General features: G+C 40.3%; 6 protein-coding genes across 8 annotated transcripts in view; 5 read left to right on the top strand and 1 right to left on the bottom strand.

Annotated features, from left to right (window-relative positions):
• Positions 1–11,287: 11,287 nt before the first annotated feature.
• Positions 11,288–18,567, top strand: emc10 (ER membrane protein complex subunit 10). Of its 2 annotated transcripts, XM_050069928.1 has the most exons (8): positions 11,288–11,440; positions 11,576–11,642; positions 11,985–12,097; positions 13,283–13,396; positions 15,094–15,278; positions 15,595–15,688; positions 17,647–17,744; positions 18,236–18,567. In XM_050069928.1, the coding sequence occupies exons 1-7, from the start codon at positions 11,348–11,350 to the stop codon at positions 17,731–17,733; spliced, it is 753 nt and encodes a 250-aa protein (XP_049925885.1). In that variant the 5' UTR covers positions 11,288–11,347; the 3' UTR covers positions 17,734–17,744; positions 18,236–18,567. The 2 variants fall into 2 exon arrangements, with proteins under 2 accessions (XP_049925885.1, XP_049925884.1); XM_050069927.1 differs by lacking the exon at positions 17,647–17,744.
• A 10,803-nt stretch (positions 18,568–29,370) lies between these two features.
• zgc:195001 (uncharacterized protein LOC567531 homolog) lies at positions 29,371–38,877 on the top strand. Its single transcript, XM_050068780.1, has 5 exons — positions 29,371–29,484; positions 36,049–36,072; positions 36,259–36,321; positions 37,292–37,431; positions 38,467–38,877. Exons 1-5 carry the CDS (start codon positions 29,430–29,432, stop codon positions 38,875–38,877), a joined length of 693 nt encoding a protein of 230 aa, XP_049924737.1. The 5' UTR covers positions 29,371–29,429.
• On the bottom strand, positions 38,748–44,599 carry akt1s1 (AKT1 substrate 1 (proline-rich)). 2 transcript variants are annotated; one of them, XR_007571560.1, is made up of 7 exons: positions 44,452–44,599; positions 43,163–43,941; positions 42,810–43,080; positions 42,646–42,729; positions 42,382–42,554; positions 41,451–41,698; positions 38,748–38,889 (listed from the first exon to the last, which is right to left on the bottom strand). XR_007571560.1 is itself a non-coding variant. In XM_050068778.1 (6 exons), the coding sequence occupies exons 2-6, from the start codon at positions 43,553–43,555 to the stop codon at positions 41,561–41,563; spliced, it is 1,059 nt and encodes a 352-aa protein (XP_049924735.1). In that variant the 5' UTR covers positions 43,556–43,941; positions 44,452–44,599; the 3' UTR covers positions 39,332–41,560. The 2 variants fall into 2 exon arrangements, 1 of the variants encoding a protein (XP_049924735.1); XM_050068778.1 differs by lacking the exon at positions 38,748–38,889 and having other exon boundaries at positions 39,332–41,698.
• Positions 44,600–47,535: 2,936 nt separating this feature from the next.
• Positions 47,536–56,396, top strand: tbc1d17 (TBC1 domain family, member 17). The gene is made up of 17 exons (XM_050069642.1): positions 47,536–47,635; positions 48,364–48,459; positions 48,542–48,619; positions 49,317–49,428; positions 49,514–49,697; positions 49,883–49,994; positions 50,330–50,500; positions 50,622–50,747; positions 50,870–50,973; positions 51,571–51,665; positions 51,780–51,896; positions 52,825–52,925; positions 53,343–53,442; positions 53,838–53,935; positions 54,182–54,298; positions 54,419–54,505; positions 55,607–56,396. The coding sequence occupies exons 1-17, from the start codon at positions 47,609–47,611 to the stop codon at positions 55,766–55,768; spliced, it is 1,887 nt and encodes a 628-aa protein (XP_049925599.1). The 5' UTR covers positions 47,536–47,608; the 3' UTR covers positions 55,769–56,396.
• A 7,038-nt stretch (positions 56,397–63,434) lies between these two features.
• On the top strand, positions 63,435–66,738 carry ccndx (cyclin Dx). The gene is made up of 4 exons (XM_050069604.1): positions 63,435–63,877; positions 63,970–64,185; positions 65,639–65,965; positions 66,082–66,738. The coding sequence occupies exons 1-4, from the start codon at positions 63,611–63,613 to the stop codon at positions 66,229–66,231; spliced, it is 960 nt and encodes a 319-aa protein (XP_049925561.1). The 5' UTR covers positions 63,435–63,610; the 3' UTR covers positions 66,232–66,738.
• Positions 66,739–66,849: 111 nt separating this feature from the next.
• Positions 66,850–70,528, top strand: part of nucb1 (nucleobindin 1) — an 8,028-nt gene continuing 4,349 nt past the window's right edge. Inside the window, exons 1-4 of the mRNA XM_050069603.1 lie at positions 66,850–66,967; positions 68,244–68,367; positions 68,445–68,552; positions 68,677–68,809. Of these exons, the coding sequence (XP_049925560.1) occupies positions 68,248–68,367; positions 68,445–68,552; positions 68,677–68,809 (361 nt within the window). The 5' untranslated portion in view covers positions 66,850–66,967; positions 68,244–68,247. The remainder of the gene's footprint in view (positions 66,968–68,243; positions 68,368–68,444; positions 68,553–68,676; positions 68,810–70,528) is intronic.

The following is a 70,528-nucleotide window of genomic DNA, read 5'->3' as shown; positions in this document are numbered from 1 at the left end:
GCACGCACTGCAGCCTGTACAGTTTAATGTCACATATTACAGTGTGGTATCAAAGGCACATCACATGTAGGCTATATTGTTACGCTATGCTGCTGGAATCTCACACGTGTCGTTTATGGTGCAATGACAGGGCTTGTCAGTGATGAAACAAGGCGTTTACTTTCTTTTGAACACCTGCTTTTGATTTTATGAAATTTTAGAACTCCAATTTCATTCATTTGAACTCTTTTATCAATTACGGTTGACAAAAAATGAAAAACTAAATGTAAAAATCAGCAAAAAGGGTTTCCAGCAAAACTCTAGCAACAGTTGGGTTCATTGGGTTTGTTTCACAGCATTGGGTTTATACTTTCTTAGTCGCAAAGAATAATGAGAACTACTGTTTTGTCTATTATATTCTATTATATTGTAGGACAAAAAAACAGTAGTACCATGTGCCCTAAGTATAATAAGTAGAACAAAGAATATATAAATGCAGTATAATGAAAAAATGGCTACATCTCAGAAACTACAAGGTGCACAATCAAGTATTTGGTATCTATGAACTCATTAAAAGCTGGATATCAAACATATGTTAGCATTTTTTCTTAGTGTTCAAAAATCCTGACTTAAACTATTGATAAAAGTGTGACTTTTTAAAGAAATTCAAAGTTGTACTGTTAGATAATTGCCCAAAGTATGTCCATACTACCAGATTTAAGACTTTAGACCAATTAGAACAAATGTTGCAGCATATTTCCTCATTATACTAAATATAATCTTTGGCCACAAAACCTCAAGGGCCTGAGGTTTCCGCTCACACAACACATTCGTCCCTATGAGAGTCATTATTGTTTCCATTAGTGGCTCCTTTTCCATTGTTGTTTTTTCTTTGAATTACTTTTTGATGACCAACATTTAATCAAATAAAACAAAAAATACTAAGCTAAAACCAAACATTATAAATATTTGATATTGAAACATTGAAGTCAAGTAAGTCATGCTGGTGTCCCTTTCATCCTTTGCACTTTTGTCCACACTTGTTAAAACACAGCTTTGGAGACAGACATACAGTCCAACTGTAGTTTAGAAACACAGTCAGTAAAAGAGAAAGCAACATGAAAACTTAATGAAGACATGAGCTTGTCACCAACTAATGAAAGCTAAGACTCATACCACAGTTTACAGAGTACTGCTCATGTTTAATAGGGCTGATTTACGTGCAAACTAATAAATTCCATAATGAGAGATATCTTAAAAAGTTTCCCTGTGGCATCTTGGCATTATGTCAGTGTTGCTTCATCACCAGTGGACTATAAATGAAAGAAATACTAATGATCTTATAAAAACCTAAATTTGTTTAATGGTGCCGTTTCAGTCTCATTTGTCTAAAATTCAATCATTTGATCAAGAATGGCTCAGAATTTCTTTGTTATTTTCTTTTTTACTTATCTGAACATTTCACAGCATCGTCAGCTTCCATTGTTTTTTTTCTTTTTGCTCAGTGAGTTTTCTGTGATAATCCTACAGGTTGGACCAGCTTACCTGGCTTCTGGGGCTCAGGCATGTCTCTGTCTGTTTATAGTGATTCCTCAGAAAGCGTCTTTCTCCCTCCTTGTCTGTGGATCTGCCTGCATTTCCTCCTTCATCCCTTTTTATCACCTCAGCACCCCCCCTCCAACACACTCTCTCTCACACACACACACACACACACACACACACACACACACACACACACACACACACACACACACTCAGCACCACTGTCTGTGACTTCATCCTCCCTCCCCAACAAGTGGAACAAGGAAGGAAGAGAGTGACAGAATGGCTGTCACTTGAAACCTTGGCAGGAGCTGCAGAGCTTTGAGGAGCTAAAGGAAGACACCATGAGGGGTAAAAGCGGTTCGGAGCCATAAAGAAAAGTCCAGCCCTCGAGGAAACCTGCCAGCTGATTAACTCGTTAGGCCCTGGAGCCAGAACATTAACAAACTGACTGATGCTAATCAGCTCTGACTGACAATGTGATGGAGTGTTGCGGCAGCGGTGAGAACTGCTCTGATATGTTTCATGTTTAACTCAGGCAGAAAAAAGTGACACGTTAAATGGATTGCATGAAAATAATTAGGGGGAAGGCGGGGTCAGAGTTTGGTGTTTATTCTGTTTTTTTGGAGAGCAAGAGAAGGATTTTTATTTGTCCTTTTCTTGCTTGACTGAAAGATTGAAAAGATGCATCAAAATAAATTTGTACATCATGTACCATGTCTCTGTATCGGAGCTTTATTTCCTGGCTGGTCGTATGTAGCAACTGTAGATGTGGATCTTAGTAGAGACTGAACATCTCTCATTTTTCATGAGCCAACAGTTGCCACCTTGATCCTGCATTGCAAGCGACCTTAAATTAAATGTATCATATGGAGTTAACCTATAAAATCCTTTAACACAAGTTCATCACAGCCTAGTCTGAACAGGATGTAGCCTGTACATATAAGCCTGCCTTTGGCTGCCTATTTCAGACAGACTTCTCCTCCCCTTCCACTATGTGCATGTTACCGATTTCAAAATCCCTGTCGCCACGTGAAACTAATCTGCCAGACCTCTCTCCACAACACGTTTTCACTCCCAACTCTTCAAATATTGATGCTTCGTTATGCAGCTTGGTTACCCCTCTTGGGTCAGTTTTGGATGCTCAGGGATGGTGTGTCACTTTACGCTCGTTACATGCATTCTGTCTTTTCAAAATAAATTCAGAACACAGGTATAAAGCTTAGTTTGTCAGTTTACCTCTACAGGTTAAGGCAACAAAAGTACGTGATGAGGTTCAGAATAAAACATCAAGGTTTGGCGTTAAAAAAGGACGCTAAATGTCATGTGACATATGTTAGTAGCGTGGTATGTTACACATACTAGCACAATTATTATCATTATTATTATCATAAAAACTGGACGGCATGGTGGTGTGGTGGTCAGCACTGTCGCCTCACAGCAAGAGGGTTCCTGGTTCGATCCCAGGAGGGAGCCCTTCTGTGCGTCGTTTGCATGTTCTCCCCAAGTCAGTGTGGGTTTTCTCTGGGTACTCCGGCTTCCTCCCACAGTCCAAAGACATGCAGGTTAATTGGTGACTCTAAATTGTCCGTAGGTGTGAATGTGAGTGCGAATGGTTATCTGTCTCTATGTGTCAGCCCTGTGACCTGTCCAGGGTGTACCCTGCCTCTCGCCCAATGTCAGCAGGGATAGGTTCCAGCCTCCCTGCGACCCTCAAGAGGATAAGCAGTTATGAAAATGGATGGATGGATTATAAAAACTCAATGTGCCATCCTACCTGCTCTAAACAGACTTTCTTACTCTTTTATAATACAGCAGTTGCTTAAAGTGTCAAAAAATGTTGACGCTTGGTGCGTCTCTTACCACAACTAAAGCTTGCCTCAATGCGTCTGTATCTGACACCAATGGCTACGGACCAAGTGCTGGTATTTGACAAGTTGGGATTCACACCGATTCAACTTGATACTTTGTTTTAGTGCTGTGTGTGAAACAACAACCTCTGAGCTTGCAACCCACACAATAAAACTTCTTTTAATGCTATATGTGGTGTTTTCTTTTGCAGGGATTTAACAATTTTAATGTCAAGGCTCACCTCCCCACTTGCAAATGTTCCATTAAAACAAGTTCCCTCCTGACACTATTTTACAAGAGCACAGTCGCTGCATTCTGGGCTTGGCCCCACCCCAGACGACTGTGATTGGTTTTAAAGAAATACAGACAATCCAGAGCATTTTATCCCGTTAATGCAAAATTATGATGGTTTCAGCCAGACCTTTCCCCAGAGCGAGATAGGTCTGGCTATGCAAGACTAAGCACAACCCAACCTGTTGCACTAATGAATGCAGAGAAAACATCACAGTGACAGTGGTAATATCTTTTCATTTAGTAGCTCTCTGTACAAAAGTACCTTATATTCATTTTGGACTAAAACTATTATTCCATTACCATATAAAGCATGAAATCTAGGTTGAGTAAAGAAATTAGGGTGTTGCAACTTTTTCTATGCCCAAAACAATTATCATTAATCCTGAGGAGGGTCTTGTTTTTCAAGAAGTAAAATAAGGTCCCAACCCCAATAACTTTTGTGCATTACCTATCTGAGGAAGATGAGACGGGTAAAAAAACTCTGAAATGAAAATGAGAACAAAGCAGCAGCAGCAGCCTTGCGTTCCTATAGGCTCTGACAATCCCATTTGTTCTCCAGTAGCTGTAGCTGTCAACAGGGTGTATTTTATGGGACCGAAAGCCCTCTGTGGGGATGTGAAGAACAAGGTCAAAGAGAGTAGAAGGAGGTCACTGACCTTGTGAATTCCTGGAGAGGTATAAACTTCCCAACCTCACAGATATGACAACAGATACACACATGCATAGAATTTGCCACATACTTCATATATTGTGGAATAAACAAACAGTTTATTTAATATTGTACACATATGAGTGATAGAGGCATGACTGTGGCTTTTATCTGATTTCCTTTGATTCCAAAGGGCAATGCAGACCAAATTGGGCATTATAAGCATCAGCGTTAAATTGTGCATTTGAGCTGTTTTTACTTCCCATTCATTCACAGCCATGCCTTTTTTGAATTCTGCGTTGGTTTTCCTGCTGCCCAGAATCGCCCAGGCTGCCATAACCTTGGCTATAACAATAAACATTCTCTGAGATTCTTTAATTTAGGAGAGAGAAGTCAGAAAGAGAGGCAGAGATTGAAGAACGGCTATTTAAGGCAAGTGCAACTTGAGATTCAGATGTTCAAGGAGAACAAAATACCCTCGAGGAAGATTATGGAGGGCTGTTTGAATAGGACATAAAAGGTCCTTGAGTCTGTTAGACCTACTGTATATTCCATCCTAATATTACATTACTTTAAAGCTGATTCATCTTAAAGAAGTCTTTCCGATGCATTGGCAGCTCATCTGTGGTGATGCATTCTGTAAATAAACTCTGAATATAGGCTGAAATCGTTCATATATGGTGGATTTAAAGTGGATATAGGAGACTAACTATAGGTGTCCTACATGATCCAGTGATCCGTTGTACAGGATGACACCAGAGTTATTTAACGCTTGCATTAGTTAAGCCTCACTGAAGTACACGTTAAGCCAACTGATGCAGGTCCTTTCCACCTTCACAGCAGCTTTTCCCATGACTGACATACACCACATCTAGAGATGAAAACAGTCAGCAGGCAGGATTCTGTGTCAAAATTCAATATTTTAGGATATTATATTTAGACTACACTAAATACAGCATTTTAACATTTTTTATAGCATTATGTTTGTTAAAGGTCCAGTGTGTAGAATTTAGAGGGATATATTGGCGTAAATGGAATATCTATTACTATCTTTTCATTAGTTTGTAATCACCTGAAACTAAGAATTGTGTTTTTATCACCTTAGAATGAGTCGTTTATATCTACATACTGAGAGGGTCCTCTTCTACTAAGTCCACCATGTTGTTTCTACAGTAGCCCAGAATGGACAAATCAAACACTGGCTCTAGATAGGGCCATTCAGTTTTTTGCATCAGACACAGTAGTTCCCACACGCTTGGCACACGGGAGAAGTTTCATTTGATTGCAGTTTGCAATCTCACCACTAGATGCCACTAAATCCTACACACTAGACCTTTAAAAGAAAGAACAAATTCTAAATGGTGCACCAATTTTGCGCAAAACCGAAGGCAAGTTTTTTCAATATTTAGTCAAGAGCAGGCCTGACTTGGGCCTCCATGCAAGTAAAGAAATATTTCTCAGCTGGAAAAAAACAGGAAGACATGAAACACTTTACATACTCATCAAGAGACACTGTTTGATCAGTGGCGACACTTAAATTTCTGAGATTGTTTTAACAGATGAATCAAAGGAACCAAGACTTTCCAGCACCTTAGGGACATCTGTTTTATCCACATTAAGCTGTAGAGAATGTTCAACCTGACAATTTTTAGTATTTAGTATTTAAGCAGCCATGTAAAATGTCAATTTTACTATATTTTGAGGGTTAAAAGAGATGTATAATTCAATATCATCTGCATAGCATTGATAAGATATACTGTTAAAACTCCTTATCTGTATTAACGTATTTTTGCTATACCCTTACCTCATGAAATTATGTTTTATTTAAGGTTAACATGAAGACAACCCAATCCCCAGAAAAAGATTTTTTTAACATTTAACGTTTCTGTAAACCACAGATACATTTGTAAACTATTTTGTTGCAGATACATTGAAACTTTGCATTTCTCAACAATGCCGTGCTGAAGGTGTGGTTAGGTTTGGGCACAAAAACTACTTTGTTACGGTTAGGAAAAGATTATGCTTTGGCTTTAAAAACACCAAACTGTTGAAAAGCACAGATGGGTCAGTAAAATGCACCCAGGTTCAGTGACTCAAACGCTGCTAGGAAACACTGCAATGCATCGCTTAAAATCACGAAGTTTCGAAGCACAAACTCTCGTGGAGACCAAAAGACAACCAGTGTTGTTGTTTGTTGGTTCCGAGCAGTAGTCTGCAGCTTGGCAGGCGTCTCACCCAGGTGGCATGCCATCCTCCATCCCATCCGCCTCCTGATGACAAAGCCAGCTCATATATTATGTCACTTTAGGAATGTCGATATGATACGTATGAAACTTAATGTAATATATTTGTGGTTTGCAGGATCATACAATGCCAACATTTTCTTCTGACGAGCGGGCTGATGAAAATGTGATTTATATTGAGCCATCGACTACAACCTCATTACTGTAGGTGCTTAAAAGTGTTAAAGTAAAAAAGTCTGTAAGTGTTATATAGGACCTAATATGGTGTGTCACATCCCTAAGTGTGTTATCTTTGTCCCTCATGTTGTAATTGGGGTTATTATGGTAAATAAAATGTGATATATAAGACAGAACTGGCTCTGTTGTAATAAAACTTGGAGGGATGAGCCATTTTAGCAGTGTCGTAAAACATTTTCCTATTAATTCCTGTAATTAGTTGATTCGTCTGATCAGTTGTGGACACTACAGCGTGTAAAATTTATTAACATAAAGACCTCCGTCTATACATGCCGAGGACAAAAGGATTTTTCAGTGATTAACTATGGCAGCATCATGTGCCTTCTTCTTCTTCAAACTTCAGGACGTGTTTCAAAACATTTTGTTGACTTTCTTTCTCATTTTTCATGATGCTCCATTTTTAACAGCACACGGGCAGACGGGACATGACAGCGTCTTCCTTCAAAGTGGAAGTCCTGTTGCCGTTTCATAAAAATATACATGCTTTCATATTTGACTAAGAATAGTAAGGTGACACCGTTGTTTAGGGCAGCGACAGAGAGTAATGGGCTGTCCCAGTAAGGGGGGAATAGATACTGTATAGGCCTGCATAGTTTCAAAGGCAGCGCCCGGGGGAATCACATGCCTCAGTCACCATATGCTCCATGCAGAGCAGCCCCACCTTCAAACTGAACAGGAGCCCAGAGAGAGGCAGACTAGTTCCAGAGACAGACAGTAATGATAACAATGCTGCACATCAAAACCCACCAGATTGACAAAAGATATCCATCCAACTGTAATTAAATGTGTACAATCAGAGAAATCCTGCTGCTTTTGGTTGAAATCATCAGCTGCTGTCTTCTTTCATTGTTTATTATTGTTGACAGAGTCTCACGAGAACAAGAAAACAAATATATTTGTTGTGTAAGCCAGATCCATTATTAGTAGCGCCAAGACCTTTGGGTGATGTGGGAATTTTTGTGCCCATGTTTTTGACCTCATCGAGGACATTCCTGTCACTGTCAAATATATTTGATGTTTTCTGTCAGTGAGCTTCTAATGTCTAAGTTGTCATTAAATGTCGCGACAGAAGTTACAGTCAAAAAGGTGCGATGCCCTCTAACAAAGTGATTTTGCACATTAAGTTTTGACTTCTTGATACTCTAAACTTTAAAAGGATTAAAACTGGATTCAAAACTTCTTTTCAGCACTTTGATGCATAAACGTTGAAGTTTAAAATGATGGATGCCTTTCACTTGTATCCACAGAGGTTTTCTTGCATGTCAGCAGAACTCCTCAGCCAGGAATAAGCATTGAGAAATAAATCACATCAATCACATTTGGCAGAAACCTGCCGCTGCTTCTCTTTTCTCTCTGGTTTGATTCCTTTCAGTATCGGGGCTCTTCTGGCCACAACCCCGGATAAGTGGAGTCACAGACACTCTGCCCCTTAGTTGACTCTTGGACTGTTAAACAGGGCTTTGGCAACTGCAAACTTTGTTGAATTAGTAACTGGAGCCAGAATCCATTGCTTGCGGGCCAAGAGAAGTAGAACAACGATCCGTAAATTCAGGTCTGGAGGTGCCACACATTGCAACCCATGTTAAGTGAACCTCTAGAGCTCAAGGAACGCTGCAAACAACGCAAGCCTTGAATTGCTGCCGTGTAACAAGGAGAAAACTTGCTTGTACAACCCAGAGCTGTGCACGCTATATACCATTTCAGCATGGGCAGACTATGATACAATGGGCCCCTGGGCACAGACATGTAAAAGGCCCCACATCTCTCCTACATAGGACTGGAAAGACACTTAGACTTTGTGGTGATTTTGTTTCTGTTTTTTTTTGTTGTAGTCATTTTGTGTCTGTTCAAGTCATTTTGTGTCTCCTTTTGGTTGTTTTATGATAATTTTGCTTCTCTTAGTTATCTTGTGTCTCTTTGTTTTTTGTGCCTTTTTTGGTTGTATTTTGTCTCTTTGTAAACTCAAACTCAAATGTATTTATATAGCACATTTAAAAACAACCCCAGTTGACCAAAGTGCTGAACAGGCTATGCAATATAAATATAATCAGTAATTAATAAAAAAAAAAAACTAAAAAAATAAACAATACAACATCATACAGTAAACAATAAAAAGATCATAAGAACAAGATGTCATGTTTAACGAGTGCCAAAAGCCAGAGAGAAGAAATGTGTTCTCAAAAGGGATTTAAAATGCTCCAGAGTTTGGGCAGCTCTTATATGTAAAGGTAGGCTGTTCCACAGGTTAGGACCTGCCACTGCCACTGCTGACTGTTTGTTAAATGATAGATAGATCTGTAGATCATCCGCAAAACAATGAAAGGAGATGTTGTAATTTTTAAAAATTGACCCCAAGGGGATTATATACAATGAGAATAAAATAAGGCCCAAGATGGAGCCTTGCGGTACCCCACAACCAAGTATGGACGCAGCTGAAGAATACTGACCGAGATGGACAGAGAAGCTTCTATTCGATTTGTTGTCATTCTATGTCTCTTTGTGTTTGTTTTGCCGCTTTGTGGTTATTTTGTGTCTTTTTCCAGTTCCTTTGCATCTCTTTGTTGTCTTTTTGTGTCTCTTCCAGTACATGTTCATTTTAGTGATATTTTCCAGTTGAAGGCCACATCACATGTAGACAGCTCTAAATACAGGTGTGATTAAACCCAAAAACCACACATTAATGCTTTATTTAGAGATGCCAGAGAAGCTCCATGAAGTCAGTGTGCATTCAAATGCATTCCCCACCAATGACAAAACAGCAAACCAATCACTTTATTATTTTATGTATTTTTTCTTTTTCTATCATTTTGGCCTTTATTCAACTGGGACAGCAGAGAAATGACAGGAAACGAGGGGAGCCCTGGCTGGATTCAAACCGGGGACATTGCAATTTCATGGTCAGCATCTTAAACCCTTAGGCCACCAAGAGGTCCCTGCCTACATTACAAGCTTTCCAGACACACTTGGGTAGGGGAGATGGGCCTGTGTTAAACAACTCAGACAAGTTTTTGGCGTCAGAGGCAAGAGATCAAACAGCCACTGCAATCCTACACTCCAGTTTTACAGCCATTACTAACCAAGTACTTTCTCTGCTCAGCAGTGGTCACAATTTCTCACAGATAACAAAATATGAGCAGGAATCTGATCACAACAGATCATTCATGTAGTGGCAGTCCATCCCAGCTGGATGAGGACACAATAAGACACTGATTTTGGTCTTGAGATAAGTGCAACTGCAGTTTTCTACTTTGTGTGACTCAGTACAGATTTACTTAAAAGGACATTTAGGTAAATAAAACTCAGGCTGAGGCAGAACATAGAATGCTGACTAAAGAATTTAAAAAACACGAACAACCCTCTTCATCACAGGACATAAATATTTATTATTCAGCTGATAAAATGGCACTTTTAAAAGCCTTTGGAGAGGGGTGGGGGTGAGAAGAAGGTTGAGGGTCTTTTCTGATGTGCTAGCAGCCTCTGCTGGCCCTGTACATGTCAGTGCAACCACAATCAAAGTGATGGATATTCACAACAGGTCTACATTATATTCAGTTCACCTTTTTGTAATGCCAAGAAGAGTGCAATGGTGTTTTTGACGTATTGTGTATGGCCTGACAGATATTAAACCAGTATTGTTCTAAATATAAAGGGATAGCTATCCAAAAACAAAGTGATCATATCAGACCAAGATTAGAACAAATTAGTTGTCTGAGCAATCAACATCCCAGCTTGTCTTTTAGATAAATTATCCATGATACAACATCCTTTGCTACAGCCAAAATATAGGGCAACACTAAGATGAAATTTAGACTGCCCCAAATAGAAACCAGAACCTCTTTAATTCGACAAGAAGAAGAAATTGCACAAGAAATTGCTGCTGACATGTTACAAAATAGCAGCACACATACAGACCTGGATCATTAGTTGCATTCTGTCAACAGACAAGGAAACTACTGTAGATACCAAAATGCTAAAAATACTAATTCAAAGACTTAACACTGTTCCTGTGCAGCAGCACTGGCAATAGCAGATGACAACGCTGACATGTTCAGTTCAGAAACTGACAGAAGTGAAAAACAAAGTTTGTATGTGTTGAGAGGTATGCACAAACAACATGCACGCAAGTAGGTCAGCACATACCTTAAATAGCTCAGGGTGCACAAATTAACTGTGTGTATGCAAGAGTTGGGTTGGAGTGGTGGTGAAACTTTTGATTTGAAAAAAATGTTTTTTGAAACTCAATAAGATGATTATGCAGATCTTAAGACTTCATGTAAAATTTTAAAGGAAGTTAAGAAACTGTAATGGTTTGTTAAAATGAGCTTGACTGGACTAACAGAAATTCCAAACTTAGCTTTTTTAACTTTTCTGACAAAGAAAAAAAGAAAAGAAAAGAAAAGAGAAGAAAATAACAGACAAAGGCACAGAAAAGATAAAAGAAAAACGATTTACGTCATGTATTTCAGAGATTTTTGTTTTGAAAAACACTCCGGAAGTGCCGATGTTATTGTGACACCCTTGACACTGTCTTCCGGTGCCCATTCCTGTCAAAATGGCTCGTCCACTATCATTTAAAATAGCAGTCGTTGCCACTGTTTTGTTTGTCGTATGCACCAATTTTGTATTTTGTAATAACGGCAGAAGGGTAAGCGTGAAACTGTATTAATTTAACCCAAGTGTGTTGCTGTGTGTAAGCGGAAGCTGCACCTGTTAGCTAAGCTATTAGCATTAGCTCTGACCCGGTGAATGCTAACGGTATATTTTCTATTTTTTTTATCAGGTTGGCGACGTCATGGACACTGAATTCGGTGGATTCTCCGTACCTCTTGAACACTCATTTGAAGTTGGTAAGAAAGTGATATTATGTTTTACCAGACGGTAATGCTAAGATGGTAAGCCTAGCTAACGAAGCAACCTTGTGCTGCCAGCGATAACTCCATATCCGAATGGAGAAACATGCTCACCAAACTTCATTCAAAAATCTGCCAGTTTAATATTTTTAGGTATATCGATAAGTTCATTAACCTGGTTCAACATAAGTGGAGCTCTATACAGAATTATCAACGTGTTCTATGAAACTCGGCCTAAAGAATAAACCGTACCAACATTGTATTTACATTTTATATACCCTCAGTCATTCAGTCATGCTGTCTGCTTTGTTCTTTCTGTCTGTCCTCGTCTTGTTTCAGATGATGTAGCAAAGTTTCGAGTGCGCGGAGCACTGATGTTGAAAGCTGGACGGGAGCCCAGCGTCTCACTAAGTCAAAACCAGCTATCAGAGGAGGACAGAACCAAACTTAAGGTGAGATGTGGCACCTCTAAAGGATGTGGACGTACAAGTACTGCAGTTGTGTCCAAAATGGAGATTGACAAATTAACACACTGATACTCATAATTACTTGATTTATATAGCACCTTTCAAAATAGTTACTAAGTGCTTTGCAATAAAAACAATAACAAATCTGAAAAACATGGCGACATGGGGGAGCCCATCTGAGCGGAGTTTGCATGTTCTCCCTGAGTCAGCGTGGGTTTTCTCGGGGTCCTCCCAACATTAGGTTAATTGGTGACTAGATGAGTGTGAATAATTGTCTGTCTCTATGTGTAAGCCCTGCGATAGTCTGGCGACCTGTCCAGGGTGTACCCTGCCTCTCGCCCAATGTCAGCTGGGATGGGCTCCAGCTCCTCAAGAGGATAAGCAGTAACGGGAAATTAATGAATGAAATCCAAAAAAAACATGTAAGAGACAGAAAACAGTATAAAATATTATAAAAAATTACAATATAAAACATAATTTAAGATAAGGTCAAAAGAAGTGAGTTTTTGAGGGGACATTTAAAAGAGGTCACTGAGTTTGTCTGCCTGAGGTCCTCAGGCAGGGTGTTCCACAGCTGAGGGGCTCAGACAGCAAAAGCTTGGTCACCTTTAGTGACAAGTCAAGATTTTTGGACCATTAGTAGCGCCTTGTGGGACAATCTTGGGTTTCCAAACAGGCTCATAGGGAATTAACAGATCACAGATACAGGCAGGAGCCTGATCATTCAAGCCTTTAAAAACAAGCAGCAAATCTTATAACCAATTCTAAAAGGTAGCCAGTGAAGGGCAGCAAGGACTGGTGTGATGTTGTCGCCTCTCTCAGTGTGAGTTAAAAACCCGGCAGCAGCATTTTGTATGAGTTGGAGTCTTCGGGTGTTTCGCCTGCTGATGCCAGAATAAAGTGCACCATAATAATCAAGTCAGGAGGGGATAAAAGTATGAATCATCTTTTCTAAATCTGCAGAGGAAAGAAATGACCTGATTTTTCTCCTTTTCGGTCTTATTCATGGACAACCACAGAGCAAAAGGCTGTGATAAAAAGTTTATTACAAAAATGTAATGAGCATTGATAAGCAAATTGGTCACTCCATGTTGGTCACTCGGTCAGTGTGACCAACATGGTGTGATATGAACCTGCATCTCTAACGTCTACGTTTGTTTTGAACATCAGGAAGTGGCAGCAGTGGACGGTCTATACAGAATCAGGGTGCCCCGTGTTTTCCTGCAGACAGACAGACAGACAGAGCGACAGATGGAGGGTTACCTCACAGCATTTGTCAGAGCGGTATGTATTTCACTTCATCTTCAGCAGGAAATCATCTTTACAACAAGACCAAAGTAATATTGGTCATTAAGACTGTATTAGAGAAGTAAGATAATTACTATAGAAAGAGTTTAGTGAGTGTTTGTGAAGTCTGTCTGCCCTGTGTATGATATGTTCCATTCATGGGACTAATTAAACAGTTTAATTCAGACTGATGAAGGGTCCTGGGCTGCCTTGGCCTGTTAAATCAAGAAAAAGAAAGTTCAGCCTGTAAACCTGCAGGCTGGTTTAACAGTTGTTTTTCATCTTTGTGGGTATGTTTTGATTTCATTTGTGGTTTCCTGAATGTTGTATATTTGTATTTTGACTTGAAAATATTGTTTGATTAATATTGAATCAGCTGTGTTTGTGTGATAGTGTTGTTTGTTATTTTTAAATTTCTCATTGCGTTGATTTAAAATTGGATTCAATCAGGAGTGCCATTATAAGTTACTTGTTTGTAAAGATCACTGTATTTTAGCTGACTGGATCCGCTACATTTTTCACATTCTGAAGAGGTATTTTAGGTCAACCTTTTGCCTCTAGATATACACCGATCTGCCACAACATTAATACCAATGACATGTCTTGTGTCATGGCATTCATGTGACACGCATTACCCACCCAAACACCATTGCAGACCAAGTACACCCCCTTGTGGCAACAGCACTCCCTGAAGGCATTGACCCCCCCAGCAGACCCCCACATGTGCCATGCCATGGAACAACTGTTCAGGAATGGCAAAAAGCTTGAGGCATCGACCTGGCCTCCAAATTTCAGATTTTAATCTGATGAAGCATCTGTGGGACGTGCCAGAACTCAAAACGTCCAGTGGTCCTGCCCCGACAGGTCAAAGCCAAGTCTGATCAACTGTGGGGCCTCTGACTTGTCGAGGCATGGACACAGGACTTCTCAGGGTTTCCTGTGGTGTCTGGCATCTAGGTATTGGCAGCAAATCCTTTGAGTCCTATGGGTTGTGAGGTGAGGTACTGTCACGTCCCACTGATGCTCATTTAAATTGGGTTTTGAGAAATATGGAGGCCAGTTTGACACCTTGAACTTTTTATCAAGATAGTCAGGCCATTTCTGAGCAGTTTCTGAGGTGTGGCATGGCGCGCTGTTCTGCTGGGGGCCAGCTGTCATGGGTGGGTGATGCACATCGAGTGGTATCCACATAAATGCCAGGAACCAAGGTTTCCCAGCATAACGTAACTGTAATGAGATGATCAATGTGGTGGACACGGGTCATAGCAGGGACATGGTATGGTTGATGTGAAAGCCTCTGACGAATAGTTTTTGACTGAACCGACAGCTTTATGGTTTGGTGAGATTATGTTCCTCTGTAATCTACAGCCAGCCTGTGGGGGTTTTTTTGTTTGTTTTTTTTTGTATGTTTGTGTCTTTGTTTTTGTCGCCTTTTCTCATTTTCTTAGCATTTTGACTAGAATTTATATCAGGCATGTGTAGCTAGCTAGATAACTAGATCCTTTCAGAGTTGTGTAAAATCTGAAATATCTAACCAGTTAGTTCAGATTAAAGGCTCTCCAAAATTATAATAAGTATTCATCTAACAGATTAAACAGCATCATATCCATCATGTTATGTAAATGTGGGGTGATACTAACCAGCTAATACTAGTGTAACTCTGACATGAACATTTATTCTGCTTTGATCCTCAGTGTGCCATGGTTGAGTCCCATCTCAGCGACGTCATCTCCCTCCACACTGACGTCTCTGGGTACCTCATCGGTGTCTCCATAGTGACAATACCTGGAGCCTGCAGGGGCACAGAGGTAGAGGATGAAGTTGATCTGGAGGTTTTCAACACCACACTCAGCATCATGGCTCCTGTCAATGCACCAGGGTCAGTCCTAAAATATTCATTTTTCCTGCTGCTTTTCAGTCTTTTCATTTAGGTCTTTTTCCTTCCGATCTCTTGATAGAGCTCGACTGCTTATGGTATCAGATTGCTAGCATCCATATCTGTAGCTGTCTGTACATTAGTGAAATCCTCTTGGGTAGCTTTTTCAGATCCCTTTGATTCAGTTCTATTTGCCTTGGCATAGCAGCTTTACATCTTTTCCCCATAGGTAGAACAAGTCTCTCTGCACTCTTCTGTCTTTCAGATACACTTTCTGTTTTGGGGTTTGTTTGAATACTAATTGTCAACTTTCTTCCAGACCTGAGACAGCTCTGTTCCTCGAACGAATGGAACAGGAATCTGAGAAGAAAGGGAAGAATCCACAAGAGCAGAAATCTTTCTTTGCTAAATATGTAAGTACTCATACTGAAAACTGCTGATAAGGCCAGCAGGCTGTGCCTAAAGATATATTCTCTGCCTCCAGTAATTGGGCTCTGATGGCTGTAATGGCCCATTTAGTTAATGGATACATGAAAATGCTTATTAAGCTCATCATTTATTTTGCCCCATCAGACCCACCTTAACTTTTTTCTAAGCATGCAGCATGTGTTAAAATCAGTGAATATATATAAAGATGGATGACACGTCTCCACTTCTTCACACTGTACAAAAAATGAAGCCAAACTATCTGCTGCCATCTTGGAGCCAGAGTTTGCCCAGTTGCCGTCTCTGCGGTATCAACTTCTCGCCATCCAACCAGTCATGAGCAGAGCCACTGATCATGAGCACACCAATTGGTACAAACAGCTGTCAATCAGGACGTCAGACTCTGTTTTATATTAACAAATATCTAATTAAAAGCAAATTTATCAGGAAAATTAACATATGAACATAAAGCAGCGTGATAAGAAGAAACTTTATCCGACATGTACTTAAATATTTTAGTTTGGATCATGTCCCATCCGCTATGGTGTAGGGGGCGGGGCTTATGACTTTCAGTGCAGCCAGCCACCAGGGGGCGATTGAGATTTTTTGGCTTCATTTTACGGAGCTGTTGTTGTTGTCCATTATTATTATACAGTCTATGGTTAAACAATACTATACAGGGTGCATCAGTACTACACTGCAAGAGATCTTGTTTCTTCTATTTCATCTGTGGCTGTAAAGTAAGAATGTCTCCTAAAAAGTCAAAATGGCTTCATGTGTTTGGTTTGTTCTCCCCTTTGCTACTTCCTGGTGCATCAGGGGAAAATCGCTGCACTTATGTGTATATTAGGCTTGTAACTATCCATAAAATTCATGGTTTAGTTCGATAAGACACTGTGGTGTCATGGTTCGGTACGTTTTCGATTGCCAGAGAAATTTACTTGATTTTTAACATTTCTGATAAATTAAAACCAATCTGGGAATGACCACATTGTAATGAGCTAGCTTAGCGTAGCATTCCTCCCAGGTGTCTCACTGGAGTAATGTTTTGGTTTAGGGGTGGGAGGGGCAGACGGCACGTTTCCTGTTCTGTCGTATGAGCTGCCTTTTTGAGTGCAGTGGCACTGAGAACGTTATATTTAATACAATTTAAACTGTATATTTTATTTTCCAAATGTAATAAGACAGTCCAACGTATCATTCGGTTTGTTATGCGTACCAAACCAAGAGCCTCGTAGCGAACAGTTCAATACAAATGCGTATATTGCTACACCCCTTGTGCATATGTGTTAACATAGTTACAAAATTATCTTGCAGGAACAATGCAAAATGTTACTAATACAGATCAGAAAATTAATTCCACTTTATGTAAAATGGTATATCTATTCTCACACAGTCCTGTGATTGAACTGTTTTTTGCCTTAACACCATAAATGAACCACACCAGAGTCAGTTTGGAAATGACCCAGCTTTATAGGTGGTCCTCCTGGGCCCTAAAAAGTGGGGTCGGCACCAGAGTTTGTTTGACAGCTTTCACACCATCTCGAGCCCAGAGTTTGTTTTGACTGAACCAGACAGATAGTGTGAAAGCACCCCATGTCATAGTCTGACACCCACTTCTGAACTGCCATGACGTTACAGTCATCCAACATTAATGTGCCCACAAAGTTCAACTGTTAATGTTTGTGACATGAAAATATGTCCTCTTCTAAAAGCAGCAGAGAGATTTTGTTTGTCTTCTGACATTTTGAGCTGTCAGTTGGAGTAAGCTCCATGTTTTGAAACATCCCCACAGAGAGCCTCGGCTTGTTGTCCTATCGCTTGGCTCTTTTATGATCTCTGTGCTGTGTATATATCTTGCTGTGTTCAGTGACCTGTGTTGACTCTGTACTGTGCTGTATCCAGTGACAGTGGTGTGTTGACTTGGTGCTGTGCTGTGTTGCAGTGGTATTTGATTCTTGGAGGTGCAATCTTCCTCATGGTCACCAATTCAGCACAGCCCCCAGCAGGGGGCGGCAGAGAGCAGAGCTGATTCCCGCTGAAGTACTGTTCTCTTAATTGTGGCTTGTTCTGTCCTCCTTCCTCTTCTGTCAACTTTAACTTTAATCTATAAGCAACATGACTAACTGAAACCCACCTCCTTTTTCCAACTTATTCCCTCTTTTTTTTTCTTTGATGTTTTTTCCAGGTTCAATGCCAAACACATTTAAGACTGGTCAATGCAAAGCTCCAATTTTCATAACTCAAAGTACTTTGTATGAGGAGGCCTCGATGCTAAACCATGAAGAAATCCTAAATCTTAATTGTCAGTGTGAATATGTTGAGGATGTGTTTGGTGTTGACCCTGAGATTCCTTCACTATTCTTCACCCTCTCACCCAGTTTTAACTTTTCTTCTCCTCTGTTCAGAAAATAAATAGAACCTAATCTGGGATGACCAATCTGGGACTGTTGATAGGATCTCTGTGATCACAGTTTAAATTTGCCGTCTTTAAAACGAATACTGTATTTACTTCTATTTCTTGTCGTCTCCAGTGGATGTACATCGTGCCTCTCGTCCTCTTCCTGATGATGTCTGGTGCTCAGGACCAATCAGGTGGAGGAGCCGGGGGCGGAGCAGCCAATGGAGGTGGCCGATGATCAACATGCAACAGCTTCTCCGTTTTCCTTTGGTTGTTATTTTGGGGGGGTGAACATTTTCTGATTCTCTTGAACAGTTTTTAATTGCTGTACATAATGCTATTTAAATGGGATAAATGTTCGTCACACACACACAACTTAAACTTGTACAGCATAGAGGAGATATTGTGCCCTGCAGATGACTGCATTTTTATTACTAATGTGAAAATAAAGTATTTATTACTTGACCTGCCTTTTTTGTGTCATTCAGACTGAAGAGTGTTAGACTCTTAGTTCTCAGATACAGGTCCTGTTTTACTGAAAGGCTCAGATTTAGTTGTAACACCAGTACAGTAATATAAAAATCTAAACACAATATACATACAGTAGACAGTAGGTCTGTCTATAGATATATTTATTGGACAAGGTTTAAAATCTACATGACAGGCTGGTCATAATGACAAGAGTCCATAAAAGAGAATTCAAATGCACTAAAAGGCCTTAGAGCTTAATTCTATTGTGGTCCTCTATGATAGTCAAAAAGATCTGATAAGGGAAAATATTTGTGAGATTCCTACAAATTGTAAAATAGTGATTAATCATGGTATTACAAAACAACAATAGAAGATTGTAGTGTTACATAGGATACAGCATTTTCTGTCTTAATACCCATGCTTTTTCAATGAATCTGGCTAAGACATGACTCCCCTCCTTGAGGAATCAACTCAACATATCACACTCAGACATCCAAAATAAGTTGGGGTTCTTCACTTGACCTTTTTCAAACAAATACTTTCTCAGGGCATTGAAACAGAGAATGAAATTCATCTTCAACAGCTTCAAGATCACACAAAACACATATATACTGCTCTTCAGGGATACCTTTATACCTGCCAGACCCAGAAAGAGAAAACACTGCAGAGACATCTCTTGACCAGGGGTATTTGTGTGCTCGATACAATAAATACTACTGACGGCAAACAAACAAGATGAACTTTTATTTTAAGATGCTCTAAATTAATTCTAGTTAAAAAATGGCTTCCTGTCTGGTTTCCCTCACTGATGGGGAAACCAGAACCACTTCATTGTCAGTTTGCCACGTTTGACCTGGAAAGCCTCCATTCAGCTGTTTAATCCTTTTTAATACAGCTGGGGATTTACCCCGTTGGGATAAAAGCAGCTGCTGCTGTCCCCCAACAAGTGTCGAGCGTTGTGGCAGTCAGTTTTCGGTAAATACTGTTTATATAAACAGGAAAGACAGCACAGAAATATTCTTCTAATGTTCCTCAAAATACTTATCATTTATATAGACTGTTTCTAGTTTCCTGTTCTTAGGCACCGTTGTCTCTTCATCCTTCTTTTGCTCAGCATCTTCTGATGGTTTTGGAATTCCGAAGGTTGTATGGATTTTTCAAGTAGGGTTTGCTCACAGAATCAGACCAGAATTTTTGCTTGATTTATACATTCATTTTTTAAATACCTTTATTTGATTTTGTGTTTCAAAATGACATCTAAACATAGACATTTTTTACTGGAAAAAACCTCACCATCTGTTTGTAACTGGCTCGCTGTCTGCAATTTCCTCAGCAAAGAAAAAAGCCCCCTGCATGTTTTTAACACAGACATTAATATAGACTATCATTCAAAAGTTTCAACTCAGCTGTTATATTGATGACTTTCTATGTTTTTCTGATGTCTACTTTAACAGAGATTAAAAAACAGTATAATTCAGACACCAAATGTATTATTTACATTTAAGATAGTTAACCTTTGATTTTTGATTTCTTTTCCAGTCCAGAAAAGCATAAGTGACCCTCTATCATTATCAAACCACAATGGTACAGTTAGGCTCTAAATATTTTAATATTTCTTGGACCTTCTGCAGTTTACTCAGTAGTTAGATTAAACAGGTCTAAACTGTGATTGTCAGTCTATAGTATGTTTAGCTGATACTCTCTGATCCAGATCCAACAGTGCTAAACCTAGACTAACCTTCTGTCTCCATTTTGAAGTTTGAAGAACAGCTTTTCAGCTTGTTACAGCCATTATCATGCACACTCGTCCAGTTTGTTTTACCAATGTAAAACAAAAACAATCTGAAAAAGTTGTGATACAGCATTGTGCCTTAACCTGAAGAATAAAAATAGCATTAAGCCTCATACCTTTAAGATGGGAGCTGATGTGTACGTTGGTGATTTAAATACAAGGTCAAAGGCAAACACGAAATATTGAAAGCTACTTGGATACATGGAAGACAGAACGCAGCTCAACATCTAACAGACAGTCGAGTCCAAACTAAAGGGCGACCACCCGTCTGCCTCAGATCCTGACTACAGCCATTTTTGGGGAGCCAATGTGAACATGTCTTCGCTCTTGCCACCTATCTGTGTATTTATAATCATGAGTCAGGATGAGAGATCACAGATTCAAAACAGTACGGCTCTAGAAACAGAATGTCCCAAAATCCCTGTGTCAACATTGCCTATCCTCTTCCTTATGTCAGTCTGTCTGGCTGTTTTTAGTACCCCCTGTCAAACTGTGAGGAATATCCTCTTATTTTAGGAGGCTCAGCACTGAGCTTCAACACTTCAGTGGCCTCTGGCCCCGTCCAATCACCAGCCAGGCCTTTCTCAGAATGACCCACCGAGTCAAACGGGTGCACCGCCCTGCTCTGTGCCTGCTTTTCGCCTCCTCTTGCTGTCTCGCTGTACTGCCCGAGGAATAAGGTGATAACAACAGCTGTGGGAAACAGGAGAGTTGGGATGAAGCGAGCCGGATGGCAAAAGTCATCAGTTTGTAAAAAGATCTGCTTCTGTCAGGTTGGGGCAGAGGTTAGACGGAGAGAGAAGCTGTTGATCGCTCTGTGTGTTAACATGTGATATCATTAGAGTAACACGAGGTTTCGAAACGTTTCCACCAAACAAACCAGCTTCTTATTCCATTTTAAAGACTCAACAATCTCAGCTATTTTACCCTCAGCAGAAACCCTGATGAATTATGGGATGCCTATCAGCATGGACCGTGATGTATGCTCATCTACCAGGAAGCTGGTGGACGCTGACACTGAGACACATGATTGTGGAGATGTTTATGAATTTTATCACGTGTGTTTGCATTTACACTGAGGCCACACATGTTGCTTTCAACAACACACTACAGGCTAAAACGATCATACACCAGTTATACACAAGTTAAGGCCGAGTAAATGGACCTAATAATAAATCATAGTAAGACATGCAATTGGATTCAAAAATCTATTTTTACCAGTTACATTTTTGGGAAATATTAGAAGGTGCTGGAGGCAAAGATGTAACGTAAAGACTCGGCTAGGGTTTTCATACATTCTAATGGATAAGATATCTGTTTTAAAAAAATGTGGATGGTAGCAGTGATTGATCAGCTGTGCAAAGGCAAGAAATTTAATTTGAACTTCTCTCTCTAACTCTCTTTTTTATCCTGAACGCAACTATTTCTGTCACTTTGAACAACTGAGTGCAACACTGTGAATGCTTTCCAGATATGACTGTCCCTACACGTGCGCCGTTAGTCCCCTATTTTAGACACGTATTGCATCTTTCCCCTCACTATAGTTCGAACTTCTCACCCCCTGCGAGAGTGGCTGTAGAAACACTAGGAAATAGTTCATACTGAACATAATCCCAATTTAAAGGAACAGTTCACCCCCATATCAAAAATACATATTTTTCCTTTTACCTTTAGTGCTATTTATCAGTCTAAATTGTTTTGGTGAGTTGCCGAGTGTTGGAGATATCAGCCGTGAGATGTCTGCCTTCTCTTGAATATAATGATAGCACTCAGTTTATGGTGCTCAATCCACCAAAAAATACATTTGTAAAACTCAACAGTGATGTGTCTTTCCAGAAATCATGACCTGATAACTTAAGATAATCCATAGATCTTGTTGTGAGCAGTTTCATATAAGAACTATGTTTTTCTCTACCGACCTGTGCATCTACTCATTGATGAGAGGCTCGTGCTTTTGACAGCACAAGATGTAAATATTAATGGCATCTTCCTCGGCTGAGCTGTGATGTTAGCTAGCTTAGTGGTGCTTGGTGAGTTAGCAGTAGATGCATGCTTTTGCGCCATGATTTCTTTAAAGAGAAACTGCTGATTAGTTCTTCAACAGAGAGAAGGCAGACATCTCTATCACTGATATCTCCAACACTCAGCAGCTCACACCAAAACAATCTAGACTGATAAATAGCACTCCAGGTAGGAGGAAACTCTTAAGAACATTATAGCCACTAAATGTTCCACACTCTTCATCACTCTGCAGAGATGGCTGTTGGTTCTCAGTGGATTCAGTACTACTGAACTAACTGCAATGAAAAACTATATTCAGTGGAGCTTTCATCTCCCTTTGCTCTTCACTCTAGTTACGTACCATTGGTAGATGCACCAATGTCTTAGAGCTCACCTCCTCTCGTGTCATAAGGAAGGCAGAACATGTGATATGAAATGCACTAGAGGCCAGCGGAGGCTGTAAATCATTTCAAACATTATGTAAATAAATTTAAATGATTTATTGATCATATCTAAATCTTTAAACCTGTTAACAGTCAATTGAAAAGATATCCAAGTGCTCATGTGGTTTTAATAACACTGAGAGAGGTAAAATACTGAAAGAAAACATGATGGCAGAGAATAAGAGAGTGGGAGGAGCTGAGGTTGAGGAGAAGAGGGGAGATTGCACCCATTGAACAGGCTGCCACCGACATAGCAGCAGTTACTCATAAATCTCATGGCTCTCCGTCGCCTGGAGACCACCAATGTCAGCATGACACCATGTGATAGGCAGGACATTCCCCCCCTAACGACATGTAGTGATTTAGGAGCAGTTACAAGGTTTATGTTGCACTAACGCTGTAGGGGCCCGGTTGATTTTGGCCTGTCGTTATCACACTGTAAATCTGGACACTTTAACTATGCATGCGTTATTAAAGATGATCTGTCACTAAAAATCTGCCCTTATGTCATTTGCTATATGAGATTGTCCAAATGACGAATGCTGCTTCTGCTGTGGTTTCATTTGGAGAGAAATGATTAATGGTGGAAAGTGGCCCACAAGTGCTGCACTGTACAATTTGAGGTACTTTCCTCTACTTTAGTATCTCCATTTACATCTTTGTATTAATACAACACAGTTTAGAGGCAAATATATCTTACTTTGTACTTTTTTCATGGCTATAGTTACCATTTACATTTCAGATTAACATTTCGTGACTCTTCCTTTCAAGTAAGCAGTGTCTTCTTGAAGCCTGTTGTCACATTTTAAGTGTTTATGAGTTGTTAGTAGCTCCACCAACAAGACATTTCCCCTCGAAACTTCTCACATTGTGTAATTTAAACAGTGGTGGGTAGTAATATGTTACTTTTACTTTTATTATCTGTACTTGAGTAATTTTTTTTAATAAATTGTACTTCTAAAACTGAATTCCTTTTGTCTTAATAATGATGGGATTGTGGGTTGTACAGCTCAGAATGTACAGCTCAGAATGTACAGCTCAGACACAGATACGCACACACACACACACACACACACAGACACACACATGATGTAGACTGTGTCCAAGACTCTCCTTTGAGGATTCAGAACTCCTGGATATCACCAGGGTTACAATAGGGTTGTCGGAGCTGATCACGGCCACTTTAGACAATGCTTGTGATTCCACCAGAAGTGTCCAAGCAAATTTCAGAAATGTCCCAGAAACATCTCTCCACTTTCCTCCATAGAACAAATGGCTCTGGAAATGGCCCTTTAAATAGGATGCCTTTCACATTTGTTATCACCTGCTGAAGACCTGTTTGAACATAAAACATTGATGAATAAATTGCATCTGATGAAGCTACTACGCAACACTTTTTTACTCCTACTTAAGTACAAATTTTTATGAGTACTATTACTTCTACTTGAGTCAAAGAAATTATAAAATAAAAATACTGATATCTGAGTACCATTTTTGTTTACTCCGCTCACCATTGCATTTAAAAAACAACCCAAACGTCAAATTATTTAATATTTCATAAAACAGTGAAGATTAGACAAAATTTCATAAGACAAATAAAAGTTTTTGCAGCAGAGCTTAGTTTTTTTCTTCTCTCCTCTCCCACCCCTCGGATTTATCTGGTGACCCTTTAGAGGGGCCCGACCTTATGTTGGGAACCACTGGACTAAACTTACTGTATATAAAGCAGTTAAAACTAGCTCCACTTTGAGCATCTAGCGAAGTAAAAGGCTGCTGATGCCTTCCATATTAACAAGCTATTATATAATATATAATACAATATTAGTCAAGGGCCATTTTTGTGCAGATGCAGGATGGGTACTTTTTGACTTTTGATATTTTAAATACATTGAGCTGATAATATTTGATTTTCAATACAGGACTTTTACTTGTGATAGAATATTTTCTTGATACTTAATAAAATAAAGAATATAAATTCTTCCACCACTGGGAATTATTCACAATAAGCAATAAAAACAGTTGCTGACAGTAAACACACTCCACAGTGTTGATACTGAGAGCCAAAAACACGAGGACAAAAACAGTGAGAGGAGCGTGAGAAGGAGGAAGCACCTGCCTTGTCAATCAGAGGAGATCCAAGAAAAGGAGAAGTCCCTGAAAAGTGTCCCAGCAGGCTGTCACGGATTACGGCCTCACACTTATCGTATCCCTCGCGCCCAATCCTGCTATACATGTCACCATAGCACCATCATGTTAACATGTAATGTAGGAACATGATAGGACATTTAAGGGCCGAGCTGGGGAGTAATGTACACTGGAATACTACATAGTGATGGCTGACTGTCTAATGTTATGCACAGCGGCCTTAAACACACCCAAAGGTCAGGGTACAATACTATTTAAGCACTCTCACTGACAGCAGTAAGCAGCAGGTGTTGAAATTTGTTTTCATGCCTCACATGGAGCATATCTGGTATTATAGAAGCCAGCGCTAAGCAGATAGTTACACTTCATTAAAATTCTTCTTCTAATAGCAGTGAGACTCAGTCTCGTGACAGGCAGTTATTTCCTATTAGCTTGTATCAATTAAGGCATGCCAGTAAAGGAAACCCTTCAGACCTGGAGGTTCAACACACCGTGTGACTAATTCCTAAAGGAGGATACCACTGAGTTTCGGCATTCAAACATTATTTGATTCTTTACTGCTTTTCATTTGGTGAACATTAATGACCATCTGTGGTTGCTGTTAACAAGGGAACGAGAAAGATGCATTTTTGACAGCCTTTTGATTTGTGATACCAGCAACTTGCAGAGAGCTGATACAGCTAAATACATTTACTCAAGTACCTTACTTAAGCACAATGTTGACGTATGTCTGCTCGGCTACATTTCAGAGGGAATAAAATGTAGTTTTTACTCTTCATTTCTCTCTGATAGGATATCTGATTAGGATTCTCCAAAGTAATGATGATAAAACATGATGCAATTATGATTACAATTAAATGGCCCTCTACAACATTAGAAATGCCCATTACAGTACACCCTGTCTCTTCCAGCCACATTCTCCAAACCCAGTCAGCCTTATTCTTTACCTGTAAACCAGCTTCACTCTGACTTTTTGTCTTTCAGCCCAGATCCTGACACTCCTATTTGCCCTGCAATAACCACATTCTCCTCACCATAAACTCTCCACCAATCTCCCCACCTTAACTGAGATGTTAGTTTAGAACAGCCTTGGCAGCAACATCTATCTTGTCTATAGCACTCGCCATTGTCGTTATTACTGCTCATTATTACGAGCACACCATTTGACAACGCTTGAAAACAGCATTAGTCCCACCCATTGTGCTGTGCTACTAATCGTTTTTTATTTTAACCGAGAAACCACTGCTTCATGTCACAATGCCAGACAAATTGGTCAACCCAAACTCTGTGCAGTGAGCAGATTCAAAGGTCTGGACTCAGGCAACAGACCTGTACCTGCCTGACCTCCTGCCTGATTCACAGACTTCTCACAGACTGTGTTCATTTGAGTCCTCCTTCCTCCTGCTGCTCAAATTCACCCCTGTGATAGATGTGCTTGTGGGGTAATCCAATAAAAATATAAAGTTTGAAAGGTGCCATTCGGGCTCACAGGTACTTTTACTTCGGAGTACATTTATTTAAATTCTTACATACTTTTACATAAGACCTTTAACATAAGTTATGTAACAGACTCCTCTCAAGTATTTAATGTTGTGTTACTGCTCTTACTTAAGCAAAAGATGTGAGTACTTCTTCCACCACTGGATCCATTTTACTGAGAGTGAGCAAAATGTCATGAACACCACCTGACAGCAGATGTTTCAATATCCAAAGGAGTTGTTTTATGTCTTCTTACCTGGAATTCCTTTTTCCTTTTGATCTTAAGGCCTAAAGACAGAATGAGTTAAACTGTCCTTAAACACAATGTATAGGCTCATACAAAAATGATCTCGTCAGTCATGTGACTCACTAGAAGTTTGTGGTGGTGTCTGTATCGGCAGAGACCCTGTCCCCTGCCTGTATTTTCTTTTTTGCCATAGTCTAGGGCTGTGTCCGCATGGTGAACTCCTGCAAGATGTCATCTTCATGTTTCAAGTGATAATTTTTATCCAAACCATGATCTTTTCCTAACCCTAACTAAGTACTGTACACCTTACCAGACCTTTACTAAAACACTGTCAAACTATAAAACAGCGAGACATGAATGTTTTGAAGCAGCTCTCAAGAATTTTGCAAATCTAGGGATACCCTTGACCTTGCTCAAGTGATGTTAGATTCACAGACAACTTGCTCTTTCTGAAGGACTCTTAAATAGAAACATGTTAATTCCATTCACAAAAGGGATAAATCCAAAATCCTGCTTCTGTACTGTGCATGCACAGTCATGCATGAGAGCCAGGTAAACTTCCAATTGCGGCTGTTCCAGACTTTCTTTAAATGTTAACTCTGAATCACACTCTGGCTCATCACGATTCTTCTTCAGACTCTTGTTCAGACTCTCGTATAGACTCTCAGTCAATACAACCCCTGCTCAGACTCTCATTCAGACTCCCGCACAGTGCGACTCTTGTTCAGACTCTCATTCAACGTAGCTCTTGATCATACACTCATTCAGCATGTCTCTCGTTCAGCATTCACTCCCTGAGCCAAAGAGCAGATGTTTATGAGCACACATCCACTGAGCAAAAGAACATGTAAGAGCTGCTGCTCAGCCAACCTCTCGTTCAGTGAGCTAACCCAGTAGTATAAAAACACTCTCACTGAGCTGAGGAAGAACAAGTGAGGCACAGCCGCTGCTCAGCATCACAACGCGCACACCCACTGGGCCAAAGAACAACAGCCAATTTGGACAGAAATCGCAAAAAGTACGGCCATGGTGGCTATTTCACTTGTGTTTGCATGATTGTGGCATGTAACAGAGATGTCTATTTATTAGGCTGAAAAGCGAACAGAGCTTGCTGCTCACACACATCGTAGGTGAACCAAAAGAATCGAAGGAGTCTTTCATTAGTCAGTTTGCAAGTGGCGGGTGAACATCCAGGTTACTCAAAAGAAAAGGTCATCCAAGAGAAGCTTTTGGACCTTGGATAAGGGGAAACAATTCTGCCTTTAAGTGCCTTCTAGCTTTTGCTTAGGTTTGCAAATGTTATAGTTTATGGTTATTACAAATTCAGACATTTGTTGGATAGTTAATTCCTTCATAATCAATTATAAGATTGCAGACAAACACAAAAACATGCACAGAAGGACATGGAAATTTTGTGCACACACAGTATGGATCAATATGGAACTTGTTTGCACGAGACATTAGGTTATTCTTGTGTGCACAAAATGCTGACAAGATAATGATGTGTTCACAAGCTTTAAAAAAATATGCTTTTGGACTGCAGGGCCTCTCCAGAAAATAATAATATTTCTAAATATTTCTTTTACCCAGGTTGCACTGCCTTCTCCCCTTGCATTAGATTATATAATGAAACTGATATAAAAGAAAATATATTCATTTAGTTATCGTCAAAACCACAGATAGAAAAGTGCTTTACAGGGGAAAAAACAAATGCCACATTAAGTAAAGAATAGTAAACTATTAAACTAATAGTAAAAATTTACAGCAGGTCATATGAGAAATAAATTAAACAACTGAAATGTTTAATTACTTTCCAGCAAGATTTAGATTTAAAATTTGCTCTTTTCTTTTAAAGGTCAGTTCGACACATGGGGCTAGAGGCCAAATAGTGACGCTCATTAGAAATGAATCAGTGCTCAATTAAGAGTTACTTGAGACGACTGAAAATGTCAGTAACATCTGCGTGTGGAGACTAGTTACAAGCTGTTATTTTCAAGCACTGACCACACCAGCACTTCAGTACACTTTGCCCCAACTTCTCTGCCAGAGTGCACTTACCGCTGCTGCTGATTGATGGGAGCTGAGATTGATGACAGCTCTCCACTGAGTAGCTGGCTGCCATCTTAAATACTGACTGACCTGCCCACACACACACACACACACACGCACACACACACACACACACACACACACACACACAGTCCATTCAGACGCAAACACCTATAGCTTGTGTCAGGGGCAGTTTAAGTTGCAGTTTCAAAACCGAACCGTTCATTCTTGGGTCGGAGGTCATCATGTTGCTTAGGTGACTAAACACAGCACAAGTACATAGCAGTGTTTTCAAGCACCAAAATCCCTAAATATTCCAGACATGTGGGCACCACCTTAGACTCCCACAGGGCTGCAAAATCATCTTTCCATTCATCTTAATTACTCAAATTACTTTATGTAATTTCACATGAATGTGTTTGTGTTCCTCATGCGCACATGCTCAGTCCATGTGTATGCAAATGAGCATGCATACTTGGGATATACTGGGTATTTGCTTGTCTCCATCTATCTGATCCCTAGAAAGGATCCCGAGTTTCATGTGACAGGACCATCCCTTTGGATAACCGTTACATCCAACCAAAACGTATGCATATCCCCTCCCCTGCACCCCCCCCCGTACCCCCACCTCATTTGGAAGTCAATAAGAGAGACCCTCCAGAGACGCACAGGCACACTCATCACAAGACCTCTCCGTTTGATGCCAACCAGCGCTGTGAGCACCAAAGGAATCATGCCCGTGCCCAAGAAAGCAGGTAAGGAGCCATCATCACCTGAGTCTCTACGGGGACCTGTGACGGACAACACACCATATGCTATTAGAGCGACAGCATCACCTGTTTGTCATTTGTCATTGAAAATTATTATTACAACCAGCATTCGCTACTACACTACAATCCTAAATTGGTATATTCCTTGGCAAATATAACAGATAAAGTTAAAAAAAACTGTAATTTCAAGATTTAATATATAAAATTTGGCAATAAGTGATATTTTCTGCTTTAAATTGCTCAACACCATGTGACCTCTAAACTCACAGCTCACAATTCAGAGCCTTTTCTCCTTCTCCTCTGCACTGAAATGTATTTGCAAATAATAACTCCTCTTCTAGTATAAGTATTCAAGCATTGATGGGTTTTTTTAAAATTCAAAATCATGATTATTTGTTTTGTTCTTTTGTTTTTTCTTTTTGTGCAACGCAATTTGCAAATGTCCAAATTTCAGATCACATCTATAGTCACCATACTCTATTTAAGCCTTTTTATATTTATACAAAGTGTGTCACCACTGGGGCATACAACTCTTATTTATTGCCTGTAACAGTGTTTTATAATTAATTTATCACGTGTTTCATTTGCTGTTTATGATGCGGCTAAGCGCTCATGCTCACCATCCTTTGTACATCAGCACCGCCCGAGACCTCCCTTCTCACCTTGGATTCTGCCAGTTTTGTCATGATCGTAACTCATGTCAGCAAATTGTATGAACGATCCTCTCCCAGGGAGGTTCCTGTTTCTTCTACACATGTGCCATCAATTACTGAATTCCCCTTCATGCCAACACATCATCTGCAATTTCAGAGCTCGCATTTCCATCTGTCTTTCTCGTTCCCTTCCCCGCGCAACATGGCACACCTGTTTCAGCCCTGTTACTACAGGTATATGAACATCAATTGTCCTCGTGCCTCTTCTGGTTATTTCTAATCCATGCTCAGGGTTTCCTATTCCATAATAGCTCACATAACTCAGACATCCTACTACCCCTTCCAACTCCCAGCCCAAATATTTCTAATCCCTCCTCTGGCAGTCACAGTAATGAAGTGTGAAATGCTGCACAGTAATTCAAGTCCTAAAATGTAAAAGCCCTGGCTGTTTGATCCTTCCATTATGTAACACGCGGCACCCCGTCCTCTGCTCTTTGACATATCCTCAAGGAATTTGCATCATCAAAAGTTTACTTTGTCACCATAACTGAAAGATAGTCTCATTAGCTAATGTGATTAGCTAATGTTGGTTGCATCAAATACACCAACTGAAAAATTAATGTGGTTAATCTGTGCAGGAGCCCGCAGGAGGATTCACATTTTATAGATAAGTCCCTTTTGTTTTCATACAAGCCCTTTTTAAAAGGCTTTTCCTCTTGAATTCTTCCTTTTCCCAGAGTCTGTCATCCATCTGTCTCTCCATGTGTTTTATTTCCTTCCCTTTTCCACCTCACATGTGCGCAGGGCTTCCAGCCAGGGAGTCTTGACAGGAACCAGAGGGATGAGCTCGGGCCCACGCCAACTATGCTCATCTCTCTCCCTCCACCTCATCTCACTATCTTCTGATCTTGCTGTCTCAGTGGGATGTTTTGAACCTGATCTGCACAGATAATGTAGCTCTGTCCCACTGCGAGCGGAATCTGGGGCAGGAAAAAAGTCTGAAACGGCCTCCAAAGTAAACAGTTCGCAGAGCCTGCGATGACCTTCGGGCGGAGTCCTGCTGAGCTGTTCACTCCTTTTAACATGTGCTCAGGACAACCACACTCGTGTTTTGTATCTTGTGCCAATCCATACCACAATCCATCTCTTCTCCTCATCCTATTGAAGTTAAACACAAATCCAGCGCAGTCATTTGACAGTTCTTACTCAAATTCCAACAGCTTCATCAAGATATTCTCTGCTTGATTCATGAGGTGTCTTTTTTATGGTCTCTCTGCCCTTAAATATTTCAATGCCTCACACCTCACTCTCACATCACAGTCTGTCTCCTTCATGTCTCTATTGCTGTGATGTCAAGTCATCAATCTTTTTGACTATCTGTTTATCTCTGCGGGGCTTTCCTGTTGATCCTGTTGATCCTGCTGAGCGTGGACAGGCAGCCGCTGGGGTTTAACCTCAACGGAGCAGCCGCAGAGCTGGCATATCTCCAATCGCCCACCTCACTGTCTGCCAGCCTGACATCTCACTCCAAGGTTACCCGAGGTGTTCACCTCATTTCCCCCAGGGAAACATCTTATAGATTCGAAGATGGATACATTATACGTCTGTCTTCTAATCTATCTTGAGTAATTCCTCTTAATGCCTGGATGAACGCAACACTATTCCACAAGGCTTTTCTTTCATCTGTTTCACCTGCTGTGTTCCTTTATCTGTGAGATCAGGAAAGTAGGGGAAGAAAGACGAATGAAGTGATCTGTCACCAGCATCCTTCTGCTCGAAGACGACCTTCACTCTATCCCTCTCTGTCCTGCCAAGTCTGTTCTCTCCTCATGCTTTGTCCATCTGCTTGTCAGACGGACAGTGGTTCAGCAGGCTTGCTGCTAAAGTCTGTAAAGAAAAATGGACAATATCCAAACTCAAATCGGCTCTGTAATTACAACCTAAGCCTCAGTAGGGTCCAATTAATATTCCTGCATGCCCACTCAATTATCAGATTTTCGACATAATGGTCCCCTGTGTAACAGTAATACCGTATATATTTAGATTTTTAATTACGGCACAGTAATTTAGACTTGAAAGGAGGAGCCGTGGATCTCTGCCTTAAAAGCCAACTCTTTTTAAAGTTGGCCCTCTCACACATTACACATTAGCCACGCTTCGAAGAACCGCAGGCCGACACGATTCAGGGAAAGCAATGCCACCCCCTCAATCACATTCGATGACTGCAGATGTTATACCAGACTCCAATTGGTCCTCCAATGGTTGTTATGCTGCTGCTGCTGGCATCCCCAGCTGAGGGTCACGCAGGCTGGAGAGGTTATGTTTCCCCAGGCTCAGACATGTCCCAGGATAAACCATCCCACCTGAAAGAGCTGACTCTCCTCTTCAGGCACATGATCACAAATCAACCATGACGCTTAAAAAAAAAGGCATTCAGTGGGGTTATTCAGTGCATTTACATTCATGCTGATGATCCAGTTACACCACATAAAGGCCACACCTTACACATGTAAACGTCTTAACTTTAAAGATCTTCTTTGTTTGGTTTGGTTCTATTTTGTTATAAAGCAATCTACACATAACACACTTGCCCAAGTTCTCAAAAAACAAATCAAAAGACATAAACTCAATCCAAGGTGGACATGCAGAACCATGACCATAAAACAAATAAAACTACAATAGCAAATAAGACAGTCAAGGTGTCATGCAAAAAGCTGAAGCATGACACAAAATAAAACCACTAAAACTTACATTTACATATTTCCAGTGGTGGAATATAACTCAGTATATCTACTCAGATACTTAAGTACACTGTTGAGGTACTTGTGCTTGGGTAGTTTCATTTTATACTTACTGTTTCTCCTCCACCTCATTTCAGAGGGAAATATTGTAGCACATAGAGTATATTTACCATTTTCATAACAAATTCAGACTTTACTTATGAAACATATGATGATCTTATAAAATATGATGCACTGTTATAGGTTAGTACAATTCAAATCTGCTCCAGAAATCGACCTTGATCAGCCGAAACAGAGAAATGCTACTTTTACATACAAGGGTGTAGATTTTGTTTCGACACAGGAGGACACGTGAAAATTTCCACCAGAAATTTTGAGCTTCAAACACTTAAATCCTGCATTCTGGTGATTTTTTTTTCACTAGTTTATGCCTTTCGCTTCGTCCCCCCCAGAATCTACACCTTTTGTTAGGAAAATGCTTGCTGTAGATGTAGATGTTCAAAGAAAACATATTGGGATGTCAGAGCAGTGCTGCATGTAACTACTTTGATTGGACTATTATCATACAATATTATGGCTTTTCCCAATAATGAAAATGTCATGTAGTGACTGGCTGTGCGGGGTAATCACAGGCCATATCGTTTTTCAAAATCTGATATTTTAAAACAAATTTCTTCTCTTCCTGAGAGGTTGAAAAGCTGTTTTTGATGATATTTTGTCTTGAGATCATCTGCTTCCACTCTGCCCACACTGTTACCAATTCCCTGACAGAGCAAACTATAAGCAACTACAGCTATTGTTGCAAGAACAACCCTAAGCCATGTGGCACTGCTGCATGTCACCAGGTCAAGCAAGATTTAAACCCCACAAATCTTTATATAAATTCCAAAAAATCAAATATGTCCAACTGTAGTAAAAGGAAAAGTATGTAAAAATATTTTTCTCACTTTATTTGATGCATGTTTTTGATGAGAGCAGGAACAAGCTGCTAATATTCTCAAACTAAGAGGGGAAAAGTCTATTTTTCACGTTAAAGGCAACATTCATAAACACTGGTGGTGAAGTAAATGAGTCCTATATTAAGTACAGAAAGCCTGTTCTCAGGCCCACTCATGCATTTACTACACAGCCATGAGCTATATGACAATCACACTTTGAAGCGCCCTTATATGGAATCAGACAAATTGAGGCCGTTCTGTCTAATTTTGGCAATAGCCAAGGACACACAAAAAAGGCTAATGCGGTGATGTAACAGTCTGATAAGTTAGTAAGAACGATGAGGAGTGGTCAGTGTGAAATGTGAGCAACAGTAACCTGAGCGCAGGCGACTAACTTACGCAGTGGGGGGTGGGGAGACAGATGATGACCTGACTGGCCAGTATTGGATCAGTTTTCTCCGAATATCAGAAGACACAGTGACTCAGAAACTGGAGGAGGAACAGACGAACAGAGATTATCCACCATGGCAAACTTGCCCCTCAGTGGTGTGAAGTAACAGCATCACACAGAAATATTCTTAGAATGAGACTCCCTGCTGTCAGAGGCTGTGATGTGTGTCCTCAGATGCATGCGTGCTCCAGCCTCCGGATTCCTTATGTTGAAACCTAAACCTTCATGAATCGGTGCTGAGCCGACATAGCACGCATACTCCTCTGTGTGATCTACTGTATGTTGAGAGTAGCAGGTGATTTACTGTTGATGAATGGCAGCCTGATGAAGGGAGAGGCTATGGGGGGAAAGGACAAGCTTTAAAGGAGCTGGCTGCAGTTTACTTGTCATGCCACCTTGAAGTGTGTTTTTTTTTTGTTAAACATGATAATGTGAGAAGAGTCTGTGAGGAGAGGTCATAAAACACATACTATACATTACTTACAGTGGTGGAAAAAGCACTCTTTTCTTAAAGGGACAGTTCAACCAAAAATCAAAAATACATATTTTTCCTCTTACCTATAGGGCTATTTTTAAATCTAGATTGTTTTGATGTGAGCTGAGTGTTGGAGATATCGACCACAGAAATGTCTGCCCTCTCTCAAATATAATGAAACCAGATGGCACTCGGCTTGTGGCGCTCGGGCGCTTGTGACCCGGTTACTCAGGATAATCAGAAGACGTTGACGTGAGCTGTTTCATTTAAGAACTATTTTCTTTCCACCAAACTACACCCACCAACCGTATCACTGTGCAGAAGGAAGTGTGTATCTATTCATGGATGATAGACTCATGAGGTGTAAGCATTAATGTCGTCCTCTGAGGCTGAGCTATAACATTAGCTTGCTCAGTGGTGCTAGGTGAGCTAGCAGTAGATGCACATTTCTGCGCAGTGATACAGTTGGTGGGTGTAGTTCAGTGAGAAGAAATAGTTCCTACATGAAACTGCTCACAACAAGGTCTGTGGATTATCTTGAGTGACTGGGTCATGATTTCATGAAAGAGACATTGCTGTTGAGTTTTTCAAATGTAATTTTTTAGCACTTTGAGCACCACAGGTCAAATGCCATCTAATTCCATTATATTCAAGAGGAGGCAGACATCTCTACAGCCAATATCTCCAACACTCAACAACCCACACCAAAACAATCTAGACTGATAAGCAGCACTACAAGTAAGAGAAAAAAATGTGTCTTTTGAGTTTTGGGGTGAACTGTCCCTTTAAGTAAGAGTAGAAATTGTCAAAAAAATACTTCATTACAAGTAAATGTCCTGAATTTATAATGTGAATTATCAGCAAAATGTACTTTAAGTATCAAACTAAAATACTGGTTATGCAGAAACACTCCTTTCAGCATGTTATATTATTAATAATACATTATATTTTTGGATACTGTTGCTTAATGTTGTAATTATCAATGTGCAGCCATTTTCAGATACTTAAAACACAGGTGAGTTTATTCGTACGGCCTGCTACTTATATACTCATATGTTCTGTTTGTAAAATCTTAATCTGTAATGTAACTAAAGCTGTAGGCCTTCAACATTTACCTGTGAAATGATGTGAACTGCAAGTGGAAGTACAAATGCCTCAAAATTAAACCTACAGTATGTGCAGTACTTGAGTTAATGTTCTTGGTTACGTTCCACAGCTGTATATGTAGAATCTCTTTCTCTGATACATTAAAAACTGCAGTGAAATAACACACTATATTTCTGTTTTGCAGGAGGAAAAAACAATACTGCAGAAGGTAAAGAGCTGCATGATGCGTTGCTGTATGGAAGTCTTTGTAAATCACCAAAGAATAATCAAAACTATTCGCTACACTAAATAGATGGTGAAGTTCAAGTCGTTCAAGTGCGGTCATCCTGTCATGATGAAGCTGAATGCATTTTCCTTCTGCGTCTCTTGTTGTATGTCCTGTTTGTCACCTCAGTGAAGCCGCCACCATATGAGCCAAACATCCCTGAACCCACCACCAGGGCTGACTTCATGAAACGTAAGGCTTTATGAACCGTTTAGGAGCATTATAAATGTCTGATGTACAGGAAAACAATCCAGCTTTGACACAAATTAATGTCATAAAATATTAATTCAAGCTACTAATGGAAACTACAGTGTTGAGTCTTTAGTGTGTCAAGATAAATATCACAGTCTCATTAAGTCATAATGAAATTCATTTAAACAATTTAAAAAAGTAAATATTTAAATTCAGATTTAAGGCCACAATAAAAAGAATAAGATTAATGAAACAACTGAATACAAATGGGGAAAGCATTACTCACTTTTAGACAGAGTAATTTAATTAAATTTACACATTTAATAAACTTCTTACCAATAACTTGGGTCATTTAAATACGGATTTAATGAGCCCAATTAAATGTCAGTATATATAATGTTCAATATATCTATTCATTAAGCCATTCCATTAACCAGTAAACAAGTCTATGATAATTAGAGGACATACTACAGAAATGTATTTTGGGAAAAACATCTTCCAGGAAATGAATTTTAATTTTAGAATAAACACAACAAGGTGGACTAAAAACAGTAAGAGGATGGGGTCCAGTACAGTGTTTTTTAGACTTCTTTCTGTAATTTTAATTTCACATTTGTAAGTGCAGATATTTGTGTCCACGAATAATAAATTAGACATTCTAATAAGACATTTTAAGTTGAGATTCAGTCTCAATGTCTGACACATCACATCCTGTAACTAAGCAAAAGTCACTAATACCACTAATTTATTCAATCCGTTTGGTCAAATTAAGCTTAAAAACAAAATAATGAAGATAAGTTCAGACTGGCTGATTACCCTGCATCAGTTGGATGTATTCTGACTTAGAGTAAATTGTGAACAGACATCCTCTCTGCATTAAACTCTTCAGATCTGTATCTGCCTCTTGAACCTATTCAGCTGCTTCTTTATCCTGAAGTCTCCTACTCCCTGCTTGTATTTCTTCTCTCAGACTGGCTCCCGCTCTCTCTGGATGATAAAACTGCACAGAAACTGTTGTGGATTTCAGAGGGTGGGTCTAAGGTGGCCCGTACATCAGATGCCGTCTGCCCATATCCCAACAGGCCTGAGAGATATGAACACTCACCACAGGTAGGCAATAGGGAGTAATCACAGTGTTGTTGTGTTTTATTACACATAGAAAAAAAGTTATCTTTATTGCATTTTGTTTATTTTAGGCCACACAAATTAAAATAATACCTTCCTTTAATTTAAATTTAACTTTAGCTGAACACAGTGGACTGCTCTTTTTGCTGTAAACTATACAGAGAATTTTATGGTTTACGTAATATCCAAGCATGAGGAACTGCTGGCCGTTAGATGTTAGAATCAGTCTCCTTTAGTGGTGGAAAAAATGGAAAAAAGTGGCTACCATTAGAATAATGTAAAAATACTCCATTGCAAGTGGTAACTACCTGTTAAACATGTGTTGTACAACATTTCCCCCTGAAACACTGTATTATTGTACTGAGGTAGAAATATTGGAGTAGAAGTATGAAGTAACCTAAAATGGAAATACCCAAGTAAAACATTTCAAACATGTAGGCTACTTAATTACAGTGCTTGGGAGAAAATATTTTATTTTCCATCACTGCTCTTTTTATACATTTTTGGGGGTTCTATTTTATTTTATTTATTCTTTTGTATTATTATTATTATTTGTTTTTTAAATCAGAATAAGTTTTATTGCCAAATGGGTTTTCACATACAGGGAATTTACCTTGTTGTTTGGTGCATACAATACACATATCAAGAGGAAATAAAATTAAATGCAAAATTCAAGAAACATAAAGGATAGAATAGAATATATAAAAAATACTCTAAAATATATACAGCTATTTAAAAATGGGATATTATTTGCAATGTGTAGAGAATAGTCCATTATTCATTGGTGTTGCATTATTAATCGGTCTGTTTACTATATATGACAAGGAAAGGCCACAAACTTTACTTTTTAGAAGACGGAAGAGTCTTTTGTTTTAAAACTTACTGAAACAATGAAACAATAACTGCAGATTCACTTCATATTGATCAAGTGATCATTAAATGAACTAGGAACTCTTCTGTTAAACTTTGGACTGCAGCTCGCCTCATTCCCAGCTGCTGTGTGCCTCCTTCCCTCTGCAGGTGCTGTGTAAGGAGGGTCTGATGGGCTTCAGAGGGTACTGGGAGGTGGACTACGATGGCTGGGTGGTGATCGGGGTGGTCTTGGAGAGCGCACCTCGGAGGGTCCAGGAAGGGCGCGGACCCTGCGGCCTCGGGGAGAACAACGGCTCCTGGGGCGTCGGCTGGTCCGGCTCCTGCTACCAAGTGTGGCACAACAGCGAGAACGTGGACATTGCGCTCCCCGCCTCCACCACCATAGGTGTGTACGTCGACCAGCCCGCAGGCGTCATCAAGTTCCTGACGGTAGAGGGTGAGGGCGAGAAGGAGGTGCGGCTGATCCACAAGTTCAAAGCAGAGCTCCAGGAGAAGATTTTCCCTGGGTTCTGGGTTGGCACAAATTCGTTCTGCCTTCTTCGGAAAAAGGATCAGTGACACAGCGGAGGGCTGAGGATGAAGAGATGGAGGGGGTGATGAAGCAGTGTAAATGTTAGAAGGTGTCAGGGGGAGGTGGTGATGTTTGGGGAACAAGTGTTGGAGTTGTAAAGCAGAACTAAAGCACGTTGTGTTTACTTTCTCTGATTGCATGAAGAAAGCTTATTACATCCAAAGATGGCTGATAACTTTATTTACTATTATTTATCTATTGATGTATTTAATGTAGAATTTTAGGCAAGGTCTTGTCTTAGGTTGTACTTGTATTGTTTTTGTAACACACAGGACTTTGCATGTACTAGAGTGCTTGTTTAATTTAATAGCCTGCATCTTTTTTATGTGCTGAATGTAGCCAATAAATTCAACTATTGAGTCATAATAACGCTGACATTGCAGTATTTGTGTGTGAATGCTTATCAGGTTCACAAATCAGACATTAACTCATTTCAGTCTAGTCTGCAGAGTGCTGAGGCCCTCTAGCGGCCTTTAATAATATTGCATCCTCTCACAAATACACCATGAGTCTTTATTTTCTCTTGGTGTTGCTCCTTTATTTGAAACAAAAGTACTGAACAGAACATTTATTTGTTTTTGAAATGTCAGAGATGGACATTTGTTCCTTGCAAATCATCATCTCTCGCTATCTCTCTCTTTCTCACACGGTCGCTTTCTCATTCATTCGGTCATTTCGATAAGATATCTGGAGCAAAAAAAAACAAAACAAAAAAAAAAACCCTATAACTCAGTACTGATTTACAATCATTCTATCAGTCAGTCATTCATTGGCAAAAAAATAAAAGTACAAATAGGCATGTTATGAGGAGGTGCTGGCATCCTCCGCTCACATTTTGAAAAGCCACAAGCTTCATGTTAAGTCAACCATTTCTATGGTTTCTACCCCTTAAAGGAATAGGTTGGTGTTTTTTGTTTTTTTAGTGGGGGGTGGACAACTTTAACAACTGGCCTGTTGGTCAACTTGGCCTGTAAATAATGGGAGCATAGAGGGAAAACATCCATGTGGTTGTGGGAGATCACCGGCTGTTGTGCTTCATGCTAAACCTTCAGCAGAGCTGACCAATGGAAGGGCCATGAGTAAGAGCTGGGAGATAGTTAGCTTAGCTTAGCATTGGGACTAGATGCAGAGTTGAACAGATAGCCTGGCTCTCTCTGGAGTTCAAATATACACCTACCAGCCCCTTTAAAGCTCACTAACAAGTTATATTTCTTCTGTTTAACCGGCGCACAAATTGAAATGTAAAACTGACCATACAACAAATTCATTTATTTTAACAGAAGCTACACAGCTACGATAGTCAAATTGTGCAAAGTAGGGCTGGGCAATATATCGATATTGCTATATGAGACTAAACATCGTCTGAGATTTTGGATAAAGGCTGCATTTGTTTAAGTGATTTAGTTTTCTGTACTTACCAGACTGTTGCATTAGTTCTATTATTTGCCTTCACCCACTAAGTCATTATATCCACAGTACTGGTAATTATTTCTCAAAATTTTATTGTGTAAATATTCTGTGATAGCACCAATAGTCAACCTAGCAATACCATCGTAATATCGATACCAAGGTATTAGGTCAAAAATATCATATTTGATTTTCTCTGTATCGCCCAGCACTAGCTCCAAGTACATAACTTTTTCAAAAAAGTAGCTAATTTGGGGTATTTTTGGGGCAGTCAATCCAACATCAGAATTACAGTTAGTTTTGTTGGTCTTCCCAGTTTGCTAACATCACTTGAATGCAGCATACAGCCAGAGACGCTGCGTGGATGCATAAACAGTGACAGGAGATAACTCGCTAAAAACACAGTATATAATTTTACCTTCCTGTGCTTGTAATGATTAGACACAAATAATATAACATGCTAATTAGTGAGCTTTAGAGGTGTTCACAGATGTATTTTTGAACATTGGAGAGAGCCATGCTCGCTGTTTCCATCTGCTTCAAGTTTATGCTAAGCTAAGCTAAGCTAACCATCTTCCAGGTCAAGTGTTCCAGTAAAATTAAAGTATCCCTTAAAGCTAATTTTAGGTCATGTTACAGACGACAGACCAAACTTAGCCATACGTCATTTAAGGTAACGTAGCATTTAGCTTTAGCACTACTACACATTATAATAATGCTGATATATCATGCTAAAGCGTTAGCGTGCAGCCCTGGAGCCAATGATCAACCAGGTACAGATGGCTGCTCCCAAAACTCTCCTCACTTCACAGGTAATTTCACCAACGGTCAAACTTCCCAAAACCTTTATCAGCACACAAGGTGCGTAACGATTGACAATTAGCCATTAGACTACTATACACCCTGTTTTAGTGTCCTTGTTGGTCAGTGCAGTGGGGCACTACACGCGTGTCTTGAGGTCCAATCCTAATGTAGTGTCGCAGGATGTGTAGTCGCTGGTATGGTGACACACTTAGTGACCAGGTGGGGGTATAGTGTTGAAAATGTTATTAGTGTTCATAACAACATTTCTTTTTTCCTCGAAGCGTGTGCCGTTAATTTTGGTTAGTGAGAAATAAATGGAGGTACTAGCTTTTACACTGTTTTCACATACTGAATGTCACGTCTGCCAGCAAATCCAGGTCTCCTCACATCATCACAGCCTCACTCTCTTCCTCTATCTCTTTCTCTTTCTCTCCAATTGCCTCACTCTATCTCTCCCTCTCAGTGCTTGAGGGAGAAGTCCCCTGTGTTGAGACGGGGCCGAGGCAGGGCTCCAAACATTTCAGTCCCATCGGTGGCTCCGGGGGCCAGCAGGGCCTTCATGCTGGCAGCAATGTGCTCCAGGTCAGCACAGCCCACCTGAGAGACAAACGCACACAGGGACTGTACGTTAACATGGCACAGGAGGACAAACAGGACACAATCGCTGGCAGGGTTTACATCAAAGCAGCTGTATATAGGAGGTGTTAAAAAGAAACAAGTGGACAGGAAGTGATAAATTTAGTAAAGATATCCTCTGTCTGTTTTCATTCTCTTCGAAAATGCTATTTGTCAAATATTTGCCTTGCACGACCTCGCAGAATTGTCACACACACTTTTACGGTCACATGAACTAATGGAGCCGACGTGGTCATTAGTTGGCAGATCAGAATACTGAGAACTGAATCATTCCTTTGTTTTGGTCTTCAGACAGTGTGAAATATGTCGACTGACAACAAAAAACAAAAGACAACAAGATGCTTGATTACCAAGCCATTCATTATCTCTATTTTTTTCTTTTGATTTTAAATCAGGCTGTTGGAAACTGGTTATACATCATAAATTCCTTCAGTGATCTGACTGGTAACTTCTAAATTTAACCAGCCCTGGAGTAGGTTAGCCACGCAGAATAGGTTCCTATGGTGATCGATCTCAGTTTAAAGTAAGACACATTCATGCTATCTGAAAACTTGAGCTGAAACCTAAGACAGTGGGATAACCAACTTGTCTCCCTTGCTTGCAAACCAGCAGCTCTGCTCTTTTGTACACTGATTTGTGCTCACCCGCTCTCCACTGTTGCTGTCTCCTTGAGCTCTGTTTCCTCTGCAGCCCCACACAGGCACAGTTACAGGCAGCGAGCGGGCCAGAGCCATGGAATGGGCATGACGAGAAGAGTACGCAGCATGACCCATGGCCATGCCACGTGTCGGTGGAGGAGCATCCTCACTCAGAGAGCCTAGAGCAGGTAGAAAATGTATGTGGATGATGCAGTGATGTGGATCTGACACCATATTGGACTACTTTTATTCAGCAAATTAAACTCTTACCATCAGTGCTCTCCTCCTCGCCGTCAGACTCAAAGAATGGCTCGCAGTCCCGAGACAGCGAGTCCTCGTCCATGGAGAAGACACCTGAAGCAAAATGATAAATCCTCAGAATGGGTTCACATCAGAGTATTTAAAAGACACCGATTAACTGCGTCGCTCCTCACCAGCACTTTCATTTCCATAGGGCCTCCTCTCATCCATGTCCTCCTCCTCCTCTTCCTCGTCCTCACACTCCTCTTCCAAGTCCACAATCCCAGATCTCTGTCTCCCCCGTTCGGCCTCTAGAACGCTCTTCTCCAGCTCCCTCTCTCCATTACCATTCTGCCCATTGCCCTGCCCGGTCACAGCTCCTGAGCTGTAGATTGACGGGTAGCTTTGGGAATACAGTCTGCTATTAGGACTGACTCCGCCCATGCCGCCATCTCCTGTAAAGCTCTGCAATAACAACAAAATCCACCATATTATGGATATGAACACTTTGAATGTGTGCAGTACACAGCACAAGCAGGTCACTCACCCCCCTGTGTCCGGGGTCAGAGGTCAGATCAACCACTAGCTTGGTTCCTCCCTCTCCCCCCGCCTGGCGTGTGTGCTTTTGGGTTGTTAGCATGGTCGTGGAGTGCAGCACACCGATGTCGTCCATGTAGCGGCGTGCCGACTCAGCCAGGAACCCCTGACCCCATACATTGTAGGAGAAATCACACTCCTTAGGAAAGGCACTGCTGCTCTCCCGTTTCCTCATCCCATCTCCGCCTCCAGCCGATGTCCGGAACTTCTTGCATGCTGTAATTATAGCCAGGTCGCAGCCAGACTTTTGGCAGTACGTTTCCGCAGCAGAAAGTAGTGCCAGCCAGCTCTCCTTGTGGTTATCTGGGATCTCAGGATCGGATGACTGGGTGATGGAGGCCATTATGGTGCTAAGTGCTGCTTACAGCTTTCTTATGGACTGACTTGATGAGGGAACTGAGAAATGCTGATGAATGACGAAGAGTTTTGAGGTTTAGGCTTGTCAGAAGCCTAAGTTAGGTTGGATTCTAGGGGCACCAAGTATTGACAGGTAACTTTGGTAGCTGCGGTGTATCTGACTGTACTCAAAAATCACTTTACTTGAGTTTCTTACTTTCTTCTGTCCTGCTGGTGTTAGTTTTAGCACTGGTGAAGATGGGGCAATGATGTACTATCAGGTCGAAGAGGCACTGGGTGACTTTAAGATTTGATATGATATGATATATTGTGTGTCCTTACACACTGGAGAGCCAGGGGAGAGAAGAGATGTTGCCAAGTTGCTGGTGATACCTGGAACAAAAACACAAAACAAATCCAAGGTTAGCTGCAACACTTTGAAAATGTCCCTCAATATAAATGGTGCTTCTTCATTCCTCTCTAAAAAGGCTTGTTAGTTTAGAAACATTTGTGCATTTAAATATGAGCAGATGAACATATAACAACAACCTACTTAGACTAATCTGTCCCCAGACTGTCGCAACCCTCTCCACCTCCATGTCTATGCTAATGCTACTGTAGCTACTGTAACGTTAGCTGCTGTCGCTTTGTAATGACCCTGCTCTCTATCGATCCTTCCTGCCATCTTTGCAATCGTGTGCCTCGTTTTTATCTACATGCTATGGACCTTCCCTGCACGGCTGCTGTCGCTGTTGCAGCTGTTGTTGTTGATCTCGTTGTTTATTCAGTGTTGTGTGCAACCTCCTCATGATGGGACCACATTTCACCTCCATTTTTTAGGCTTTAACAGGAGCCGAGACGCGCGAGTATAAATGGCAGAAATGAGACAAGACGTTCACCCACCTGTTCAGTTTCTTTCTTCCACGTTGCCAGATGTTTATCAATCCTTAACTTTATTTCTTTTTTGTCAGACGTATTCTACATTCTCCCACGGTTTCTCTCCCCTAGCTAGGCTCGACACCAGCAGCAAGCTAGCGAGGACTGAGCGGCGTTTCCGATTGGGAATTTCAAAATAAAAGCCCCGTCAGTGAATGCGTTTTATTTAGAAACTGAGTAGTGAGACTTATCCAAATGAGAGGTGTGTGGTAATCGATTATATGTTATATATGACGCGAAATTCATTTAAAAATATGTTCTGCTGTCAACAAGGAGCTATGAAACATAATTTATCTGTAATTTCTGATTCATTCCCAAATAACTTCCAAAATGTTTCCTTGAAATAATTATGTAGCCTAGTTCAGTAATAATTGGCACACAAAAAAAGATACTACTACTACTACTACTACTACTAATAATAGTAGCATAATCTATGGAGTCTATTGGTCACAAAGCACAGTGGTTCAGCTGAACATGAAAATGTGATTTTTTTTTCTACAAGAACAAGCAAACAAATAAAACAAAAAATAATTTTATTTAATTTATTTTTGTTGTTATTTGAAAAAAAAAATTAATAACTTGGAACAATTAAGGAAAAATTTGACCAGTAAAATACAGTGTTAACATTATCATTACTTGTATGCCCTCTATATTTTAGATGATTCACACCGAGCACGAGATGTGTACATCTTTCTTTTTTAGGCACATCAGATTTTAAAAGTTCACCCTTTTTTTCACAATTGTCATACATACAGGAGCACAGATTCTAATGGGTTCAAATGGTTTATTTTGGGTGAAATTTTGAATGAGACATGTAGAATAAAATGATTTTGATAACACGTCCCTATTTTAAACTAGGAGTTGATCAAGTGTCTTGACTGAAGCACTTATCTCACATTCAAGAAGCACTAGAAATTTGAAAATCTGAGGATAATTTGAATTTTATTTATTCATTTTTTATTTTTATTTTTTTACAATTATATGCCTCCCTTATTTTGCACCACCCCTCCCTCACATAAATAAAGAACAGCCCCTTATTAATCAGCAAAATCACTGAATGATGTTGCAAAATTATTTTAATTTGAAGGCCAGTGACGTCTTCTCCCATCCGGTTTTGTTTACATTAGCTCTGGCTAACTTGACCCAACTCTGACGTCACCTGTTTACTGACTACCAAACGAACGCACGTTGTACACGCGACCGCGCACTGTGGGCAGGCTCGTGCTCGCCTTTTCGTGCACGTATACACACCAACACCTACTGCTCCCCACCTTAGAGCTAGAGAGCCCCTTTGCCTCAACACACCTACCAGCTGCTCACAGGTCACATGACAATGGTATTCATGCTTATGTCAGTACTTATGTCAACAGTATCTATATTATGTAACTGTGTGAACCCCTGTAACAACAGTTCAGTCATTCCACCAGCAGAAACCATGGATTACTTGATACATGCCTTTAACCCATGCACTGCAGTCTGCACATTAGGTTTGCAGTCTTGAAACAAAACAGAATTATAGGAGGGAAGTGTGACTACACTTTTAGGAGGGCAACCCCAGAGGCTGGACCCTCTTCAGTTTGACTACTTTCCCAGCCAGTCAACAGAAGATAGCACACATCCTCCTCACCAGCATCTTATCTGGATAACATAGGGAGCTATGCAAGACTGTTGTTCACTGACTACAGTTCAGCATTTAACACCACTGTTTCCTTCAGCACCTCACTGTGCTATGGATCCATGACTTCCTGACAGGCAGACCCCAGGTGATGAGGGTTGGCACACTTATGATTCATGCACCATCATCCAGTTTGCTGATGACATAGCTGTGGCCGGCCTGATCACAGAAAACAATGAAAAGGCCTGCCTGAAGGAAGTGGAGGATCTGACCTGGTGTCAGAGGAGCAACCTGATCTTGAACGTCACCAAACAGATGATCATGGACATTGGGAGGAAGCACCAAAGGAACTATAGACAGCTTCAAGTACCTTGGTGTCCATATGTTAGGGCCTGGACACTGCATACTGACTCAGTGGTGAGAAAGGCCAGGCAGAGACTGTTTCACCTCAGACGCTTGAGGAAATTCCATAGGCACTGCTTTACCCTGCCTTATAGATGCTTACACTTGACACTGTCAGAATAAGGCCAGGAGAATCATTAAGTACCTCAGCCACCTAGATAATCTCTGCTGAGATTGGAAGGAAGGTACCGGACACACCAGGCCAGCACTGAGAGGCTCAGGAAGAACTTCTAGGATCCTAAATTGACTCCTTTTGAATAGAGCTTTTCTCTACATCATGTTGTGTGACTTGCTCAGTATGTAGAAATAAAAACTGTAGTTAAAAAAAAAAAAACAACTATAGAGTTTTTCAATATTTATGTTTTCATCATTATTGTATTCATATTCAGTATTATTGTACTGTGTTATCATATTCTTCAGTCTTCATACTGTGAACCTTGGCACATTCCTTGGTCAATATTTTGCACAATCCTGCACAAAATAGTGCAGTTTTTAGCTTTTAAAACAGTTGAAACTGAGTTTTTCTGTTACTTTTTAAGTGCTGTTTTTCTATTTTATTTTATTTTCTCTCACAAATTTGCCTCAGTCTGTAGCCTACAGCATACAACACCCTCTGTCCTCACACCACCCCACAAACAAGTTAAACAGGGAAAACTGGAGGAAACCTCAGGGGAAGCAACAGAGGAGGGCTCTCTCTCCCGGGACGAACAGACATGCAATGAATGTTGTGTGCACAGAAAAACCAACATATTGAAATTACAGTATGGCCAGTCAGGGTGACAACATTATAGATAGGCTATATTGTAAACATTTAGGCTATATGTTTATTGTTGTGAACCCAAACACCGAGGCAAATTCCTCTCATGTGACTGATAAAAGCTGATTGATTGACTTGTTGATTCTGTGTGCGTGATAGTCTGCTGTCGCCTTATGGCGTCTTTTTATTTAATGGAAAAAGACATAAACACACGCGGTGTATGTTCTAATGCTGTGATTGGCTCGCGCTCCTGCAATCACATCTCTGGGGGGGCGGGACTTTCCGGAAGCAGGAAGTATGACGTAACGTTTATTTTGGAAAAACGAAGTCGGGACAGAGGTGACAGGAAAATGGAGCAAAACGTTGAGGATTACAAGGTATTGCTAAGTTTTATCTAATATTTTACCACCAGTATTTTAAGGTATGAATGTTAACAACTTTTTATCTTCTAGATTGTGACGTTTTTAGTTAAACTCCTCGAGCTCGCGGTCAGTGTTAGCTTATACTTCAAGCTAGCTATCGGTTGTCAATAACGCTGGATAAAACAAAGCAGCACATAGTCAGCCACATGTTGACAGCTGGCTGGATATAAGATGTCGGACTTTGTTATGTAGCTAGCCGACAGCTGAATTCATAAATAGGGAGACATTAAAACTTGTCAGCCGATTTTGGACCATCATAGTAAAGTCTACCGAAGTTTTCCTGTTTGATTGGCTCGTATTCACCGACTGACCTGGCAGACCCGACATCATGTGATGCTTTAGTCATTCACAGGCTCTTTGTAATGTGATTTCACTTACGTGCCACAGTTATTTTATGGGGAACTCCAGGCCAGGCTATTTGACAGTGCACTGAATATATTTGAGTGGTCAAAACAACATGTGAAGACCTCATCTTTGGCTGTGGGGAAAACTTTAATGCGAGAAAGTAATCTTATCATCAGATTAATAGATGACAAAAAATATTATTAGTAATTAGATAATTACCATATACATACCAAACAGGTTCCTATGACCAGAGTCTGACACAACCTAAAAGTGAGCCATGTCTTTATTTCTCTATACGCTGCATAACTGATTTACATTTCTGTTTTCTTTCCCCTCAGTTGATATTTGAGAAGGAGGGAGTGTACCTCCACACAAATGCCAAGAGGAGTAACCAGGACACCACCATCCCAGGGTTCATCCGCATTGTTGAACGAGTAAGCAAATCTCTGTGAGATTTTAAGATATAAAGAGGGAAAACAAAGACACACTGGGATTATTAACCATGCGTTTGTTTAGGCCGGGGTGCCAGCTTTAGAGTGGAGCCCACTGGAGGATGAAGGTCGCAGTGCCCCTGCTGTACTCTACACTAAAAAGGTCAGTAATCATCTGTTTGAATAATTTGAGTATTTTTTGTCTGTCTCAATTATAATCCCAGGGTTCTCATGGTCATGGAAACCAGGACTAGTTAAGGAATTTAACTTTTTTTTTCCAGGCCTGAAACAGTCATGATATTAGTACAAATCCTTGAAGATTTTGAAAAAGTCATGGAATTTTGTTGTTTGCAATGAAATTGTTACAGTAACCTTTAGTGGATAACCTTCCACGTAATGTCACAAAATGGCAAATTTATTATGTAGCTGTTGGCATAAGATAGCTCTAATAAGTTAATGCTTGACGTTCTGTTTCCTTCCATGTATGTTAATTAATTTTCTCCGTACATTCTGTATCTCCCTAACTAGCTGCAATTATATTTGAATAGAGTTTGAATCTGATAGTTTTGGGCAGTCAGTGTCATTCAGATGTAATTTGCAGCGCCAATGCGTACTTAAGTTTCGTGTCCAACGAGACAACCAAACTGTCAGTTAGAACTGACACTGTGGGAGCTGCTATAATAATATACTTAACATTTGGAGTAAAGTCTACTATACAGTTCTGTTCTTATTACATGTTGTGATTGGTCATGGAAATTTTGTTATGGGTCCTTGAGAAGTTATGGAAAAGTTTTGAAATTTTGCACATGATCATGTGTGGGAATCCTGTAATTCTCATCAACCCACTTCTTACTAAATAGGACGGAGAAGGAGGGGAAGAGGATACAAACTTTGACCCTGGGTATGAGCCAGACTGGGCAGTTATCAGCACAGTGAAGAAAGATCGAGAACATGTCCCAGTCAAAGACTCAGGTGCAGTTTACACTTCCATCACTTTTGGCAAACAGTGATGTTAAAAAAAGTTTCATAAAACTAATGTCGCCTATATCCCCTACAGGTCAGTGGTCGTTCTCTCTGCCTCTATCAGAGTTATACTCTCTTCGGAGGGCTCGGTTCTCTTTGGGGCGAAACTTCCTGGTGCTGACGAGTAGAGGGGGCCACCCACTGCCTCCTCTGCACTTCCACAGAGGAGGAACCAGGGAGCTGTTTAGGGCCCTTCAGCGTTACATCATCCTGGACCAGTAAGTATCACCATCCTACTTCTGGCAGCAGTTTCTGTCTTGTTGTTACTTTAAACATGTTAGAATGCATCTCATGACAGCTCTGGGAACAGCTGATGTACACTTTTAGACAGAGCTGTTTACATCTTTGTTGACAAACCTCATGAAGATGAAAAACATCACATGACTTCCGTTGTTATCATCAGATCACCGGTTGATGGGCGGCTCTTCCTCGCCTACCCTCATGACTCAGGCGCTCTCTCTCAGTCCTTTGATAAGCTGCAGCTCCTTGATGACGGAGGCTCAGATCTTGTTTCGGTAATATACTTTTATTTTTGTTTATTATTAGCTATCAATACTGGTGACTCACAGATCAAAGTCCAAAAATCTAGCCCATACTTTGTTTTGGATGAAAAACTTAGAGCGTAGTCACTTAAGTCCCTGCCCCTATCCTCTGCTCACACTCACATCTTTAGCCGCTCATTAATGAAGCATCTGGAGTGTTGCAGCACATGAACCTCTTTCTCTCTTTGTCAACCCAAAAACACAGTGGGAATAGATGAACTTTGTCAAACTTGTTGCAGTTCTCTCTCATAATGTAAAAAAAAACTTCTGTTCTTGTTTGTGATTCTGTTCTCTCCCTGCCTGAACAGAGATTTATCCAGGACCCATATGCCACCACATTTGGTGGATTTTCCAAAGTCACCAATTTCTTTAGGGCGGCACTTCGACCTCCAGGATCCCCCAGCCACTTGCGTACCGCTCAGGATCCTAGTTTGCCCCCCCAGTCTGATGAAGAGCCTGGATTCGAACTCATCACTTGTGTAAGAGAAGGAAACAAAAAGGACAATGTAAAGCACAAAGTCGTGTCTTATGCATGGAGATCGCAGATTGTTGTAATGTTAAAGACACGAGAATAATGTTTGTGTTTGTCTTTCCCTTAAGGGGATAGAGCTTGGCCCCAGACCAGACGTAACCAGGGGACAACCTCTGAACAAATGGGAAGAGTTTCTGGACTCAGAGGGGCGAGTGCAGAACCCAGAGAGGATCAGAGAGCTTGTTTTTAGAGGGGTGAGACAGGAAATACAGTGACAGTATACCTTCTGTGTGAAAGACATACCTTGATTTTTTTTTTTTCCAGCTCTTTATCTACCAGATGTACATGTTTTTAATGCCATTCTTGTTCATTGCAGGGTGTCATACCATCCCTGAGGAAGGAGGTATGGAAGTTCCTTCTGGGCTTTTATCCATGGAACAGCACGTTCAAGGAAAGAGAGGACATTCTGCGGGTCAAAACGTTAGTATTTTTATTACTGCGCACTTCACCAGAACTCTTTTTGATAGTCAAAGGGATAATTTAACATTTTTGGAAATAAAATTAGTTGCTTTCTTGCTGAGAGTTAGACTAGAAGTCAGAATTCATGTTTGTATGGTACATATGAAGCTATTGCCAGCAACGAGTTAGCTTAGCTTCTTTGGTTCTTGTTGTCACCATGAGGTTTCCAGGCAACCAGTGCAGACTCAAGGAAGTGACTACGCCTGGTCAAGAAATACAAACTGCCTATAAAACCCCAATTTGTCTTTTATACACTTAAGATTTTGTATGAATTAAACAAACGAGATATAATGTGTTAACAGGTGAGCTGTGGAGGTGTTGTAAGGTGATTTTTGTTACTTCTGGATAGAGCCAGGCTAGCTTTTTTCCCCATATTTGCAGCCTTTGTGCTAAGCTAAGCTAACCAGCATTAGCTTCATATTTTCCGTACAGATGACAGATCAGTGTCAATCTTCTCACCTAAGTCTTTACAAGAAAGTGAATACATTTATTTCCCAAAATCTCAAACTGTTCATTTGACGTAGCTAGCCACTTTTAATGCCTTCTTTGTGTCTGCAGGGACGAGTACTTCAGGATGAAGGTGCAGTGGAAGTCAGTCAGTGAAGAGCAGGAGATGAGGAACTCGCTCCTCAGAGGATACAGAAGCCTGATAGGTCAGCCCCGCAATCTTTCATAAAACAGAAGATCTGTTCATCGAGCCAGTCAGCTGCTCCGTGAGAGCTGCAGTAGATGTTAAAGTTTGAACTGTCTTTGTTCTCTTGTGACAGAGAGAGATGTCAGCAGGACAGACCGACACAATACATTCTTCTCTGGGAACGACAATCCAGGACTGACTCTGCTGCATGATGTGCTGATGACATACTGCATGTACAACTTTGATCTTGGTATGTATATCTGAACAGTCAGTATCAAGACACATGTAAATGTGTAGTAAAGTAATAAAAGTATTTTTTTATCATGGTAACAGTGTACATCACAATACAGTCATTTTTGGTTGGTTTAAGATAACCAGTCCCTCCAGGATTTTGCGATGTTGTGATTGCAAAAATTAATGCAAATTCAGCCAATCCCCATGAAAAATGGTCAACCTTGCAATTTTCTCCAATCACCACAACTTAACAGCAAATTTGACGATTTAAAAGTCGTAACATCTGATTTCATTGTAGAGCTGCCCCCTCTTTCACTGTTTATCATGAGACTGCTGCTGTGGGACTGGAGCTCTGTGACATGAGTCTCATGGCTAACCGTTAGCATCACAAAGCTAACATTACACAGCAGTTATTTACAGGTTTAATGACAGTTGAGCCGTTTTGGAGTCAATGTGAGATTAACAGCTCAGTGGTCGATGTTTACCATTGCTGCGGGGCTTCTGACCAAGCAGGAGGAGAGCTTCTCACAGGGACAGTCCTTCAGCACTGTGTCAGACTGCAGTAACAGCTGATTGGCAGCCATCAGCTGTTGCTGTCCCCCAGCCCCAAACTCTCACAAATGGATATTAATTCTGTGGGCAACACTGAATGTCCATAGTAATTTGCCCCGACCCGACCAAGTTCTGTCAAAATGGAAGTTTTAAGGTTCCTGAGAACAATAATTCTAAGTGTTTCAGGTTTCTGTGTTTACAGTTTCACTCTCCTCCTCCTTGTCTGCCCAAACTGCGGTTTCTGCAGTAATAGTTATTATTTTTGTTGTTGTTGATTACATTTGACTTTTAGATAATTAAAGGGAAGTTTTAGATTATCTGAATTGCTAATGATCATTTAGGCAAATACACGCATCCATGTCATCCTGACACCTTTGTCTCTATCATTCCAGGCTACGTCCAGGGGATGAGTGATCTCCTTTCTCCTCTCCTGTTCGTCACCCAGAACGAGGTGGAATCCTTCTGGTGTCTGACAGGCTTCATGGAGCTGGTGGTTAGTAGACAGATCTCCCTCTTTCTGTGTCCATTTCAGTTAGAAAAAGGTTTAGTTTTGTTGTTTCATTCATTCAAGCTGTATAGCTGTGTCACAGTGGACAGGAACAGCAGACTACAGCTCAGCAGTGACACAAACAAAAACAGGAAGTTTGACTCAAAGCGTAAATACAAACCTTTGTGTTTCTGTTTTTTGCGGTCAGTTAACTGATTCTTGTGTGGCGACTTAGTGGCTCACCAGCAGCTCTGATTTAAATAAAAACAAAAAGCACACACAGCTAAATTTGCAGAAGTCTTTCTGCGTGATCTTTGTTAAGGTTTCACTCTGAATAGATCATATAAATAGCAGTACTTTGAAAGGTGAAGGCATTCTTATGTGTGCAGTGACTTAACAAGTCTTTCCTTGTTTCCTCTGCAGCACCAGAACTTTGAAGAGTCTCAGGAGGCCATGAAGCAGCAGCTCCTTCAGCTCAGTATCCTGCTGAAGGCTCTGGACCCGGAGCTATGTGACTTCCTGGGTTAGTCAGCTAATACTCGTGTAGTCAGACTACATTAGATTTATATAAAAAAAAAAAAAAGTCCTGAGGCAAAGCTGTTCACATTTTGTTAGGATAATGCAACAAAAAGTAGGGCAGAAACAAGAATAAAGCAAATGAGAGGCTATTATATGTAATGCAACCCTCAAGGATATACATTAGAATCTATTAATTATGTATAAAAGTACACACATTTGCAGCATCTGCAGGATAAGCATAAAAATGTTTTCTAGATGAGAGGAAATTCATGAATTTTCAGGATACACGGTCAAATGTGCTAAAGACGTAACTCTTTATTACTCATTTACAAGGAGCTCATTTTTCTTTTGTGGTGGTCACTAATTGAAAAGTATATACATATTTACTTCATCCGTCAGACTCTCAGGACAGCGGCTCTCTGTGCTTCTGTTTCCGCTGGCTGCTCATCTGGTTCAAGAGAGAGTTTTCCTTCGAGGACATCCTCATCATGTGGGAGGTGAGTGCACCACAGCTGCAGTTACTTACTATATACATGAATATTTTTATAATGCTGAAGCACAGTCAGGCTGGCCTCACTGCTTTAAACCCTGGTGGTGTTAAACGTCATTAGGTTGTTACAATTAACATCACCTTTTGACTTTTATTGAAGTATTTTTTTCATTTAAAAAAAAAGAAGTAAAGGTTTATTGTGAAACTACAAACTTGGCTGTGACATGTTTGAAACATCCCTTTCTTTCCTCAGGTTCTTTGGACTCGTCTGCCATGTGACAACTTCCATCTCCTGATCGCCTGTTCAATCCTGGAGTCTCAGAGAGGAGAGCTGATTGGCTCAGACCACGACTTTAACACTATTCTGAAGGTGTGTGTGTGTGTGTGTGTGTGTGTGTGTGTGTGTGTGTGTATACATTTGTGTATGTGAGACAGGAGTTGAGTTACTTTGTCTATAACTATACACATTTTCATCTGTGACACTCTTCAGCACATCAATGAGCTGACGATGAAGTTGGACTTGCAGAGTATTCTGCGTGGAGCAGAGGCCATCTACCTACAGCTGACTCAGTGCAAGGTAAGAGGTGCCTCATGGATTCAACATGGAATCAAAGGAGTATCTCAGTTTGTGTCCAGATTTGATCTGCAGCGTTAATTGTACAGGCCCTGCGTCTGCTAGGCCAACTAGGACCTTTTTTGTCTGCCCATAAATGTTTTTAATGGCACATATCCATTCTTATGTGTCCCTATGTTCATTCTGCAGCAGTGCACCGCTGTGAGCCCATGCATGAGACAAGTGTCTGTGTTTAGTTCACATGTCCAGACAGTCGAGCGTCTGTTATCTCAACTGCTAAAGACAGTTGAACAGCTGAAGTAAAGATAATGTTGTTGGTAGGCTACTGATTACAAAGCTTGGTAGTGAATGACACGCTAACGTGCTCATGATGAAAACAGATCGGTGATGCTGTTTTGTCCTCATTGTTCTTGATGAAGTTTGTTGAAGTGATGTAATGTAGCCCTGCTGCATTTTATGCGGAGTGAGCACTGCACTATGCTCCATTTAAAAAAAATAGCCTTTTAAATGCTGCATTGCTTGTCAGCAAACGTTCATATGGTAACTTAGGAGGCAGTTTGGTCTTGTGGGCTGTGATTAATTTGACATGCAGCTAACACACCAGTCATATTTTTGTTTTAATGAAAAGTCATGGCTGGCATTTGCTCCTGTTGTTCTTCACCACTGTTTGTGGAAGAAGGAGGAGAACCAGTTTTAAAAGTGATGGTCTTCTTTTTAAATAAGTGCTGTGTGGTGGATCTAATTAATGCCAGTGTAAGGAGTGGTTCAGGTGGATTTGGCAAAGTAACTGCTAGATATTGCGAGCAGATAAATATTGAAAGAAACTTGAAAGTGTTGAATTTGAGGACAGAACTTGATGTGGTGATTGGTGGTGCAGTGGCTGTTTAATTGTGTAAGCAGCCCATCCGCCAAGCCAAAGCAGTGGACCTAAGGGGAAATACTGGATCTTGTAGTTGCTTATACAGAAGAGCAAATATAAAGCACATTCTCAGGAATATACCACTATTTTTCAAGCTAAATCTTAAAAAAAAAAAAACCTATATAGAAGCTGTAAGGTCATTGACACCTGTTCACCAGTGATTCCTGACCTCCTGTCCTCCTCAGGAGCTTCCCCTCAAGGTGCAGCAGGTCCTGGGTCTCTACACTCCCTCCACCTCTGAGGAGGACAGCCCAGACTCCCAGGCCAGCGAGACACAACGCCTCCTCTGCGAGTCCCCTGCAGGAGCTGCCTCATCTGATTCAGCATGCGGTCCCACCTATCCTTAAATCTGCAGGTCAGCTGGTGGACTGAAAAGTATGGACGAACTTTATATAACGAACAAAAAATATATATATCTGTATATGATCTAATGAGAAGGAATGAATACTGTTTGGTGAAGACTGTTGTTACTAGTTGTCAGAGGCAGGGGGCGCTGTGAGATTTTTTTTTTCTTTTAAAGTCCCCATGAATGTTGCAACTGAAGATGTTTGAACACTATAGCCGTACTTGCAGTGCTTTTTTTTCTGTGTGTGTTGTCCTCGTCAATTGTTTACACGTTTTGTGTCTCTGCTGCAGAGTACCGCCCTCCTTTCTACTCTCCATCCTCCTTTTGATGCTGCTCTTTTACCTTTTAATAATCACCTCCGCTTGTCACTTGTGATGCAGTGTACTCTCAGTGCGTTCTGTTAAACGTCCCCTGGCCACTGTTCCTTAAAAGGGAAGAAGATGAAGGATAACCTCACTGGCAGCACCTTGTTAGTACTGTATGATGCCATTCCAGCCCTATGCAAACTTTATTGCATGCCTTATAGTTTTCACATGTGGCGTAGCGTCATTTTAAGCTTTGGAATTATCAACATTATGTCATAACATTTTCATCCGCTGATTATTTCCAAATAAATGGTTGAATCTTAATGAAGCAGAGTTTTTATATGTTTTTCTTTCACTTACTGACTATCAACAGGTCTACTCACAGTCAGATCAAATTTATTTATGTGCAAGTACATAGCACAGAGCAGCGCCACATACCACAGCAATTAAACTCACCAGTGTACCCTCACTGATATAAATTGGGTAAACAAAACATTAGAGAAACCTCTGTGTTTTGACAGCACCACAAACTACATCCTCCAAAATGACCAGAAAGTCGGACCCTTATATAAATATATTAAACTCAGTAACAACCCAAAAGTCAAGACACACGTTCAGAACAGCATAAAACACAAAATCACAAAAAAATCACAGCTACAAAATATCACAAAACTAAACATGGAAATAGATACAAAATAGCTCTAAACGCCAAAATACAAACAAGACAAAATGCATCAAGAAAACATACAACACAGCAAAAATCAACAAGTAAATACAAACAGTGACACAAGTAAATTGTCATAGAACTCAATGAAAAGCACCACAACATTCATTACTGATGTCTCTTAAAAATCAGTTTCACCTTGAGTTCAAAATTATCCCAGTCATGATCCATTTTGAAGTCTGTAGAGGGAGTTAAACGGCCAGTGTTTAAGATTTAGGGGGATATACTGGCAGCGTATAATATAATATGTATGTTTTTTTTAATGTATAATCACCTGAAAATGAGAATAATTGTGTTTTCCTTAACTTAGAATGAGCTGTTTATATCTACATGTACATAGGGAGTGGGTCCTGTTCTGCGTTGATAGCTATGTTGCATCGCCATGTTTCTACAGTAGCCCAGAACGGACAAACCAGATATTGGCTCTACCTGGGGCCTTTTGCTTTTTCACATTAGCCACTGTAGTTAGCAGCCCCTCTGCAATGAGAGTGTCAGAGAAACAGCGATTTCTAATATGAAACCTTTATTAAGCTTTATTCAGTGTTTAGACCAGTTTTAATCACTGGGTGAGATGTTTTGGCTTCACTTTTGGGGAGCTGTCATGTCATCCATCTTTATACAGTCTACCTAAAAATAAGGTGAACACACATGAAGTTTTATGAGAAAATAGGTGAGCACACATTAGTGGGTGCTGAGTATCTACCTGTCTATGACGTGCCTGGCAATGTAGGAGAAACACTAATTTGTAATGTAATGCTGCTTTATTCTGTGTTTTCTCCTGTTGTAATCACCTGGTCTGTTTCTTTTGGAGAGGAAGAGACCTCTGTGGATAATTCAGCTCCTGGTAGAAACCTCCTGAACAATGAACACTACTCACTGCTAGATGCCAGTTAATCCCCCCAGATCCTATGCACTGTTCCTTTAAATTCATGATATCCTCTGAACAGGGAAAGTTGTCTGTTTAAAAGAGATTTTCCGAAAGGGCCTATCCAGAAACCGTGAGAAGTACCACCATGTCACGAGCACTAAAGGAGGAGCCTGGTTACTGATACATTTATATACGGGTTTAATAGAGGCAAATGTATGGAAAGAATCAAAACTTATGTAGGGTAATTTATTGGTCAGGTGTGTATGATTCAGGTGGATATATTTGCAATAATGCTGTAAGCAAACTTACTGTTTGGTTCATAATGTCGTTGTAAGCAGATCTAGGTTTATTTACTTACTTGTTAACTTGTGAAGCTTCTGTAACTGGATTCTGGCATAAGCAGTTAATAAATGACAGTATAACGCAGTTATATTTATATAGAATATGTTTTCACTGTAAAAGTTATAATTGTTGAAAATAATGTACATTGATAAGCACACAAAACGTTCTTATATCTGCTTATAACTACATTATAATAAGTATTGATCATCCAAGCACAACAGTGTACTCTATGTTTATATGTTGCGTAGCTGATAAATACAAAACTGAAACAAAATATGGAATTTAGGAATCAGACTGAGAAGCTGTAATCATCCCAGTGTAACAGTACCAGCTATTTGTTTATGTAGTGTCTTCACTTGTGAACTGGTTAAACTTTGGCCTCTCCCTCTCCTCCCCCACTGGCCAGCAGGTGTCTGTGTGAGGTGAATGGCTGAGGGGAAAATAGGACCTCTGTTCTCCACTGTCCCGGGAAATGAGCTGGAAAATGAGGGGCGGAGGGGACACACCTCCTTCTCAGGACCTCTTTTGGCTCGTCGCTGTCTCTTTCCCACTTCGTCCATGTTGTTTGAATACAGCTGCGATGTATGAATTTAACAGGGTGCTTAAACAAGCCGGCGATCTGTCACCCTTTCTCTCTTGGCCCCATCCTCCCTCCGTCCACCCCAACCTGACCTCACTTGACTGGCAGAGCCAAACTTACTCAGCCCTTCATTCAAACTCAATCTGCTTTCAGCCCCTCTCAAAGCCTGTTTTATAGGCGAAGGCCTTGTCGACAGCTTTAAACCCCATATTCTCTCACTAATGCTACAATCGACTAAGTGTTAGAGGATTAGGGTCTCTTCATGTTGTCATTATGTTGGGTGTCTTAGAAAAGCTGTTATAGATGATGTGGCTGAAGCTCTTCCCTCTGAGTGTGAGATCTGAGCTGCTGCGTGTTTGTTTTTATAAACTACGAGTACGGCACTTGACATTTCTCAAGGTGTGTTTTAATGTGGTGATTTTACAGGTTTCATAGTCAACAATTGTGACCCTTGTTTCACACTGTCTTTTATTTTGCTAAAAAAATGAACTTAAACACTCACAGGAGTATAAATGACATCCTCTTATTCTACATTCTAGAGTTTCGAGTTCATCCACTTTTTGATTTACAAATTTATAAGAGTGTTTAAAAAGAGTGTCATGCTATTAGCCAGTGAGCAGCAGTCCTCACTGTCAGATGATTTTAATAGATGAGTCCAGAAAAAGGTAAATATCACTGCCACTTATACCTGCGACCCAATAAATAACAACACATTCTCACTTTCCACGTCAACATATGACAAGCTGGTTGCATCTGTTGCTGACTTTCTGGGATACCATGTCAACTTCAGCCTGTTACATACATTGTGTCTTTTCAAAATATACTTCAGTTTTCACAGGAAATGGACAGTTTGCATACAGTCTCTTTCAAAATAGATGCACTACATCAGCACAACACCGCAAATTGACATTTTTCCCTTCCACAACAAACGCACATTAGAAAAAACATCAGCTAGGGTGAAAATTTGTGGTTGTTGGACCTGTCCTCCATCCCTCCCACCAACCCTACTCAGACTTCTTCCTTCCTGAACTTAAGTTGTTGTCTAGCCGAGTTTCCCCCGACACGGGTGGGCACCATTACACACTGACTGTGCCCGGCCGCGTATCATGCTGATGTGAAAGGGCGGCTTTTTTCGTCTGTGTCTGACACGGAAGTCACTGCCCAAGCGTCAGTCTTCGATGACTTTGGAATGAGACTGGGCTGCAAATAAAAAGTTTGAGCTGCTTCCCTTGGGGCAAAGGTATACACTGTGCAGGATCAGGTGCAATAAATTTGAACATTAATTTTTACTACGCACAATCAATTCTTTTGATTTGCACTCCAACAACTAAATTGCATTCTTTGTAGTTGCCAAAAGGAGCCTGGCCTTGTCTTATTTTCTTTATTTGTTTGTGTAGTTTTACCTGTTGTATTTTCGGTTTTCAATTGCATTTATTGCTATTGTGTGTCATTCTTTCTGAGTCATATTTCTTTTATAATCTGCATTGTATCTTTTTGTTAATATATATATATATATATATATATATACTGAACCAAAAAGTGTTTTATTTAAAAGCAGGAATTCCAGCTACACATCAGAAAATGTTGTTGTGTATCGGCTGCTGTCGTAGCTGTTCTGTTACTCATGGTTCATTGAGAGACAGGATCAAATTCACAAACTAAAACATTTTATTATTAGTTCTTATGATTAAATCTTTTTCTTTTAAGGTGGTGAAATTAAGTGAAAACATGTCCACTGACAGCACTGTTACTTTGATATGTTCATGGCTGCAGTGGTGGAAAGTAACTAAGTACATTTGCTCAAGTACTGTATTTAAGTACATCTTTTAGGTACTTTACTCAAGTATTTCCATTTTCTGAGGCTTTATACCTCTACTTGACTACACTTCAGAGGGGAATATTGTACTTTTTACTGTGTTTTTATATTTATTTGACAGCTGCAGTTAGTTTACAGATTAAAAATTTGAAATAGGCAGCACAGTGGTGAAGTGGTTAGCATTGTCACCTCACAGCGAGAGGGTTCCTGGTTCGAACTCCAGAGTGAGGGACCCCCTTTGTATGGAGTCTACATGTTCTCCCTGTGTCAGTGTGGGTTTTCTCTGGGTACTCCGGCTTCCTCCCACAATTAGGTTAGGCTAATTGGTGACTCTAAGGTTTGAATGTGAGTGTGAATGGTTGTTTGTTAAATAAAAACTAACTTAATGAAATTCCTGATGATCTTTCTATTAGATATAAGGTAATTTTTAACCAAGTTCTTTTCAAATATCATGTCCAATTAAATGTATTTAATTCTGTCACAAAGACGGTGAAATAACTTTTCACTCTCCCTACATGAACCTGAGTTTACTTTGAGTCACACTTTGCCACCAGCTCTACTCTGAATAGAATGAATTATTGATGCTCAGCTGAAATCAAGTCGTGGTGTCACTGTGGCCGTCCATTTAACTCCTATTTGAAACATGAGCTGCCATTGAAAGCTTAATGTGTGAAGAGCCACCTGTAATGACTGTCAAATACAATCTGTATTCTCCACTGGTGAGTGCGACCCCATTGTGACCATCAGAGGAGTCCCCAGAGAGTGTGTGAAAAGTGTGTCTACCCAATGAATGTGTGAAGTGTGTGTGTGAGAGGGGAGCCAGCAGCAGGCAGAAGGCCAGGGGCTGTTGTCTGACACTGATTTGTAAAGGGAGACAATACGGCTCATTGACCTGCCCGGCTCCACTGTCTGTTGCACATACCTCGCCCGGCCCTCCCCAGTGGCTTCGCTGCTCTTTAAACACGAGCAGCAGATTGCCACAGGCACAGGGAGAGAGAAGGGGGGGGGGGGGGGCAGCGGGCCACAGGTTGCTTTGACAATGAGGAACCTCAGAGCAGAGCCAACACTCTGATGAACACATTTATATTTTTAAAACCTTACTTTTACTTGGCCTGGTAGAGTCTGTGACATATTCTATAAAGTTATCTTTTAGATATGTTTTTTTATTTATTAATTTTATTACTAACATGTCTTTTATGTTTTATTTGTGTTGTACAAAGAAAGTTTATTATTATTACTATCTCTCCTTTCTGTATTCTAATTTGCAGTAACATCTACTATAAATACAATATTAGAGGTCCGATGTGGTTCCCACATTTTCAGACTTGTGATTCCTCGCAACACATTTTAAAACCGTTTATCACAAGTTTGCAAAATATAGAGAAAGACTCCAACTAATAATTATTTTCATTATCAGTTAACCTCCTGATTATGTTCTTGATTAGTTGATTCCATGTTTGGTTTATATTATGTTTTTTGCATCCAGCACTTTCATGTTTTGAGATTGTGTGTGGTCTAAAAAGTTTTGCTATTATTTGGTTTATGAAAAGTCTGATAATGGTGAAAAAATGTAACATAATTGCCCAGAGCTCAACATGATGTCTTCAAAGTTTTTGTTTTGTCCAAAAAAAAAAAAAAAAAACTGTCCAAAACCCAAATATGGTCTATTTACTGTCACATAGGACAAAGAAAAACTCAAAGAAAAAGTCTCCTTTTCAAAGTTGAAACCAGCAAAACTGTGGCATTTCTTTGGACAGTCAATCAATTATCTGAATTGTTGCTGATTAATTTATATTAATTGATTAAACCTTTGAACCCTGAGCAAATTGGTACAATTTCTTTCAAAAACATGGGAAAAAATTAGCTACTTGTTAAGAAATGTCCCATAGATTGCAAAAAATGAATAGATTCAAAAAATTATTTTAAAACACAAGGTAAAAAAGAACTATAAAAACTATATTTATGAATATTATTATATTTCAAATTTATGTTACAGAGCAGAGCACTTTTAATTTCCTTGTTTGTTTTTTTACTTAATTTTTTTTTGTTTTGTTTAACTCATTTTCTTGTTTTTAATTTTCTCCTTTTATGAATTTCTTGAAAATTTTTGGGCCTTCTTCAAATGTTTTTGAAAGAAATCAAGTTGGTTTGCTTAGGTTTCAGGTTTCAAAGGGTTAACTGAGTAAATTAATAATTATTTCAGGCATATCTACCTGAACATATTGCTGTTTTTTTTTAAAATAATTTGGCCTGAGGATTCAGTATTTTACTAGAAAAAAAGTAAAGATTGGGGAAATGTCAACAAGATGCGTATTTTAGGTAATTTTTGTAGAAATATGTATATGCTTTCTCTGTCATATTTACCTTGTGACAGTTTGAAAACCAGAACATTATTGGACACAAAAAAATCCCTTCTGAGATTGTACTAATTATGTAAGTATTGTCATTTTAATTATCAAAATATTGAGTATAACAATAAGTATTTCAGAGTGGGTAGCTCTTTTAGACAAAATATTAAGCTGAGTTACTATATATATGGTAAATGTTATCAGTACTTGAGGATCTTTATTTAACAGCAGCAGGATTTAACATCCATCCAGACTCTGACACATTTCCTCTGGTGCTCACGTTGTAAACAAACACCCTCCTCCTTTTGTCATCCATTCCCATTGTCAGAGTGTGGAGATGACCTTTTCTCTCCCCTCTCTGCCTATCACCCCTCGCAGCCTTTTCTTTTCCTCCCTTCTCTCTTTCACTGTCGAAGACAAGCTGTTGCTCTGTCCCTGCGGGCCACTCCCTCACTTGTCTGCTCCTCTTTCCTCCCCTCCGCCTCTCCCCTCTCTCCCTTGCTCTCCTCCATTCTCCCTCTCCCCACCTGTTGAAGCAATTGTTGCACAGACCATATTGTTGTCTTCTTATTATTTTATGTCACTCACGAGGGTGCACGCCCCTTTCTACGGCCTTTTTCCTCCCCTCTGTGCCACTCCCTCTCTCCCTCTCTGTCCCTGCTGGGTATAAAAGTCAGAGAGGATAGTTGAGGAGTGATTCTCAACAGAGCACCACAGGAAACCAAAACTACTTCAACAAGGATTTTGTAGCTTCTGTTTGCATGCACAACACCCAGCATCCTCAGGTGACAGAGGGACACTAGCTGCTACCTTTCTTTACCATTTGGACAAGTTCATATTTTACCCAGCAGGCTGTGCAGATGGACAGAGACATGTCTGTGTCTCTGTGGTGTGAGGAGGTGGAGGACGAACAGAGTCAGGTCCAGAGCCAGACTGAGGCACCAGCCCAGGGCCGCACGATGGGCTCGTCTCAGCTGCGGGCCGCCTGGGACCCCACTGTGTCTGGACATCGTGTGATCCAGAGGCTGCTTCATGTGGAGGAGAGATACATGCCCTCCATGCTCTACATCACCCTCATCCAGCGGGATCCAGAGCGCAGGGAGGAGCTCGCCAAATGGGCCCTGGAGGTACAAAACTCTCATGCTCCAGTTTCTCCTCATGGTGATGGATGTCATCATGACAGCTGTAATGATGCCTCTCTTCTTTTTCTTCTCTCCAGGTGTGCTGTGAGTGTGGCTGTGATGAGGCAGTGTTCCCCCTGTCTGTCTCTCTGATGGACAGGTTCCTGTCTGCCTCTTTGTCTGTGCCTGTCTCACCATACTGCCTGGCTGCCAGCTGCATCCTCATCGCCTCCAAACTCACAGAGTGCGACAACATCACCGCTGATACTCTGTGTGCTGCGGCTGAATACAGCTTCCAGCCTTCGAACCTGCGGGTGAGTCAGTCACACAGCAGCCACACATGTGGGCAGAAACATGGTGGTTTAAGACCTTACAGTCAGGGCTGTGATGGAGCCTGAGCAGAGTTTAGGGGGGTCCTCTCCAGCTGTGGGTCCCTGATATCATCACAACATTTCATCCCATTTACAGTGGCATTCAGTGTAAGCTCTCACTCAGTTACTCCCTGATTTTAAATGCATACGAAACATAGTTTACCACCTCTTTATTGTGTTATCATTCCAAAGAGGTGTAGCAGCCATACTGTATCAAACTACTGTAAAGATAGAAGAAAACAAACTTTTTTGAAATCATTACTCTCGTAATGTCTCTCTTTATGATTGTGATGCTGTAGCATGTCCATCAACTGGATGACAACCCGCCTAAAGCTTTAGTTTACAATGCAGGTTTTTCTACCACTGACTGATCAATCAAATACATTATATTGTAAATTATATCTTATAAAGTGATGACAGATGTCACCACAGTCTAAAAGGATGCATTGGACACTGACGAAACAGTTATGGCTGTAACCAATGACTCTTTTCATTATAAATTAATCTGACAATTGTTTTTTTTTTTCAATTAATTGATCATTCCTTTGTACTATTAAAAAGGAAGAAAGAAGTATAAACATTCCAATTACAGCTTCCCAGAGCCCAAGGTGACGTCTTCAGATGTCTCGTATTGTCTGACAAAAAGTTCAAAACCCAAAGTTACTCAGTTTACTGTGATATGAAGAGAAGCTGGAACCTGAGAAACTGTAATTCTTCCTAATTTTCAGTGTTAAGAAGGTTACTTTTCTAATTTAATAGGTTACAGATTACAATTTACCCTGTTAAAATATAACAAGATGTTACTATTTTAATGTAACTTATTACATTTGATGACTTTTTAAAATTACATTTCTACAAATCTTTTAAACTTGGCAATAAAGCTGAAAAATGTTTGGAAAAGGCCTATACCAAAAATAAAGAATAAAGAAACAAATAAATAAAAGACATCTCTGCACTCATTTTGATTAATAACTGTAATTTAATCACTTTTTTTTCTCAGTAACTGTAACTGATTACAACTGTAATTTAATTACATGCAACTGGTTATATTACTTAATAAATACTGAAAAGATAAATAATTTAGCCCATCAAATTGCTGTCAATCGTCTAATTAATTATTCAACTCATCTCTCAGCTCTAAAAATAGTATAAAAAACATTTTTGATCAACACTTGATTTTAGAATTCGGGTAAATGAGTCATTTCTAATGTAGATATGATGCTTTGTTTCAGTCTATAAAATGAGCTCAGAGAAGGCAGCCCATGTTTAAGATCAATTGCAGTATAACCAAATGATAATAAATCCTCTATGGTGTCAATTCTCATATCACAATGTCTGTTTTCGTCCTACAACAATCTTTTCTGACTCCTACATGCACCTGTCTTCCCTCCAATAGGAGATGGAGCGTGTCATCCTCGCTACCCTCCGGTGGGACACAGCAGCAGTGACTCCGCAGGACTTCCTCCCACATTTTCTTGCTTCCATGGAGGAGAGAGGAGACGGAGACAGGGGTGACTCTGAGGAGGGGCTGCTCCCCACCCTCAGGCGGCACAGCGACACGCTGGCCGCCATGTGTGCGTGTGACTCCCGCTTCCTGGGTGCACCTCCGTCACTTGTTGCTGCGGCATCACTGAACTGTGCTCTGCGGGGCCTGAGCAACAAGGGCCCCGCTCAGCTGGCTGTGATGAGTGAGGCACTGGCGGAGCTCTGCCAGGCTGACACGGTGAGCACATGGGCCTGATTATCTGATTTAATTGTTGGGCAAGGTCATGCAGAATACAGAGAGATTCTTGCATCTGTCACAACTCACATTCATTCACTCTTTGTCTTGCATCCCAGGTTGTGCTGCAGTGCTACAGTGACATGATCGAATACGCCCTCAGACAGCGGCTCAGGAGCGGGCTGCAGCAGGGCCCCACGGAGAAGGATGAAGAGGTGGAGCATGAAAGACCCGGGACACCTACTGACATGAGAGAGATTGATTTCTGAACACTGAATCAACTGTTGCATTGAAAGTGTGAATCAATCAAACCCTTTCATCAAAGTTCATCAGTCAAACTGATATAAATTGATTCTTGACCTCAAAATGCTCTGACATGTTTTTATATTTTGAAATTACTTTATTGAGTGACTGTTAATTTATTTTTTAACTTTATTTATTCGTGAAGAATTGTGCAAATATATGTTTTGCATGTGCCATATTTTAATATCTATTGTTGTTATTTTTATTGCAGGTCTAGATGTATTTTTTTATGCTTAATATTTATACTTTTTTATTTATTATCGCGTGCAATTGTTGGCTCTTATGATGTTAATTTATTTCAACTTGCCATGACTTTGTGTTTGTGTACTGAAATAAATATACAACAGATATATTTTTCAATGCAATTAAACGTTTAAAACGTTTGTACAAACTTTGCGTCCGTGTTTTCCGACTTTTTCTGAGCTTGTGTTACAATGCATTCATAAATACACCCTCAAATGACAGTGACAAGACCTAATGTGTTGGTGGCTGATTTCTCTTTTTAAATAGAGGGCTTTTGGAATATATTGGGCTGAAGTAAGAAGAAAAGAAGAAATATATCTTTGGTGTAAATGCGTATGTCCGACAGTACCTGAAGGCAGCATCTTGGACCAGCGCTGCATTCTCATGACGTCAATTTTATCCGACGCGAATACAGATCGTGCTCAGAGCATCGGATCACATATCAAACACATACCTGCGGTAAGAGACGAGCTATTTAAAGATATTACGTGTAATAACATATTTTAATTGTGTTTTTAATATCGGCGGTTTAACTGAAGAATTCTTAGAAAATCGTGACATATAAATAGGACAACGTAGGTAGACGACGTATCTAGAGCCAACGGCTAACTGTTAAGGTAACGTTAGCGGTGAATGGATAACCCGAACCTGTTAATATAAACCATGTCACCTGTAAAATTACATTTTTAAAAACGAATGATTTTTAAAATGATGTAAACCCCCAGGCATTAGTTTACTCATGCCTTAAATCTTATCTCACGGCTGAATACGCCTGTAGAAAGATACGTTTATGTTGTAAGACCTCCCCTCATCCGCATCCTTGTTTCAAGCTAGTTAATGGAAGCTAACAAGCTACACTACACACACCAGCTATGATATACACTATTAATATCCTATTGCAAATGTGTTTTTTATCGCACCCCTGGTGTTTTAAACTACATGGTTGCTGTTAATTCTGATCGCAAAAGATGTTTTCCAGCTCAAAATTGACCGTCACGCCAAACTCCATCAAATAAATCCGATATTTTTGTTTCCTCTTGTAGGTAAAGACACACACGTCTCTAAAAATAAAAGCTTTTGTCGTTTTCTAAGTCTCTAAAGTCTCCTGGTAAATTCGGCATATGATAATCACATATCCGTCATACATACATACACGAACAGAATGATCCAGGATCAGGGTTACTACCTGCCCAGGTGTACATTAGACATGAGTCATGTAGTAGCTCGTGACAACTGGAAACACTGACACACCTGTGCAAACAGCAGGCAATGGCAAGAAACCTTATCAGTGTTATAATAATAAATACTGGATATAAACAGCAAGATTATTCTTAAGCTTTTTATAAGTAAATATCATTTCTTAAGTATGATTACAAAGCAGAATTGGTCACATTCTTCACATGCAAACGTGTAGTCTGTGTAGTCTTTAGATTTTAATAAAAAAGAAATGATCATGTTGAATTTATCAACTTTTAAAGGTCGTCTAAATTTACAGGATTCTGGCAAGTAAAAGATGAATCCAGATACTTTTTGAAAGAAGTTTGGTTTACCTGGCATACAACACATTGCACCAAACACCTATGTCAGCTAATATGAAGGAGAATTGACACTCTACAAGACATTTATCCAGACTTAATGTAATTTCTGACACACCTCTGCCTCTTATTCTTCTCTGTGCTTGCAGAAAAGAAGTTTGAACATATTCTTTTAACAGTCATTATTGTTTATTTTGAAGGAGGATGAACTTAAAACCTGAATGGCTGCTGCTTTTGTCCATCTCTGCTGGCGTCTGGTCAGTGCCTATTGATCGCAATGGAGACAACCAGGAACCTAAAGAGGAAGTGCCAGAGGAAAACGGGGTAATGGCCTCAGTAGTCTCAGTCGTACACATTAGTTTGGATTCAGTTTGTTGTGAATAACCTGTCCTTTCTTGCAGGACACTGGCCTTTACTACGACAGGTATCTCAGAGAGGTGATTGAGGTTTTGGAGACAGACCCTCACTTTAGAGAAAAACTGCAAACAGCCAACACAGAGGACATCAAGGTCAGTGCCTATTTTTTCTTGATTCTCGCCCACAAAGCTTCCTCGTTTACCTTTTTTTACAGCAGGTAACAAGAGAATCTGCCATTTGATTCTTTTCACCTGGATATCTTGTGTTCTTCATCAGAATGGTCGTCTCAGTAAAGAGCTGGACCTGGTCAGTCACCATGTGAGGACTCGCCTGGATGAGCTGAAGCGTCAGGAGGTTTCTCGCCTCAGGATGCTGCTCAAGGCTAAACTGGACAGCACCAACACACAGAGTGAGTGGACCCCTTTTCTGTAGACTACTGAGACAGACAGACAGAGAGAGTGTATGTACTGTACTTGTACTTACATACTGTAGATAGATTGTATTAGATTTAATTAAAGATCCCTGGTGGAGATTTAGATGGTTGCTGTAGCAGAGAGAGCAGTTTGTGTACTGTCCACTGCTATACATGTAGTAAGGTGTAATATAAAACGTTAAAAATGCCCAGAAACACAAGTGCCTTTAAGTCTTAATAACAGATAATAAAGAGTCAATGTGACCTTAATTAAATGCTCAAATTATATTACATGAAATGGAGTAAAGCAATAATTTTGCAATTATAAAAACTTTAACCAGCAAATATCTGTATTTTTATTTAAAAGAATATTAATTTGAAAGATTGAGTCGGTCAATTTTATGTTTCATCAACTAATCAACACTTATATTACTTATGAATTGCCAATAACTGATGATTTCATCAATGTAAGCATAGATAGATAATCAGAATCTTAATGGACAGTTTGAAATGAAGACACCCGTACAGGTGAAAAAAAACAACAAAAAAACATTCAAGCATGCAAATATGAAAATAGTGGATGTAGCCAGCATGACGTCACCAATTGGTTTGTTGATTCCAGTTTTGAAGTATCGTTTTGGCATTTTGCCCATTGCCGTCTTGTATTTTTGGAGCCAGAAGTGATCATATTTGGATAAGATGGTGGAGCAATGGGGGAGTGAGGAATGGATCTGACTCATGAGCCCTTTTTACGCAGAGATCTGGCAATACTGCCGCAGTGAAGCCCCTTCGTCGTTATGCCGCCTTTGTTTTTTTACACAGAACCAAACAACAAGCATCGTAATGCCACCCCAGAATGTGTTTGTAGACAGCATGCTGCCATTCAGGAAGCAAAAGAGGTCTGATGGGCATGACATGTACCACAACAGCATCAGCCTCTAGAGTGACACACAACATGTGTCGGGTAGCTCTTTCTAAACAATGACAATGGCATAACATTGCTTTATAAATCTCCCGGTGATGGGTCGCATGCATAACATGTCATCAAAACATCACACCTGTCCTGTCCTGTCCTGTCCTGCTGGCTCAACTCTCTTTACACAGACATCGATTCGGCTCTTTAAGCCATCCCTACGTCCTTGTCATGAGAGATGGAAACGGATAAAGCTGACCAGCAGGGCTCTGGTGAAACTCATAGGCCAGTCAAATATGAAGTGGATAAAAACAATTATAGAAACACTGATGAAAAGAAAGAAACCCAATAACTTAGGAGATGAAGACTCTTCAAGCATACATGCAAAAGGGACAATATAGACACATACTGAAAACCACATGGAGAGGGTGCATCAGAATCTTCTGTCTCCTATGCAGCCTACCACATCAGGACCATGTACATAGAAGGAAAGACGACAATCATCTTAGTTGAGGTAATTCAAGATCTCTGTCCTCGGCTTGTGTGAAACTAGATGGCTCCAGATGGGGAGAGAAGTTAGAAGGTGGTTGATCTCATCTCCTGCTTGGAGGGTTTGGAGCTCCCGGTCCTCATAGTCTCCCCACTTTGCAGACATTTTTGGTTGCTGTGCTTTTTCTTTGAGTTAGCTGCTAACTGCTAGTAGCTGCTTTTTAAATCTCGCGGTGGTGGGTCACACGCATAACATGTCATCAAAACATCACACCCATCCCATCCTGCTGACTCACGCACTTTACACAGATGTT

This window comes from Epinephelus moara, chromosome 18, assembly GCF_006386435.1.
Source record: "Epinephelus moara isolate mb chromosome 18, YSFRI_EMoa_1.0, whole genome shotgun sequence".
Taxonomy (NCBI): Eukaryota; Metazoa; Chordata; class Actinopteri; order Perciformes; family Serranidae; genus Epinephelus; species Epinephelus moara.
Note: the sequence above shows the minus strand (reverse complement) of the source record. Positions and strands in the feature narration are given on the sequence as shown.

What these genes read in the sequence shown, in the direction of transcription:
- akt1s1 (XM_050068778.1), bottom strand. Translation starts at nt 43,555, where the DNA reads ATGGCCTCCATCACCCAGTCATCCGATCCTGAGATCCCAGATAACCAC. An exon ending in CTGACCCCGGACACAGGGGG is followed by an intron (nt 43,081 to 43,162) that starts GTGAGTGACCTG and finishes TTGTTATTGCAG; the next exon opens with AGCTTTACAGGAGATGGCGG. An exon ending in ACAGCAACAGTGGAGAGCGG is followed by an intron (nt 41,699 to 42,381) that starts GTGAGCACAAAT and finishes TTTGTCTCTCAG; the next exon opens with GTGGGCTGTGCTGACCTGGA.
- emc10 (XM_050069927.1), top strand. Translation starts at nt 11,348, where the DNA reads ATGGCTCGTCCACTATCATTTAAAATAGCAGTCGTTGCCACTGTTTTG. An exon ending in TTTGTAATAACGGCAGAAGG is followed by an intron (nt 11,441 to 11,575) that starts GTAAGCGTGAAA and finishes TTTTTTTATCAG; the next exon opens with GTTGGCGACGTCATGGACAC. An exon ending in AATCTTTCTTTGCTAAATAT is followed by an intron (nt 15,689 to 18,235) that starts GTAAGTACTCAT and finishes TGTCGTCTCCAG; the next exon opens with TGGATGTACATCGTGCCTCT.
- ccndx (XM_050069604.1), top strand. Translation starts at nt 63,611, where the DNA reads ATGGACAGAGACATGTCTGTGTCTCTGTGGTGTGAGGAGGTGGAGGAC. An exon ending in TCGCCAAATGGGCCCTGGAG is followed by an intron (nt 63,878 to 63,969) that starts GTACAAAACTCT and finishes TCTTCTCTCCAG; the next exon opens with GTGTGCTGTGAGTGTGGCTG. An exon ending in AGCTCTGCCAGGCTGACACG is followed by an intron (nt 65,966 to 66,081) that starts GTGAGCACATGG and finishes CTTGCATCCCAG; the next exon opens with GTTGTGCTGCAGTGCTACAG.
- zgc:195001 (XM_050068780.1), top strand. Translation starts at nt 29,430, where the DNA reads ATGCCAACCAGCGCTGTGAGCACCAAAGGAATCATGCCCGTGCCCAAG. An exon ending in CAGGGCTGACTTCATGAAAC is followed by an intron (nt 36,322 to 37,291) that starts GTAAGGCTTTAT and finishes TTCTTCTCTCAG; the next exon opens with ACTGGCTCCCGCTCTCTCTG. An exon ending in GATATGAACACTCACCACAG is followed by an intron (nt 37,432 to 38,466) that starts GTAGGCAATAGG and finishes TTCCCTCTGCAG; the next exon opens with GTGCTGTGTAAGGAGGGTCT.
- tbc1d17 (XM_050069642.1), top strand. Translation starts at nt 47,609, where the DNA reads ATGGAGCAAAACGTTGAGGATTACAAG. An exon ending in TCATCCGCATTGTTGAACGA is followed by an intron (nt 48,460 to 48,541) that starts GTAAGCAAATCT and finishes GCGTTTGTTTAG; the next exon opens with GCCGGGGTGCCAGCTTTAGA. An exon ending in GAGAGCTTGTTTTTAGAGGG is followed by an intron (nt 50,748 to 50,869) that starts GTGAGACAGGAA and finishes TGTTCATTGCAG; the next exon opens with GGTGTCATACCATCCCTGAG.